Genomic DNA, 72,089 nt, shown 5'->3' with positions numbered 1-72,089 from the left:
CACCACTCTCTGGCTGAAGAAATTTCTCCTCATCTCTGTTCTAAAGTGACTCCCTTTAATTCTAAGGCTGTGCCCCCGCGTCCTAGTCTCCCCTGTTAATGGAAACAACTTCCCTACGTCCATCCTATCTAAGCCGTTCATTATCTTGTAAGTTTCTATCAGATCTCCCCTCAACCTCCTAAACTCCAATGAATATAATCCCACGATCCTCAGACGTTCATCGTATGTCAGGCCTACCATTCCTGGGATCATCCGTGTGAATCTCCGCTGGACCCGCTCCAGTGCCAGTATGTCCTTCCTGAGGTGTGGGGCCCAAAATTGCTCACAGTACTCCAAATGGGGCCTAACCAGTGCTTTATAAAGCCTCAGAAGTACATCCCTGCTTTTGTATTCCAAGCCTCTTGAGATAAATGACAACATTACATTTGCTTTCTTAACTACGGACTCAACCTGCAAGTTTACCTTTAGAGAATCCTGGACTAGGACTCCCAAGTCCCTTTGCACTTTAGCATTATGAATTTTGTCACCGTTTAGAAAATAGTCCATGCCTCTATTCTTTTTTCCAAAGTGTACGACCTCGCACTTGCCCACGTTGAATTTCATCAGCCACTTCTTGGACCACTCTCCTAAACTGTCTAAATCTTTCTGCAGCCTCCCCACCTCCTCAATACTACCTGCCCCTCCACCTATCTTTGTATCATCGGCAAACTTGGCCAGAATGCTCCCAGTCCCGTCATCTAGATCGTTAATATATAAAGAGAACAGCTGTGGCCCCAACACTGAACCCTGCGGGACACCACTTGTCACCGGTTGCCATTCTGAGAAAGAACCTTTTATCCCAACTCTCTGCCTTCTGTCTGACAGCCAATCGTCAATCCATGTTAGTACCTTGCCTCGAATACCATGGGCCCTTATTTTACTCAGCAGTCTCCCGTGAGGCACCTTGTCAAAGGCCTTTTGGAAGTCAAGATAGATAACATCCATTGGCTCTCCTTGGTCTAACCTATTTGTTATCTCTTCAAAGAACTCTAACAGGTTTGTCAGGCACGACCTCCCCTTACTAAATCCATGCTGACTTGTCTTAATCCGACCCTGCACTTCCAAGAATTTAGAAATCTCATCCTTAACGATGGATTCTAGAATTTTGCCTCCAAATATAATGAAAGGAATTTAGTGATGTATTTGTGTAGGTAGTGACAAGAAGATTGGTGTTGAGGTTGGGGGGCTGGGAGAGAGGGGTTGTGTTGAATGAGCGATTGCATACAGCATGCACCTCACTCTATGCTGTGGTTATACATCTCTCTCAGGTCAGATACAGCACCAATTTGACACAGGATTCTGCCCCTGCACTCATCCATCAAGCATTCGCTTGGAAGTACAATCGTGGGGGGGGGGGGGGCGGGGGGGAGTTAGGGGGGGAGGGAGAGAGGCGGGAGGGAGGTGGGGATGGGGGGGAAGGGAGAGAGGGGGGAGAGAGTTGGGGATGGGGGGAGGGGGGAAGGTTGTTTGTTGAGGTGAGAGGGGAAGGGAGTGCTGAGGTAAGAGGGAAAGGGCGTGTTGAGGTGAAAGGGAAAGGGGGTGTTGAGGTGTGAGGGTAGGTTGGGTGTTGAGGTGAGAGGGAAAGGGGGTGTTGTGTTGAGAGGGACAGGGGAGTGTTGAGTTGCGAGGGAAAGGGGAGTGTTTAGGTGAGAGGGAAAGTTGGGTGTTGAAGTGAGAGGAAAAGGGGGATGTCGAGGTGAAAGGGAAAGGGGGGTGTTGAGGTGAGAGGGAAAGGGGATGTTGAGGTGAGGGAAAGGGGGATGTTGAGATGAGAGGGAAAGGGAGATGTTGAGGTGACAGGGAAAGGGGGTGTTGAGGTGAGAGGGAAAGGGGGTGTTGAGGTGAGAGGGAAAGGGGGATGTCGAGGTGAGAGGGAAAGGGGGATGTCGAGGTGAGAGGGAAAGGGGGATGTTGAGGTGAGAGGGAAAGGGGAATGTTGAGGTGAGAGGGAAAGGGGAATAGTGAGCTGAGAGGGAAAGGGAGATGTTGAGATGAGAGGGAAAGGGAGATGTTGAGGTGACAGGGAAAGGGGGTGTTGAGGTGAGAGGGAAAGGGGGTGTTGAGGTGAGAGGGAAAGGGGGATGTCGAGGTGAGAGGGAAAGGGGGATGTCGATGTGAGAGGGAAAGGGGGATGTCGAGATGAGAGGGAAAGGGGAATGTTGAGGTGAGAGGGAAAGGGGAATAGTGAGCTGAGAGGGAAAGGGAGATGTTGAGGTAAGAGGGAAAGGGGGATGTCGATGTGAGAGGGAAAGGGGGATGTCGAGGTGAGAGGGAAAGGGGAATGTTGAGGTGAGAGGGAAAGGGGAATAGTGAGCTGAGAGGGAAAGGGAGATGTTGAGGTAAGAGGGAAAGGGGGGTGTTGAGGTGAGAGGGAAAGGGTATGTTGAGGTGTGCGGGAAAAGGAGATGCTGAAGTGAGAGGGAAAGGAGGGTGGGGAGGTGAGGGAAAGGGGATGTTGAGGTGAGAGGGAAAGGGGAGTGTTGAGTTGCGAGGGAAAGGGGAATGTTGAGGTGAGATGAAAAGGGAGTGTTGAGGTGAGCGGGAAAGGGGATGTTGAGGTGAGAGGGAAAGGGAAATGTTGAGGTGAGATGAAAAGGGAGTGTTGAGGTGAGAAGGAAAGGGGATGTTGAGGTGAGGGAAAGGGGGATGTTCAGGTGAGAGGGAAAGTGAGATGCTGAGCTGAGAGGGAAAGGGGGGTGTTGAGGTGAGAGGGAAAGGGGGATGTTGAGGTGAGAGGGAAAGGGAGATGATGAGGTGAGGGAAAGGGGGATGTTCAGGTGAGAGGGAAAGTGAGATGCTGAGGTGAGAGGGAAAGGGGGGTGTTGAGGTGAGAGGGAAAGGGGGATGTTGAGGTGAGATGGAAAGGGAGATGATGAGGTGAGAGGGAAAGGAGGGTGTGGAGGTGAGAGGGAAAGGGGGATGTTGAGGTGAGAGGGAAAGTGGGATGTTGAGGTGAGAGGGAAAGGGGGATGTTCAGGTGAGAGGGAAAGGGGGTTTTTGAGGTTTGCGGGAAAGGAGAGGGGTTTGTTGAGGTGAGCGGGAAAGGGGGGTGTGTTGAGGTGAGAGGGAAAGGTGGTGTTGAGGTGAGAGGGAAAGGGGGATGTTGAGATGAGCGGGAAAGGGAGATGCTGAGGTGAGAGAAAAAGGGGGATGCGGAGGTGAGAAGAGAGAGTGTTGAGGTAACTCCAATTTCAAGGAGCTATGAACCTGTACCCCTAGATCTCTTTCTTCCATAACTCTCCCCAACAACCTAACATTAATTAAGTCCTGTCCTGGTTCGATATATCATAGTGCATCACCTCGCATTTATCTAAATTAAACTCCATCGGCTAATCGTCAGCCCACTCGGCCAACTGATCAAGATTCCGTTGCATTCCGAGATAACCCTCTTCACTGTCCACTGTGTCACCAATCTTGGTGTCATCAGCAAATTTACTCACCATGCTGCCTAAATTTGCAGCCAAATCATCAAAATAAATGACACATAACAGTGGACCCAATAATGCTGTCTGAGGCCCACCGCTGGTCACAGGCCTCCAGTGTGAAAAACAACCCTTTACAACCATCCCCTGTCTTCTCTCATCAAGTCAGTTTTGTAGCAATTTGGCGACCTCACCCTGTGTCCCGTGCGAGTTACCCTTCTTGAAAAGCTACCATGTGGCACCTTGTCAAAGGCCTTGTTAACGTCAATGTAGACAACGTCATCTGAACTGCCCCCTTCCACCTTCTTGGTTACTCTTCAAAAACATCAATCAGATTTGTGACACATGATTGCTTTCCTTTTCCCGTTTTCTATCAATTTTACTTCCCTGCCCCACCTCTCCCGCCCCCCCCCCCCCCCCCACACATTTTCATCTGTCACAATTTACCCTCTGATTTCAGCTTCTCTGCCGTTTGGCCATTCACACCTTCCAATCCCTCTATGGACTGCCATTAGGAGCCGTTTCACCTGTTTTTGTGGCTATCACTCACCTTTCATTCCCTCACTCCACATTATCAATATAACTCACAATATTTGCCTTTTAGCTTTGACAAAGGGTTGTCTGGATTAGAAACGTCAGCTCTTTTAGAAACATAGAAACATAGAAAAACTACAGCACAAAACAGGCCCTTCGGCCCCACAAGTTGTGCCGCACATATCTCTAACTTTTAGGCCGACCTATGACCCTCCATCCTATTAAGTCCCATAGACTCATCCAGGAGTCTCTTAAAATACCCTATTGAGTTTGACTCCACCACCACTGACGGCAGCCGATTCCACTCGCCCAACAACCTCTGAGTGAAAGACTTCACCCGAACATCTCCCCTGTACCTACCCCCCCCCCACGCCCCGCGCCCCCCAGCACCTTAAACCTGTGTCCTCTCGTAGTAGCCATTTCCACCCTGGGAAAGAGCCTCTGAGAGTCCACCCGATCTATGCCTCTCAACATCTTATATACCTCTATTAGGTCTCCTCTCATCCTACGTCTTTCCAAGGAGAAAAGACCGAGCTCCCTCAGCCTATCCTCATAAGACATGCCACTCAATCCAGGCAACATCCTTGTAAATCTCCTCTGCACCCTTCAATCTTTTCCACATCCGTCCTGTAATGAGGCGACCAGAACTGAGCACAGTACTCCAAGTGGGGTCTGACGAGGGTCTTATATAGCTGCATCATTATCCCCGGACTCATAAACTCAATCCCTCGATTAATAAAGGCCAACACGCCATACGCCTTCTTAATCACCTCCTCCACCTGCGGGGCCGATTTTAGAGTCCTGTGGACCCGGACCCCAAGATCCTTCTGATCCTCTACAGTACGAAGAGTCTTTCCCTTTATATTGTACTCCTTCATCCCAAAATGGACCACTTTGCATTTATCTGGGTTGAGGTCCATCTGCCACTTCTCCGCCCAGTCTTGCATCCTATCTATGTCCCTCTGTAACTTCTGAAATCCCTCCAGACGATCCACAACCCCACCAACCTTCGTGTCATCGGCAAACTTACTAAACCATCCCTCCACTTCCTCATCCAGGCCATTTATGAAAATGACAAACAGCAAGGGTCCCAGAACAGATCCCTGGGGCACACCACTGGCGACTGACCTCCATTTAGAAAAAGACCCATCTAAACACACTCTCTGCCTCCCTTGGGCAAGCCAGTTCTGGATCCACAGGGCAGCAGCCCCTTGGATCCCATGCCCTCTCACTTTTTCTGGAAGCCTTGGATGGGGGACCTTATCGAACTCCTTGCTAAAATCCATATCAACCACATCCACCGCTTTCCCTTCGTCAGTGTGCTTAGTCACATTTTCGATGAACTCCACCAGGCTCGTAAGGCACGATCTGCCTCTGACAAAGCCATGCTGAGTATTCTTGAGCATACTAAACCTCTCTAAATGCTGATAAATTTTGTTCCTCAGGATCTTCTCCATCAGCTTACCAACCACTGCGGTTGGACTCACCAGTCGGTAATTTCCTGGGCTATCCCTATTCCCCTTCTTGAAAGTAGGAACCACACCCGCAATCCTCCGACACCTCTCCCGTCTCCATCGACGACGCAAAGATCATCGCCAGAGGCTCTGCAATCTCTTCCCTCGCCTCACACAATAACCTGGGGTGCATCCCATCCAGACCCGGCGACTTATCTATCTTGATGCCATTCAAAGATTCCAGCACAACCTCTTTCTTAAAGTCCACATACTCAATCTTTTCAGTCCACCGCAAGCCCGCACTACATCCACCTAGGTCCTTCTCCTCTGTGAAAACTGAGGCAAAATACTCATTAAGCACCTCTGCCATTTCTATGGGTTCCGTACAGACTTTCCTGCCTTCACCTTTTATAGGCCCTATTCCTTCACGTCTCATCCTTTTACTCTTCACATATTTGTAGAACGCCTTAGGGATTTCCTTAGTCCTCCCTGCCAAGGCCTTCTCGTGACCCCTTCTGGCTCTCCTAATTTCCTTCTTTAGTCCCTTCCAACAAGCCGTATACTCATCTAGATCCCTATCTTCACCAATCTCACTGAACCTTTTGTTCGCTTTCCTTTTCTTCTCGACTCGGTCCCGCACAGCTTTCGTGCACCACGGTTCCTTTAACCTACCAAGTCATCCCCTGTCTGCTCGAACGTTGTCCTGTAGAACTCTAGACAGACATTCCTTGAAAAACTGCCACCTCTCTTCAGTACATTTCCCCGAGAATACCTCCTTCCAATTCACTCCTCTAATTTGCTGCCTTATGTCTTCATATTTCCCCTTACTCCACAGAAACGCTTTCCTAGCTTGCGTTGTCCTCTCTTTTTCCAATGCAAGCATAAAGGAGATAGAGTTATGATCGCTATCCCCAAGATGCTCTCCCACTGAGAGATCTGACACCTGTCTAGGTTCATTGGTCAGTATCAGATCAAGTACAGCCTCTCCTCTTGTAGGCTTGTCTACATGCTGTGTCAGGAAACCCTCCTGAACACACCTAACGAACTCCTCCCCATCCAATCCCCTTACCCTAGGGATATTCCAATCTATGTTTGGGAAATAAAAGTCTCCCATCACAACAACTCTGCTATTGTTGCAACTCTCCAGGATCTGTTGCCCTATCTGCTCCTCCACCTCCCTGTTACTATTGGGCGGCCTATAGAAAACTCCCAGCAAAGTGATCGACCCCTTCCCACTCCGATCTTCCACCCACAGAAACTCTGTAGGCAATCCCTCCACAGCATACACCTTCTGTGCAGCTGTGACACTATCCCGGATCAGCAGTGCCACTCCACCTCCTCTCTTGCCTCCCTCCCGGTCCTTCCTGAAACATCTGAATCCCAGCACCTGGTGTATCCAGTCGTCCCTGAGACATCCAAGTCTCCGTAATGGCCACCACGTCACACTTCCAGGCATCGATCCATGCTCTGAGCTCGTCCCCTTTATTCACTATACTCCTGGCATTAAAGTAAACAGATCTCAATCCTTTGGTCTGAGCTCTCCCCTTCTCTTTCCCCTGTCTATCCTCCCTCTTGCACTGTCTGTAACCCTTCTCTGTTTGCGAGCTAACTTCCTCGCTCCCAGTCACCTCGTCTCGATCCCTTCCCCCCAACCTATCTAGTTTAAACTCTCCCCAGTAGCCTTAACCAACCTTGCCGCCAGGATATTGGTTCCCCTGGGATTCAGGTGCCACCCGTGTTTTGTGTACAGGTCACACCTGCCCCTGAAGAGGTCCCAATGGTCCAGGAACCTGAATCCCTGCCCCCTACACCAGTCCTTCAGCCACACTTTCATCCTCCACCTCACTCCATTCCTGCCCTCACGTTCCCGTGGCACAGGCAGCAATCCTGAGATTACTACCGTTGCTTTCCTCCTCCTCAGCTCTCTCTCTAATTCCCTACACTCTCTTTTCATGACCCCTTCCCCCTTATTAGAACAGGTTTAGACAGGGGAGATTCAGAAATAATGCTCCCGATGCTCAGAAAGTTGAGGAGTAGGGTTTATGGTTTGAGGATAAGCATCAAACTTTTAGAACAGAGATGAGGAGAAATTTCTCCTCCCAGATAATCTTTGGACTTCACGACCACAGAAAGTGGTTGAGGCCAAAACCTTTAGTGATTTTAGGAAGAAATGAGATATAGCTCTTGGGACTAAAGTGATGACGGGATATGGGAGGAAGGGATGATCAGGATATTGAAGTTGATGATCAGCTATGATCAAACTGAAGGGTGCAGCAGATTCGAAGGGCTGAATGGCCTACTCCTGTTTTTACCATATATCAATGTTTCTATGATTGTGAAGCTGAGGTGAGTCTGTACAAGGTCTGAGTCCGAACCTTGTGTAACTCTGAGCCTCGTCTGATTCCGAACTTTGTGTGAATCTGAACCGCGTCTCTGTCTGAACCTGAGTTGGTTTGAACCTGGTGCTGGCCCGAGCCTGGTGCGGGACTGAACCTGGTGTGGGCCCTCACGGCTTGAATGCCAGTATTCCATTTGCCTTTCTAACTGCCGATTGAACCTTCAGGTTAACCTTTAGAGGATCTTGAACAAGGACTCCCAAATTCCTTTGTACACCTGATTTTCGAAGTCTTTCCCAATTAGAAAATAGTCTATGCCTCCATTCCTCCTTCCAAAGTGCATAATCTCGCCCTTTACTTCATTGTATTCCATCTGCCCCTTCTTTGCCCACTCTCTAACCTGTCCAAGTCCTTCTGCAGCCCTCCCACCCTCCGACTTCCTGAGTACTTCCTGTCCATCTACATGTCTTTGTATCATCTGCAAACTTAGCAACAGTGCCTTCATTTCGTTCTGCCAAATCATTAATGTATTTTTTTTGTGAAAAGTTGTGTTCCCAGCTCCAACCCCTGAGGCACACCACTAGTCACTGGCTGCCATCCTGACAAAAGGTCCCTTCATCCCCACTCTCTGTCTTCTGCCAGTCAGCCAATCCTCTATCCATGCCAGGATCTTGACCTCAACACCATTGGCACTGAACTGATAGAACAGTCTCCTCTGCAGTGCCTTATCAATGGCCTCCTGGTAATCGAAATAAATCAGGTCCATTGATTCTCCCTTTCTAACTTCCTTATATTACCTCCCCAAAGAACTCTAAGAGATTTGTCAGACATGAGCTCCCCTTGATAAAGCCGTGCTGACTCAGTCCTATTTCATCATGCACTTCTGCGATCTCATCTTTAATAATGAACTGTAAAATCTTGCCAATGACCGAAGTCAGGTGAACTGGCCGATCATTTCCCGTCTGCTGCCTCCCTCCCTTCTTAAATAGCGGTGTTACAGCAGCTACTTTCCGGTCCTCTGGTAACGTCCCTGCCTCCAGTGTTTCCTGAAAGATCACCACCAATGCCTCTACAATTTCCTCAGCTATCTCTATTCGAACCCTGGGTTGTAGTCCATTTGGTCCAGGTCATTTATCCACCTTCAGACCTTTCAGTTTCCCCAGAACCTTCTCCTTAGTGATGGCCCCTGCACTCACCTGTTCCCTCTGACTCTCCTGGAGCTCTGGCATCCCACTGGTGAATTCAACCGTGAAGATTGATGCAAAGTAACATTCTGTTCCTCTGCCAATTCTTAGTTTCCTATTATTCCTTCTCCAGCCTCATTTTCCTGTGGTCCAATGGCTATTTTTGCCTCCCTCTTATCTTTTATAATTGAAAAACAATCTTCATATCTTCTTTCATATTACGAGCTAGCTTACACTCATATTTCATCTTCTTCCCCCTTATTGCTTTTTTAGTTGTCCTCTACTCGCTTTTAAAGGCTTCCCAATCCTCTGCCTTCTCACTCATCCTTGCACTTTGTGTGTATTTTTCTTTTGCGTTTATGCTTTCCTTGACTTCCATCATCAGCCATGGAGACCTCATCCTCCCTGTGGCATGTTTCCTCCGCCTTGGGATGAATTTCTGTTTTCCCTCCCGAATAACTCTCAGAAACTCCTGCCATGCTGTTCCACTGTCTTACCTGCGAGGCTCCCTTCCCAATCAACTCTTGCCTGCTCCTCCCTCATGTCCTTGTACTTACCTTTATTTAATTCGAACATCATTACATCTGATTCCAGCTTCTTCCTCTCAAACTGCAGGTTAAATTCTATAATTTGTGGTCACTGCTCCTTCACCTTAAACTCACTCATCAATTCTCCCTCATTTCACATCACCAAATGCAGAATTTCTTGTTCCCTAGTCGGCTCTGTCACAAGCTGCTTCAAAAAAACATCTCTTAGATATTGCACAAATTCCTTTTCTTGGGATCCACCACCTACCTGATTTTCCCAGTCCACCTGCATATTGAAGCCCCCCCATGATCATTGTAACATTGCCGTTTGTATAGGCTTTTTCTATGTCCTGATTTTGTTTCTGCCTCTCATTCTCTCACTATCCTCATCACTACACTCAGTCTGTGCTTTGCCCTTTCGTCCGCCAATTGTGAACGACGTTTACATTTGAAGGCCAGTTTCCGATGTTCAAAGTCTCTCTATTTTTATTGTTCCCTTTCCCTTGCCTCCTTTTTTCTCGTACCTGTATTTCAAAGAGTTTAAATTATTTTTCATATTTCAGTCAGTTTCATTTATAACTGAATTCTCGCCATTTCCAACGATTCTCATTGTGCTTCTGACAATTCCAAATGATGTGCTATCGCCACAATTATCTCCCCTTTCCGTACTCTGTCAGGCAATGTCAACGGCAATGTGTTTCCCAATTCCAAAAGCTTTGCTTTTGTCACTTTCTGAAAGGTAACTTGCGTGACTTCCTCCACCCACAGAAACTTCTGAGCCTCTGAAAGAGCCATTATTCCAAACCACACTCCCCATTTAAACTTGAATACAACACCTGAAAAGAAGACATAAATCTGCGCACCACTCACTGTCTTTGAGTTCACTAATCCCAAATCAATCAAGAAATACAGATTTCAATCCCAGAGCCCCCAATTGTTATAATTCAGTTTGGATACTTCCTGCTGTTCCATGAAGCTTGACTGACCTGCAATCCTTTACCTTGAATTTGGCTAGAAGGAGCACGAGAGGTTTCACTTCAGGTGTGAGTGAACTGACCTACGAGGAAATTTTATTCAAAACAAAGTTTAATTAAGAATATTGTTGACATGTATAGTAAGACAATTAGCAAGAACTTTCAACAATTACATGCACGAAACACAATAATGTACAATTCTGAATGAATTACCTCTAGTGTGTTCCAACCAAAGCCAACATCCAATCCACAAAACCCTCCAAATCACCAAAATACAGCGGCGGTTAATGCCTACTCATTACACGTGTCCAGCCTCCTGCATTGAATGCTCAATCACTTGAGAAGAAATTCAGAAGAGGTTCTAATTGTATCTATTTCGCCAAACACAGCTTTTTAAAAAGAGAAGGACAGGGAGAGAGAGAGCGAATCTGCTTCTTAGCTTCCTGCTGAACTGCTTCCCAAACCTAAACTAAAAGACCAAAAGGGGAAAAAAATGAGCACCTGACTGGCGCAGCGTATCTACACCAACATGTAAGCTGCATGATTCAAAAAAACATTATTAAAGGTGCATTCACATGACATCATTTACACTTACGCTCTCAATCAACACTCCCCATTACCACAACACTCTCCCTCTCACATTCACACGTCATTTCAATACACACTCTGATCTCAAAACTCTCCCGCTAACCTCAATAATCCCCTTCTCCTCTCTACACAACTCCTATCACACAGACATGACACTCTTTCTCCTCAACACTCTGTGTCTCACCTCAACACTATCTGTCTCGCATCTAAATTGCCCCCCTCGCATCCCAATTCACCGCCTGCGATCCACACCTCCCTTATCTCAAAACCCACCCCTCCTGATTTCAGCGAACACTCCTATCTAAACACTCCCCCTCTCAGGTCCAAACATTACCTCTCATGACAAAACATCGCCATCTCATCTCAGCAATCCCCTCTCGGCACAACACACTTTCTCTTATCTCAATACACCCCTGTCACCTCCGCAGTCCCTACGCAACTCAACACTCCTCCTGTCACCCCATACAATCTTTCTCTTTCACCACAAAATTACCCTCCCACCATAAAGTCCAGATATCACCTCGACACTACCCATCTCACGTCAAAACGCTGCTGCTGCATCCACACTTCCCAGTCCTCTGCTCCCGCAGGCCCCCCCCCCCCCCGCAGTCCCCCGCACACGCACCCGTTCACCCCCCCACACGCACACCGCCCCCCCCCCCCCGCAGTCGTACTCCCCCCCCACCTCGCACCCGCACGCCCCCTCACACTCCCCCACTGTCACACATGCACATCCCTCCCGCACCCGCACGCCGCCCCCACCTCGCACGCGCACTCACCCCCGCACTCCCCCACTCTCGCACCCGTACACCCCCCCCAAATGCGCACTGCCCCCCCGCACTCAGAGTCCCCCCGCTCCTGCACTCACTCCCCCACCTCGCACCTGCACTCTCCCCGTGCACTCCTGCACACCTCGCACCCGCATTCACCCCCGCACTCTCCCACTCTTGCATGCGTACAGCCCCCCGCACGTTCACGCCCCCCGCACTCCCCCACTCACGCACCCATACACCTCCCCCAAACCGACACTCACCCCCCCTACCCGCAGTCCCCATCCGCACCTGCACTCCCCTCCACCTCGCATGCAAACTCCCCCATCCCGCATTGCCCCAGCTGGACCTACGCTCCCCCCTCCCGCAGCCACACTCCCCCCTCCCACACGCGCACTCCCCCCGCACCTGTACTCCCCCTAACCCGTACTTCCCCCTCACCTCGCATTCGCACTCCCGCTCACACCTCCTCACTCCCCGTCCGACTTCAGAATTCCCCATCTCAACTTTACATTTCCCCCCTCACTTCTCCTGACTCTCCTGAACTCAACATTTCAGTTTGTAATGCAGTCAGCAGCGTGTATCTGTAATGAAATGTCTGAATTTGAGATGCCCTCCGATTCCATCAAGGAGTTCAAGAGAAATTTGATTGTGAAAATGAAAGCAAATATTTCCAATATTTACAAATATTTGCGGGGTGTGGCCAAATGGGCCACCTAAAACGGCGATTTGTAAAGCACTCTGGGACAATTCGGGAAGAACTAAAACGATAGGCTGCAGTCGAAAATACAGAGACAAACAGGCTGCAACCAAGACGTGTGAATACACAGGATATGGTTCATCTCCAAGAGAAAAGAAATTTCCTGGTCGAACTGGGTTGTTTACCAGACATAAGGGCGCTGTAACCTCGTATTTGGGAGGGAGGTGTGAACCCTACGTGCCCCCAGCACCTGCAGACATGGACGTTGGGGACACACCCAGAGATTGGTGTGGGCAGCACCTGATTGGACTTTATTGATCAGGGTGATCTAGTCCAAATCGATTGATTGGTAATGGCCAAAAGGAACGGGAAACCTAACGGGGTACAAAGGGTGCTGCTCAACCAAGAATCTCTCTCTCTCTGACCCCACGAACGAGCTACAACACCGGTGACCATCGCCAGCGACGACCAGCACGAGGAGAGCCACCACACTGCTGGTCTGATGAGTAAGTTTGCGGATGACACAAAGACTGCTGTAGTTGTGGATAGTGATGAATATTGTCAGAGAATACAGCAGGATATAGATAGGCTGGTCAATTGGGCAGCGAAATGGCAGATGGAATTTAATTCAGATAAATGCGAAGTGATGCATTTTGGTAGATCTAATGCAGGGGGGTGTATACAAGAAATTGCAGAACCATCAGGAGTATAGACACACAGAGGGATCTGGGTGTGCAAGTCCACAGATCCTGAAAGGTGGCAGCACAAGTGTAAAAGGTGGGGAAGAAGGCATATGGCATGATTACCTTTATTGGACGGGGGAGGGGGGGCATAGAGTATAAAAGTTGGCATATGACGTTGCAGTTATATAGAACGTTGGTCAGACCACATTTGGAATACTGAGTCCCGTTCTGGTCGCCACACTACCAGGAGGACGTGGAGGCTTTGGAGAGAGTGCAGAAAAGGTTTACCAGGATGTTGCCTGGTATGGAGGGTATTAGCTCTGAGGTGAGATTGAGTAAACTAGGGTTGTTCTCCCTGGAAAGATGGAGGTTGAGGGGCGACCTAATAGAAGTTTATAAAATTATGGAGGGCATAGACAGTGAACATTTGGAAGCTTTTTCCCAGGTCAGAAATGACAAACACAAGGGGTCACAAGTTCAAGGGGTAAGGGGGCAAGGTTCAATGCAGATAGGCGGGGGACGTTTTTTACACAGAGGGTGGTGGGGACCTGGAACACATGATCGGTGCAGGCTCGGAGGGCCGAAGGGCTGTTCCTGTGCTGTATTGTTCTTTGTTCTTTGTTCACACCCGAAAAGGAAGGAAGACAAGAGCCAGAGTGCCAGACCAGACCAAAGGACCAGATTACGCAGAGGACGACCGAGACCAGCGCACAGATAAAGCCCAATATCTGTTTGTGCACTTGCCAGTCACACAACGTTAATTCAAGGTCTTGTATTGGACTTGAGCTCTCGTATTTTCTGTAAAGAAAACTTATTGTTGGTTGGGTGGGTGATTATTGATTGTGTGTCTTAAATAAATATTGGTTGTACTAACAAGACGTCTACTCGCAGTTATTTGTCCACCGTATAAGGATTAAAACAGACTGTGCAGCAGGCACAACAATTGAAGACTCTGCCGGAACATCGACAAGAAGTAACTTTGTTGCCTTGACATCGAATCCTGCAAGATCTATATTAAATGATATTTTAGAACTCAGAGCCAACAGGTGTAAACTCCTTATTGGACAAATAACTGCTTTCGGGAAATTGTTTATTCTGCATTCATTGTTACTAACAAAGAGAATAGGGTAAACTCTGTAGGTTTACATTAGAATACGGAGGGATTAGGACCGGAACATAGCCCAAAGCCGTACCCACAGTCCAATCAGCTCCCTACCCCTTGTCGTTGAATATAGAATGGCAGGAAACAGCACAGAGAGAGAGAAGTGTCCCATATGGGAAGCAAAAATCAGGGAATTTATTAAGACGAAAGGGTGGCCTCTATGGGCAGAATCTTGTGCCAATACTGAGATGGGACGGGGATCCCGAGGGCAGAAGGATTGGGATGATCTAAGGAATGTTCAGGGAAAACGGGCAGATAAAAGTGAGAAAGAAATTGCTATTGTGAGCTGCTTTGTTCAGCTGCTCGGAACAGAAAAGGAGTTAAACACAGTTCGTAAGGAACTGGAGGAGTCGAAGTGAGCACAGGAGGAAAAGGAGGAGGAGTTTAAGAAACTAAAGGAACAACAACAGGAGAAGATTGAGCAGATGAGATCCTAAAAGGACAGAGAGGTGGATGAATTAAGGAGAACCAACCAGGCAAATTTATTACAACTGGGTAATTTTCAAACCCAGTATGAGAGAGCCTACCAAGACGCACAGCGTGCTGTCTTGGCCAAAGGTGAAGCCGATCAGGCAGTAGCACGATTGGAAGCTAAGTGCACTGATCTGCAGGCGGCACTAAAAGCGCTACATCAAGCCAGTAAAGAACAGAGACAGGCAACCGCTGACCACTCCAAATGCCAGCGAGAAGTTTCAGGGCTGGAATCCCTATTATCCGTTCAGAACGGATTTATGTGAACCTTCGGGACAGTAGAGGAAGAGGAGATAGAGAATGCGGGTTGGGGAGAGTTAAAGGAGAATGCTATCCTTTACGTTATGCAAACCGAGGATTGGGGTCCACCACCATCTTTCCCAGGGCAAGTCATACCCACTGTGCACCCAGATTCACCTCCAGTACCGATGCATCCAGTGACGGCTGAACTTCGGTTCGGAGAGTCTCAGGCCCCAGCCGTTACATACAACCCCATTTACCGTGGCACAATTGGCCGAAGTCGCAAATAAAATCACAACCTTTGAGCCTTCGGCTGATCCACACAGTTTCTTTGAGGACGTGAGGCAGCAGAAGTTAATGCATGAGCGAGATGAAAGGGAAGAGGTGAATCTGATAGTCATGTGCTTAAGCAAGTCTGTACGGTCTGCCCTGCCAGCCCCTCAAAATGTCGGGGAAGATACCTCAGACGAAATTCAGGAAGCGATATTGACCGCGATAGGGTTTAATAAAGGGTTTCCTGTAGAACGGTTAAATAAATGTAGACACAGGAAAGTGGAGCATCCGACTGCCATTGCCGGTCGTTTATAGATCCACTTCACCAGGAGTGTATGGCGAATTAGATCGGGCAAGATTAAATGAAGCTGATTAATCCAAATGGGCTAGGACAGTAGTCTCGCCCACCAAAGAGGAAGGCAAGAAAGCCTGCGTTAATTTTGACCCCGCAGTGACCACACACAATAAAACATGGGTTATCTGACGCTTAGCTCGAGTCTGGGAACAGGAAGTTCAGGGAAACCCAATGTCACGGTCAGAAAGCGAGGTGAGAATGCTTCCGATGAGGGCTAGCCAGGGTCCAGTATGGGGAAACGAGGGTAGAGGGGATCACCAAATCAGAGAGGTACAGCTCCACCTTACACAGCAGCCCCAGGGAGAGATACACAGACATACACAAACATACACAGAGGTACACAGACAGATACACAGATCTCTAAAGGTTGCCACTCAAGTGGATAGAGCTGTGAAGAAGGTCTATAGTGTGTTAGCTTCTATTAACAGGGGGTTGGAATTTAAGAGCCGTGGGGTTATGCTGCAACTGTACAGGACGTTGGTGAGACCACATTTGGAATATTGCGTGCAGTTCTGGTCACCTCACTATAAGAAGGATGTGGAAGCGCTGGAAAGAGTGCAGAGGAGGTTTACCAGGATGCTGCCTGGTTTGGAGGGTCGGTCTTATGAGGAAAGGTTGAAGGAGCGAGGGCTGTTCTCTCTGGAGCGGAGGAGGCTGAGGGGAAACATAATAGAGATTTATAAAATGATGAAGGGGATAGATAGAGTGAACGTTCAAAGACTATTTCCTCGGGTGGATGGAGCTATTACAAGCGGGCATAACTATAGGGTTCGTGGTGGGAGATATAGGAAGGATATCAGAGGTATGTTCTTTACGCAGAGAGTGGTTGGGATGTGGAATGAACTACCTGCAGTGATAGTGGAGTCAGACACTTTAGGATCATTTAAGCGGTTATTGGATAGGCACATGGAGCGCACCAGGATGATAGGGAGTGGGAGAGCTTGATCTTGGTTTCAGATAAAGCTCGGCACAACATCGTGGGCCGAAGGGCCTGTTCTGTGCTGTACTGTTCTATGTTCTATCTATGTTTTAATTGCGGGCAGCCAGGGCAGTTTGCTCGAGATTGTAGGAGACCCCCGCCACCATATACATGGTCCCTGAGACGACCAGGACCACCGGTTCCACCAGTTAGGGCAGCTCCTCGGCATGAGAGAGAACACCGCCCACCACCAATGGAAGGTCCCGGCACCCCGTGCATACCTTAAGCACGAGGCCATCACTGTATGCAACTGTCCCTGCCTATTGAACCCCAGATTCACGGTGCCCGGCCGCCCCAACCTGGATCTGTAGCACCAGGTGGGATAGTGTAGGGAGACCGCTAGTTAACGGCGATGTAAGAGGCCATTCCTTTGGGATACCAGAGGCTCCCGAACTACCCTAAACGTAGTACGCTCGAGGGTTATAGATAAGCCCAGTAATCTCTAAGGTAGGGACATGTTTGGCACACTTTACGGGCTGAAGGGCCTGTATAGTGCTGTCGTGTTTCTATGTTTCAATGCTTCTAAATGTATCAAAATTAAAAATACACATCCCTTGGCCAACTACGGGCACAATTACACTCAGTGGGTTCAAAGGACACATGCAAGAGGGATGCATTATAAGCCCTGTACAGGTCCGTCTAGGTATCATGGTGTGTGACCATCCGGTAGTGTTAGTTGACCTTCCCCTAAGTGCTGAACACGTCCTGGGGTCCGATTATATCAATAAATGTAATGTTTCATTCGATCCAGCTAATCGATGCATTTGGCAGTTGACTACGATTAGCAGAGCGCCATCAATAATCCCAGCCGGGACATATGCTAATAGGGTTAGCACAATAGGGAAATTTTGGTTTGATCCCTTAATGATTAGCAGTGATCCAGCCGTCAGCGAGGTGCTTCAAAGAAACAATGGGGTGTTTGCGCGGCACAAACATGATTGTGGCCAGATTCCTGGGGAGATGTTAGTTGAAGGACCGGATCCGAAACCACAGAGACAATACAGTTTCCACAGACAGGCAGAGGGGGAGGTGGCCAAAGTAATTGATAGTCTATTACAGCAGGGGGATTTGATACGAGTGGCATCCACAAATAATGCGCCGATATGGCCCGTGAGGAAGGTAGATGGATCATGGAGGTTAACGGTCGACGACCAGGAATTAAATAAGGTTACCCCACTCATGGCCCCCACAGTAACCACATGTCCCGTCACCATGATGAGACAGGGAGCCCAGGCAAAGTTTTAAAGGGTGCTAGATATTAGTAACGGCTTCTGGTCCATCCCTTTAAATCGGTCTTGCCAGTACAAATTTGCCTTTACATTCCAACGACAGCAATACACTTGGACTTGCTTCCCACAGGGTTTCCATAATTCCCCGTCCATCTTTCACAGGCGACTAGCTACCGGACGAGAAACGTTTTCCCGACCCGAGTGCTTGATCCAATATGTGGATGATTTATTGTTACAGACAAACACCGAAGCGGAACATATAACATTGCTGGATGAATTACTCGCACTGCTCCACTCATTAGGCTGCAAAGTCAACCCCAAAAAGACCAAAAGTTTGCAACCCGAGGTTATATACCTGGGTACAGTGATTACCCATGGGAAGAGGGAGATTGAACAGAAAACGATAGACTCCATAGTACACCATCCACTGCCCCGAGATTTGAGTGCCCTCCGATCTTTCCTAGGTCTAGTAGGGTAATGTCGGAACCATATAGACGGCTTCGCCACCAAGGCAACCCCACTTTCCGAATTGCTAAAGAAAAACGCGATCTGGAAGTGTACTGTGCAGCACACAGCTGCAGCAACCGATTTAAAGCGCGCCCTCGCCACAGCGCCAGCCTTACTAGTCCCTGACCCAGATCTACCATACGCCTTAGAAGTTGCAGCCACCGACCACACACTTTCAGCAGCATTATTACAAGAAAAACATGATAGACCAGGCCCTGTAGCCGATGACTCACGAGTATTGGACCCAGTCGAACAGGGCTTCTCCGGGTGTGAACGACACCTGCTCATGGTATTTTGGGCCGTACAGCATTTCGCCTATATCATCGGACTGAACCCAATAACCATCCTCACTGAACGCACCCCAACACAGCTTCTGCTGGATGGCCACCTTAAAGATGGCTCAGTACGCCAGGTCCGCGCTGCCCGTTGGACACTACTACTCCAGGGGAGGGACATCACTGTAAAGCGAACTAAGGTGCCCACGTTCCTGGCAGATAATTTAAGTTATGTGGGAGATCCGCATGAGTGTCAGGTTAGAGAAACAAAGGACCCCACAGGTCCGTTCATTCCAAAACAACAGGAGAGACGATCAGGGACAAAACAAACAGCCACCTCCGGACAGACTCAGCCATGAGAATTTATGTAGACGGTTCATCCACCATTAAGAATGGGACCAGAATGACAGGATGTGGCATTAATGTAGAAAATCAACAGGGACATCCACTAATAGGACTCGCCCTCAAGCTACCCAGCCATTTGAGTGCTCAAGCTGCCGAACTAGCAGCAGTCACATACGTAGTGAGTCACTCTGACCTATTTCCAACCCCTGCCAACATACACTCCGATAGCATGTACGTGTGCAACAGCCTGACTGAATTCCTACCGTTATGGGAAGCCAGAGGCTTCGTATCTGCGGACGGAAAGCCCCTACCGTCAGCCCACTTATTAAAATACGTTCTGCAGGCCACCGAAGGGCGGACATGTGGACTCATTAAGGTTAGAAGCCACCTTAGGACCTCCCCACCTGGTAGCTGTAAGGCTGATGCCTTAGCCAAAGCCGGTGCTGGTACGGGACAGTTTTGGCAGCCACCTGTCGGAGAGCGAGTAAGCGCTGTGACCATTTGCCAAACTAATATAGCTGACCTGGTCCAGGCGTAGTGCACTGACAGTTCCCTTCAACAAATTTTAGGAGTCTACCCAGCTCCATATGAGAAGTGGAAAGACAAAATACAGATTCAGGATGGTTTGATACTAAAAGCAGGCACATACGTATCCCATACCCAGGACAGAAATCAACTCATCTACCATACCATGACGGATACGGCCATCAGGGCATCAAGGCAACAACCGAGCGATTAAAAGAATTATGTTGGTGGCCCGAACTGCACGATGATGTTGCCTATTATATCGACAATTGTTTACTTTGTGCCCAGAACAACCCTGATCGGGATGCCAGAAAAGAGGAGCTAAGCCCAGTAGAAGGCCCCTGGACAAATCTCGAAATTGATTATATCGGCCCACTACCGCCATGTAGGAATGGATTTGAATCCGTTCTGGTAATAATAGACACTTTCACCAAATGGGTCGAGGCATTCCCCACGAGGTCCAACACAGCTAAGGCCACCGCAAAGTTATTAGCCCAGCAGGTGTTGACACGCTCGGGTCTTCCCCGCAGCATAGAGTCCGACCAAGGGACACATTTCACCGGGCGAGTGATGCAGAACGTTATGGCTATATTTGGTATTAAGCAGAAATTCCATATCGCCTACCATCCACAATCCAGTGGAATCGTAGAGCGCATGAACCGAACACTAAAAGGGATCATTAGAAAGACACTGCAGCAAAACAACACAACATGGGATACAGTACTTCCCTTTGCCCTCATGATGGTACATAACACCGTTTCCAGTTCTACTGGATTCACCCCCCACATATTAATGACTGGCCGACCTATGAGGGGAGCTGAATATTTATTGGGGTTTGACTTAACTGAGCCTGCTATCACAGCCTACCCACGAGAAAGCCGTCCAGCAGCTAACCGAAAACATTAAAGCAGCACAGTTAGCCGCGGCTGTCCGACGAGGAGTTAAAAAGAAACAGAGCGAGGCATATTTCGATCAAAGGGTACACCCGATAGAATATACAGTTGGCCAGCAGGTAATGATTTCCCTCAACAACCCCAGTTCTTTCTTGTCCCCGAGATATGCAGGTCAGCACACCATCGTCGAAAAAATAAGCCCCTCAGCGTATAAAGTCCTAATCACCAAGGGGAAAACTGGTTGGTTCCACGTCAATCAACTGAAGCTTACGGGACTCAGAATAATCACTTCCACCATCTCTCAATAGAGATAGGGGAGGATGACACGAGGCGACCGGAATGACCCCACCCAGGAAATGTATTTCCTCGGACACCTTCTCATTCACTTTCAGGTTCAGACCAGACCCTTACCCCTACCACACTACAGCCCAGTGCCTTGTCCACACCTGAAGTGCCCCTAGGGGTACTGATTGACCCAGACATAACAGCAGACTTGTGCACCCTAGCGGACTGGCGCGATTCCCCTGGGGCGGGGGAGGTTGGGTACCCCCCCCCCACCCCCCCTCCCCAGGAATGAGACGTCACACCCCCTCCCCTCCCACCACCCCACTGGATGATAAGTCACACCCCCTCCCCTCCCACCCTCCCCAGGGGATGATACTTCACACCCCTTCCCCGCCTCCCCTCCCCCCCCCCCTCCCCCCCCCCGACCAGAGGATGAACGGCAGAGAGGCTCTCTCCATGTCTGCATTTCTTTCGCGCCCGGGGGCGTTCTGTCAGATCGTTCCGGCGGCGTTAAGCCCCGCCCACTGGACCGGCGCCGAAAAAATGCGCATGGGCGCGCTGGAGCGCGGCCTCCGGGCTCGGGTCTATTTGACGCTTGCACCCGGCACTTCGTCTCTAAATGGTAAAATCGGGCCCTATGTCTTTAATGGTTCCAAGCCACTCTACTGCACCTATGCGTCTTGGACACCGCCTGGCTCAAAAGGCCGGGATTTCATATCGATTGGCCGGCGCAGTGTGGAATCGGTCAAAAAAAGAGAACATGCATTTTCTTTGCGTATCAAGAATCTAAAAGTTGAAGACAGTGGCGCGTGTTGCTGCAGACCGTGTACAAATTCATGGCTCATGAACCCGGAGCACTGTGGAGGTAGCACCTTGCTGACTGTGATTACTGGTAATTGAACTATTTTGTTACGGTTTGGCTCATGTGTTATCCGCACAAGATTGTTCATGATTAGTCTTTTCCATAATCTTGCTTTATTTGCTAAATCCGAAGGTTGGTTTGCTGAAGGACATTTAATTTAAAATTCTCAGAAAGTGGAATATTAAAGTCTGAGGAAATTTCAGCAAATTTCACCACAATCGCATTGCAGACAATGCAGCAAATGATTCTCCTTGCGTCATTGCATCAGCCCAAGGAACAATTGCTCAATAATACAAAGCGCTCAGAGGCAGAGAGCCCAGAGATGGAAGGGAGTCCACCAACAGGTGTCATTCACTTACTCATTTGTCCCGCTTTAAACAAGAGTTGGGACAGCGGGAATACAGAGTGTGAACCGTTGCACCATAGAACTGACAGCACTCTAACCTGAGACATTAGACCTTTCCCCACAACAAAACACACGTACACAACTGCTCGATAATTGCCAGCCTCCAGTCGAATAGTTGTTGTTTTGTGACAAGAACTTCTCCTTTCTTTCAAAAGGGGAGTTAAAGAGTAGCGACAAGCTGAAGAAAAGCATTGATGTTGCAAGGATCTGTCGCCAGAGGCTCAGCACTGTGAATTGTAATAGCAGTTGAACTGGCTGAAAGATTGTCCTCCCGATTCGTACTCTGTGTGCAATGTAAACAAAATGTACTTCAACAAATCAATCCTCAGCAAAAGCAAGGAAAAGCAAGGATCTGCCTAAATTTAAACTCGGTTCGCTGGGTTCAGAGTGCTCATCATTCGACCAGAGAACCTGGAACATAGCAACCACCTGCAAATGGTCACACAAATCAATTGACTCACTTGTTGTTGCTGCCACATTGAATGAAAGAGGTCACATGCATTGGCTGCAGTGTTCTTTGTTCTGTGGTGTAATGGTGAGCACTCGGGAATCCGAATCCTGTGCTCGAAGTTCAGATCTCAGTGAAACATTTTATTTTCCTTGTTAAAGCTGATGATTGATTTGCTGAAGGCCATTTATGTAAAATTCTCAGGAAGTGGAATTTTAAACTGAGAGGAAATTTCAGCAAATTCCACTCCAATAACATTGCAGACGATGCAGCGAATGACTCTCCTGGCGTTATTTCTTCCGGGTGCTCCGGTTTCCTCCCACAGTCCAAAGATGTGCGGGTTAGGTTGATTTGCCATTCAAAAATTGCCCCTTAGTGTCCTGAGATGCGTAGGTTAGAGGGGTTAGTGGGTAAATTTATGGGGGTAGGGCCTGGGTGGGATTGTGGTCGGTGCAGGCTCGATGGGCCAAATGGCCTCTTCCTGCACTGTACGGTTTCTGGAGGATGATTGCTCAAGAATAAAAGAGCTCCACGGCAGAGAAACCACAGAGAGCAGGGGTCCCCGACTGGTGTCCCAATCTCAATAAGCGATGGAACGATGAGGATAGTGGTTTCACCCGAAACCAGAATTGAACCGCGGTGCCTGACACTGTGAGGCAGCGGTGCTAACCATTGTGCCACAATGCCAGAAAAGCGAGAGAGGGTGGGAGTTGACCCTACTGGTGTCATTCACTGAGTCACATTTCCCAATTTAAACAAGAGTTGGGACGATAATAATCCTAGTTCCACCGAGATTCAAACTCGGATTGCTGGATACAAAGTGCAGAGTGCTAACCGTTACAGAATGGAATCGACATGGCCCGTGCCTAAACCACGAGGCATTTCTCCCAAAACATGCACACACACACACGCACACATGCTCAATTATAGCCAGGCTCCTGTCGAGTGGTTGTTGTTGTTTGACACCAACTGCTTATTTCTTTCAACAGAGGTGTTAACGTGTAGTGAAAAGTTGGAGAATCATTGATATTGCAGGTATCTGGCACCAGAGGCTCAGCAATGTAAATTGTAAAGGCAATTGAACTGGCTGACAAATTGTCCTCTCTATTTGTACTGTGTGAGAAAATTAGACGAAATCTTCATCAGCAAATCAGACATCAACATTGGCAAAAAAAAACAAGGTTCCGCGGAGACTTAAACACGGATCACTAGATTCAAAGTTCAGAATGCTCACAGTTACATCACAGAACCCAACAGCAAATGACCACTCAAAGCATTTTACCTCTTTCATTCAATGTGGCAGAAACAGTAAGTGTGACAACATTGATGGATCCCAGGAATTTTGCTATGATTGATCCAAAATTGGTTGAGTGACAGGGAACAGAGGGTGATATTCCAGGGCAGTTTTTCAGACTGGAAGCCAATGTCCAGATGGTCACAAAGGGATGACTGCTGGGGCCCTTGCATCTGTGAGTTATATGAATGGTTTAGATTTTTATTGCAGGAGGCTTCATCAGTAAGTTTGCAGATGATACAAATATTGGCGAGCTGGTTGCTTGGCCGGTGCAGACGCGAAGGGCCGATGGGCCGCATCTGTATGACACTAATGCACGGCATTTGACCCTTTGAGACATGGCTATTTCTTCTGATATCTCCCGATACGGCTTGGGAAGAAATGATTTGCTGTGGATTTGGGGGGCAGTTTCTTGAGAGTTTTTTGCGCATGTCAATGGTGGCGCATAACGACATGTTGCCGCACTTGCTGTTGCTGCAACATTGAATGAAAGAGGTCAAATTGTTTGATTCCCCATTTCCAGCTGGCTCCTGCGTTTTGGGTTCTGCGGTGAATTGGTAAGCAGTCTTACCTCGGAATCCAACGATCCGACTTCAAATTCCCATTCAACTTTGGTTTTCTTTGCTAAATTTGTTTGCTCAAGGTTTTTTTCAATCCTCAGAAAGTAGAAATATAAGCACTCAGGAAACTTCAGGAAATTCCTCTATTGTTCGTCATTTATCGAAATGACATAGATGACTATGTGATGTGGTCGGGGGGGGGGGGGGCGGGGGGGGGCGGTACGTGTAGAATCAGTCGGTTTGCCGATTACAGAAAGATTTGGCCAGTGATTAACAGTGTGTTTGAGTGTCTTGAGTTACAGGAAGATATAGACGAGGTGGTCAAATGCTCAGATAAGTGGAAGATGGAATTTAACACTGAAAAGTGTAAGGTGATATACTTTGGGAGGAGTGATTTGACAAGGAAGTATGCTATGAAAGAAATGCCGCCAGGAAGTTCGGAAGAACAAAGGGACCTTGGCGTGTTTGTCCACAGATCTCTGAAGGCAGAAAGGCAGGTTAATAGGTGGCGAAAAAGTAGGAGACACACTCGCCTTTATCAGTCGGGGTTTCGATTACAAAAGCAGAGAGGTCATGATGGAGTTGTATAGAGCTTTGGCGAGGCCACATCTGGAGTACCATCTGCTGTTCTGGTCGCTACATTATACGAAGGACGTGAACGCACTGGAAGGTGTGCAGTAGATTCACCAGGATGTTGTCTGGGATGGAACATTTAAGTTCAAAAGAAGATCGGATCGGTTTGGATTGTTTTCAGTGGAGCAGAGAATATGGGCGACCTGATTGGGATGTTCAAGATTATGAGGGGCATGGGCAGGATGGATAGGGAGCAGCTATTCCCCTTTGTTGAAGGGTCAGTAACGAGGGGATACAATCTAAAAGTGAGGAGCGGGAGGTTTGGGGGGAGGGATGTGAGGAAAAACATTTTTCTTATTCAGAGTGTGGTAACAGTGTGGAATGCACTGCCTGGGAGGGTGATAGAGGTGGGATCCCTCACATCCTTTAAAAAGAGCTGGATTTTTTTTCTCGGCAAGCCAAAACATCCAAGTCTATGGGACAATTGCTGGCAAATGGGATTAGGTGGGCAGGTCAGGGCCTTTCATGCGTCGCTGCAGACTCGATGAGCCGAAAGGCCACTTCGACACTGTAATATCCTGTGATTCCGTGAATCTGTGAATCACATTGCAGGCGATGCAGCTAATGACTCTCCTGGCATCTCTGCATCAGCCCAAGAGGACAATGGCTAATTCGTTAAAAATGCTCAGAGGTAGAGAAGCCACAGATGGCAGTGGGTCCTCTTACAGCTGTCTTTCAATCACTCGTCTATTCCAATTTAAACAAGAGGTGCGAAGACGAGAACAACACTGCCTGCAATCAATGTGCAGTGATCTCACCGTTACATCATGGAACTGATGGAGGTCAGGAACAAGGCAGCAAGATCTTTCTCGCAAAATACATCCATACATACAAACACACATTGGCTCAATAATCGCCAGACCCGAGGCCCGCGTTCGATTCCCAGTCAGGGGCTAACAATTGACTGGTCTCATGCAGCACAGGAATTTAGAAGAGCTGAAATTACATCCGATCGATACCAGGAGAGATCTTTGTGCTAGTTTGAACAGCAGGGAGAAAAGTTAGCCCCATTTCTCAATTACCCACAGCAATTCATATTGCTATTGTCCTTGTTGCTTCCTCCTTTCAAAATAAGTATGTTGCCTTCTGCTGCATTAACTGTAACTGGAGCTGACCATATTCAAGGAGCAATGTTAGCATCAACCTGTTGGAAAGTTTATTGTGATGCATCTGTTGAACAACATTAGATTTTCACTTCTCTGTTTTCGTCACACTGGGCGTAATGTCAAAAGATGAACAAGATCAAATTGTAACAACGTGCACAAGACTGGAAGGAGTGTGTGATTGTGTATAATTGGCACTGTGCACGTTCCTGTAATCAGTGTCTTGGAGAATCAGGAAGATGAGATTCTGCTGGTCGAATGATTAGGGTTCAGTGCTTTCAGGGTCAAAGATTGGCTTCGATATACTAAGATTTAATGTTTTGGATAACCTGTTAATCAAAAGTGAATTGGTTCCTGAGTGAAAACAGCTCTGCCCGATTCAGTGATGTGAGATTTGTAGTTTCGTGTCTGAGTGGCATTTCGCCACTTGGGACACAGGTCATTAACAAGCAGGGAAAGAGAAGGACAGTTATAGACTTCAAAAAGCTGATGGTAAAGATGGTAATGCTTGGTAAAATCTGGGTGGCAATGGTGCAAACTCACAAATAGAGAGGGTGGTGGTTGTCTGGAACTTGCCACCGGGGGAGGTAGCGGAAGCAGATACGCTAGTGACTTTTAAGGGATGCCTTGACAAACACATGAATAGCATGGGAATAGAGGGATATGTTCCCCAGAAGGGCAGGGGGCTTTAGTTCAGACGGGCAGCATTGTTGGTAGGCTTGAAAGGCCGAAGAGACTGTTCCTGTCCTCTAGTTTTCTTTGTTCTTCCTTAAATATCACCTTGTTCTTCCTTAAATATCACCTAGATGTGGATTCAAGTCTCAGCCAAATGATAAGAAAACTTCTCGGTGAATGAAACACTAAACTCTCCGACTCCATAGAGAAACCAGTAATTGTGAGAGAATGCGGGATAGAAACTATCCCCTCGAGCTTCCTCCACGGTGGACCAAGAACATGACGGACCTAAGCGCAGACTGCTAACTGAGGAGCCTTAGACTCTTAACTAAGAGCTCAGTGGTCGAACATCTGACTGACGATCAAGCGATCCCCGTTTGGTAATGGTAATGGTAACATACTTGGTAGTGTGGATGAACAGAGGGAGCTGGGTGTCCACGTGCATAGATCCCTGAAAGTTGGCACCCAGGTTGATAGGGTTGTTAAGAAGGCGTACGGTGTGTTAGCTTTTATTGGTAGAGGAATTGAGTTTCGGAGCCAGGAGCGCATGCTGCAACTGTACAAAACTTTGGTGCGGCCGCTTTTGGAGTATTGCATACAGTTCTGATCGCCGTATTATAGGAAAGATGTGGAAGTGTTGGAAAGGGTGCAGAAGAGATTTACCAGGATGTTGCCTGGTATGGTGGGAAGATCGTATGCGGAAAGGCTGAGGGGCTTGAGGTTGTTTTCGTTAGAGAGAAGAAGGTTAAGAGGTGACTTAATAGAGGCATACAAGATGATCAAAGGATTAGATAGGGTGGATAGTGAGAGCCTTTTTCCTCGGATGGTGTTCGCTAGCACGAGGGGACATAGCTTTAAATTGAGGGGTGAGAGATATAGGACAGATGTTAGAGGTAGGTTCTTTACTCAGACAGTAGTAAGGGCGTGGAATGCCCTGCCTGCAGCAGTGGTGGACTCGTCAACTTTGAGAGCGTTCAAGTGGTTATTGGATAAACATATGGATGATATTGGAATAGTGTAGATTAGAGGGGCTTTAGATTGGTACCACTGGTCGGCGCAACATCGAGGGCCGAAGGGCCTGTACTGCGCTGTAATGTTCGATGTTCTATGTTTCAAATCCGCATGACCCATTCATTCATTTATTGCCACTTTTTTCCCACGTTTTCGTTCCTTTCGTTGCCTGGAAAGCGCGTTGTGACGTACAATGATTGGGAAAAGCGCTATGTAAATGGAAGTCAGTCTTTCTTTAACGATCTTCAATCCCAATCTTCGGTTATTGACTTCAGTCAGTGGAAAGAGTTTGTCCCTATCTGCCCGATCAAATGGTCTTTTTTTCCATATTAGGAGAAGGGGAATAACCACGACACCACAGCAAAATTGTGGTGGTGCAATAGGCAAAGGAGCTTATTTAGATTTTGTGTGGTCATGCGGGAGTTCTGGATTATGTTTTACGAGAAGAGAATAGGCGTTGGATATAAACAGCACCCGCTGATACGCTGATATAGGGTGGGTTCGAGTTATGTTATTCTCTGTGGCCTAATTTGTCAGTGCGTTTGGCTGTTCACCGAAAAAGTGGTCGTTCAAAACCATCCACACAAGGCGTTTCACTTTTTAAAAACAATTACCGTTGATTGTCGCACAGTTTCGCTTGGGTCCTTGGGCAACAATAAAAATGTTTCTCAAGTGTTACCGGCTCGACTGATATCTGGTCTTACCAACATTATTTAGCTAATGAATATTCATTCATACATATTACATGCAATAATATGTTTATTTCAAATATGCTGTTAATGTTAAGAAATCCAATCAAATAAGAACGCTGGCTGAATGTGGTTGTGTGTCAGTCCTCCGAGGGGGTCCTCATCCTGAGATTGGACCCCAGTCTTTTAGATTTCCCGACCAGTGGAAACAATACCTGAGAATACTGCTGGTTTCAGTGAGATCGCCTCTCATTTTTATTAACTCCAGGGAATTTCAGCCCAATTTACACAGCCTCCAATCCCAGGAGAAAACTCTCATCCCAGGGACCAATTGTGACATAGACAACCGAGTATCACAGTAATCACAAGCAATCGACATTCAGTAAGAGTTACGAGGTCGCTCGTGGAAAGAAAGATAACCACAAACTTTGCATGGTCGCAGGACACTTGATTGATGAAGTAGAACAGAAGTGGAGTTGACGCTATAATGTTATTAGCGGGAGAACTCAAAGCTGAAATTCCTGGACAGTGACGGTAAAATTGAAACTGATCTGCCAGCAAATGATACTACTTAATTCATGGTCACATTAAGGACAGCTGTCATTATATTGGGATGTTTGTAACATGGGTACAAGGAAGAGACCCATCAGAAAATTGGGATAGTTGGAACTAAAGTAAAGGACGAATAGTCTTCAACGTGGAAGGCTAGCCTCATTAATACAAGAAGGACACTTGTTAGAGACTTGGGGTCCTTATATCTATGTTATAAAAAAGAAACTTGTGGGCACAGTAAGAATTCTCACAACACCAGGTTAACGTAGAACATGATTATTTGGTAGCACGAGCTTTCGGAGCACTGCTCCTTCATCAGCCTCTCACCTGTTGAAGGATCAGAGCTCCGAAACCTCGTGCAAACAAAAGATCTGTTGGACTTTAAGCTGTTGTTGTGAGAGTTCTTACTGTGCCCACCCCAGTCCAACGACAACATCTCCACATCAAGAAACTTGCGATCACCTGATGAACTTTGAAAGGTTGTGATTACATTAGAGATAATAATTCTCAGACATTGACATGAATTGGAGAGTATCCATTTTTATTTTCAAGCCTGTGCTGTTAAGGGGTGAAACAATTGACTAATTTTAGTAAAGAATTATAACTATTGGACTGCATTATTTTCTCGGAATAGTTAGTTTACTAATTCGGTTCAGTGGACATTGGAGAGCATTTTTCAATTCTTCTCTGAATTTCTTCTGGATGGCTGCGTAAATAAAGGTGTTGGTGCAGGAACTAAGAAGCTGCAGCATGTTCCCAGATTCCTGGAGAATGAATTTGGGATCACTGAAGCTTTTAATGTTATAATCGTTTGTGATTCGCACATTCAAGAACTGTATAACATATGTCATCCACAACAGGATGAAACTGCCAGAGATTGTGAAGAGTAAAATGATGGACTTTCTCCGGCTCTCCATCTCAGGGTCAGTCTGATTCTTTCCGTCATTGTCTGTACGAAGTCTCCTCCTGGCTCTACTGGCTGCTAGAATATGTCTGACTGTCAGAGCGTTGAACAGGAGAATTAGAAGGAACGGAGCACACGGGGTCAATATACAATCAAACCAGTCATATGCTGTCCATAGCAGTGAAGTATACCGGATATCCTTCAGTTTGCAATACCAGGGCACATTGTCAACCATGTAAATAGGCTCGTGAATAAAGTACCAGGGGATATTGGTTAAAAAGCCCAGGGCACAGACTGTTCCTATCACAACAGCCGCAGTTTTCTCGGTGCAGTATTTTATTTTCAATTTCTGGCAGCATATTGCCACAAAGCGATCAAAGGTAAACGTGACTGTTAACCAGACAGCACTCACTCTGGCTGCGTAAGTTACGACTGTGCTCACACTACACAGCGGGGTGATGGACAAGAAGCTGCCTGGAAAATAAATGGCACTGATACGATTTAATATCACAGCGGTGATAATGACCAGTAGATCTGTCACATTCATGGAGATAAGGTATCGAGTGATACATCTCGAAAGACCACACTTTCCTCTTGACAGGATCACAATCGCCACTAAATTAGCTGCATTAAACAGAAGGAGAATTAACTTACATGCAAAAACCACAATAATATCATCACATTGACCAAAATGCATGGACTCTTATTTTCTGCATCTGAAGCGATTTTCTGGGTCTGAAGAAACAACAGCTGATTTAATAATATGAAGATGGACGTTAGATGGAGGCAGACATCACGGATGGAAGAAGTATATTCTTAATCATCAAAATGGATTATCTGTTTATCAAGCATTGACTTCTCAATTACCATTACATTTTACCGTGCACGGTAATGAATTAATAAAGTTTCTATTTCCGAAATCAACCAATTAGTGGAGTCTGATGACATTTCAACGGGTATGGAAAATATTGGTGTTGATGTTTCCATGAATGGAGTAATTCGCTTACGAGGGTTGATTGGAGAAACGTGTCGAAATATTTGTCAAATGTCAAAAATTCATTCGGGTTCTTCGGAGAGACGATCGGGAGAAAACTGCTCACGACACAGGAACGGCAAGCAAGGCAACAAATCCTCCATCCGCACACCGACCAGAGTGAAGAACCTCATTGGACAAAACCATACCCTTAAAACCGCAAAACATTCTCACCGTCTCCCAGGCTCGAAAAAGGCAGACACTCCAGGAAGCGTGGAAAAAGTGTAAGTGAGAGTGAAACAACGCGGCCCCAAGGCCCCCACCCCCAGCTTATTCCTTACAAATCTCCAGTCTCTGGAAAACAAGCTAGACGAACTTAGAACGAGACTCACTTTCCAAAGGGAACTGAGGGATTGCTGTGTACTCTGTTTCACAGAGACTCTTGCTTCACCGGACAGTGCCCTAAAACCAGTGGGCTTCTCAATCCATCGAATAGACCGTACAGCGGCCTTAGCCATGGCTAGGGGTGGTGGGCCTGCTTCTTTATCAACACCTTGTGGTGCCTAGGCGTAGCGACACAGCAACTTTCTGCTCCCCAGACCTGGAATATCTCATGCTAAAATGCCACCCCTACTCCCTTCCGCGGGAGTTCACCGCCGTTATCCTGATGGTAGTTCACCTTCCACCCAATGCACACGTGAAGATTACGCCAGACGAAATATACATCACTACGATTAGCCTTGAGACGAGGCTTTGTTCATCGTTGCTGTGGACTTCAATCAGGCCAAACTCAAGAGCATACTACCAAGATACCACCAACACGTTTCCTATTCCAACACAGGCCCAAACATCCTAAACCACTGCTGCACAAATATCAAACATGCTCTATCGTTGCCCAGACTTTTGCCAATCAAACCACAGGACAGTACTCTTGCTTCGGCTTACTAGCAAGAACTGAAGCGGGAGAATCCATCAAAGAAAGTCGTGCAATGTTAGTCTGAGGTTAGTATTTAAAAACTCTGTAACCAGCCTGAAAGAGTACGCCACGACAGGAACTGACATCATTAATAAGTGTGTAGAAGGCAATGTGCCAACGAAGCAAATCGTGTGTTTCCAACCGGAAACAATGGATTAACAGGGATATCCACTGCTTGCTGAAGTCCAGGTCTGAGGCATTCAAGTCAAGCGACACTGACCTATACAAGAAAGCCAGATACGATCTAAAGAGATCCATCAAAGATGCCAAAAGACAGTACCGGACCAAGCTAGAGTCCTAGGCTAGCCACACGGAGCCCCGCTTGTCTGCAAGACATAACAGGCTACAAGATGAAGGCATGTTCAATCGCCGGCTCCAACGCACCTCTCCCTGATGATCTCAATACATCCTATGCCGGTTTTGAGCAAGAGGTCAGCCAGCACATGGCCTCTACCCTGGAAGCACAGGATGAACCTATATCTGGGGTCACCATTGCAGATGTCAGAGCAGCTTTCTTGAAGGTTAACCCACTGAAAGGGACTGGCCCAGATGGGGTACCCGGACGAGCATTCAGAACCTGCGAGGATCAGCTGGCGGGCGTATTCACAGACATCTTCAACCTCTCTTTACAACAATCTGAGATCCCTATCTACTTCAATAAGACGACCATCATCCCGGTACCGAAGAAAAACCAAGCAGCGTGCTTTAATGACTATCAGCCAGTGGCTCTGACAAATATCATCATGAAGTTCTTCGAAAGGTTAGTCATGGCATGAATCAATTCCAGCCTCCCGCACGACCTGGATCTACCACAATTTGACTACCACCGCAACAGATCCACAGCAGACGCCGTTTCCCTGGCCCTGCACTCAACCTTAGAACACCTAGATAATAAGGACACCTATGCCAGATTCCTATTTATTGACTACAGCTCAGCCTTCAACACTATGATTCCCACGAAACTCATCTCCAAACTCCGTGGCCTGTGCCTCGGCACCTCCCTCTGCGACTGGATCCTGAACTTCCTCACTCATAGTCCACAATCAGTAAGTTAATTCAACAACACCTCCTCCACGATAATCCTCAACCCCCGTGCCCCACAAGACTGTGTTCACAGCCCCCTACTATAATCCTTATACACCTATGACTGTGTGGCCAAATTCCGCTCCATGTCGATTTTCAATTTTGCTGATAACACCACCTAGTGGGTCGGATCTCAAACAATGACGAGTACAGGAATCTGGTGAACTGGTGCGGCAAAAATAATCTCTCTCTCACTGTCAACAAAACGAAGGAGATTGCCATCAACATCAGGAATCGTAAAGGAGAACATGCCCCTGTCTACATCAATGGTGCCGAAGTAGAAAGGGTCGAGAGCTTCAAGTTTTTAGTTCTCCAGATCACAAACAATCTGTCCTGTTAACCGCCCCCCCCCCGCCCCCCAATGGACGGAACTGGAGTTGAGAAAGCCCACCAAATTTCTCAGAAGACGAATGAAATATGGCATGTCAGCTATGACTCTCACCAATTTTTGCAGATGCACCATAGAAAGCATTATTTCTGGTTGTATCACAGCTTGGTATGGCTCCTGCTCTCCCCAAGATTGCAAGGAACTGCAAAAGTTTGTAAATGTAGCCCAATCCATCACGCAAACCAGCCTCCCATCCATTGACTCTGTCTACACTTCCCACTGCCCCGGCAAGGCAACCAGCATAATTAAGGACCCCATGCACCTCGGACATTTTCTCTTCCACCTTCTTCCTTCAGGAGATAGATACAAAAGTGTGAGGTCACGTACCAACCGACTCAAAAACAGCTTCTTCCCTGCTGCTCTCAGATTGTTGAATGGACTTACCTTGCATGAAGTTGATATTTGTCTACACCATAGCCATGACTGCAACACTACATTTTGTACTCTCTCGTTTCCTTCTCTATGAACGATATGTTTTGTCTGTATAGCACGCAAGAAGCAATACTTTTCACTGTATGTTAGTACAGGGGACAATAATAAATCAAATCAAATCAAAACCTCAGAGGAAGGATTAAACCGAAGAGGGGATTGATTTAATGTTATATATAAGGGAAGAAAAAGTGACGTCAGGACAAACTTTTGGCGCATGCAAATTTGCTGCATGAGAATGAGGTTGTGATAGTATTCGTAGCGACATTCAAGAGGGCATTGACTTATCATCTGAATAGGAAACGTGTGTGGTGACAGGGAAACGAAGGGGGAAACTGGAGAAACTGAACTGATCTTGCCGAGCAAACGTCTATGCTGCGACAATTCGAATATTCCATGCACTGAAAGATTAGAAACTTGAACAGAAAGCACAGATGATATAGCAATAATTGGAATTAAAACATAGAGAAACATTTATTATATCGTAAATCGGCACAACATGGATGATATCATACCTGTCTACCATGATGAGCATTTTTCACAGTTTAGCCCACTTAATTTAACTGTTCAATAATCTTTCGAATTTTATTTTTCCATCTACACTGATTAGGATGTAACTTAAGTTTATCGGGACATTTTGATGTGTGACCTTTTACATCGCATCTTCTCAGCCAATTATAGTTCGGATTAATCATTGAAGTGCCAACAGAATCCTAGCAAGAAACGACCAGTCATATCCTGTGAGTTCGAATGGTTTCTCTTATCTTTGCATTCTGTTATGTAGCTTAGCCAATTTCACAGAATGGGACAATTATTACAGATCAGCACGGTGCCATTTGAGCAATTGTGATTGCATCGTTTCTCTGAATGCACGTCTCACCGAAGGTCATCCACCGTCCTATCCTCCTAACATTCCACGTTCATCCATCCAGATAAATATGCAGTTAGTTTCTGAATTGTTCAAAAGGATCTCTCTCAACCACAATCTCATGCAGTGTATCACAAACACTCGCCACTCGCAGCGTACAACCCATGTCCTTAAATGAATTTTGCTGATTTCACGAGTTACTTTCATACTGTTCCCTTTAGTGTACGATATTTTCACTGGTGGAAACAGCCTCTCCACATCCAGTAAGTCCAGAACTCTTTTGACATTGATATTTAGTCCCATATATTTATATGCGTTTATTTCTATTCCAGTATCTTCACCGTGAAGTAACGTGGCCCTGTGGAGTCTCTAATCAAATGTTTTGTGAACTCTGTTACAAATGACACCGATAGATATTAAAAGCACATTACTGCGGATGCTGGAATCTGAAATCAGAAAGAGAAAATGCTGGAAAATTTCAGCAGGTCTGGCAGCATCTGTCGGAGAGAAAAAAGCTGACGTTTCGAGTTCAGAAGGCCCTTTGTCAAACTTCTTTGTCAAAGCAAATTCTACACCGATAGATATTCCCATGTCCAGTACTTTGATCACTGCTTTATTAAGTCAAATCTGGTTCGTCGAGGATTTAGAAAACCATATCCTGAGTTATTTCACCACTTCTGCCCCTTGCCTTGCGCATCCCGACCAGAAAAATATGTTTGTTGCCCACAGATCTTTGAACCCCTTTACTAATTTTAATCAAAGCGGCTAACTAGTTATTTAATCTTATATACGGAATGTACAACATATGAGATTTATGAAACCGTTCCTGAGAATTCACTCTCGAAGACTTGGTATCGTTATAGCAAATCGACATTGCACCATTTTTGAATGAAAAGTCTATCCTTCGTGAGGTGACATGGAAGAAAATGAGTATATTGCTCCTGGTATTCAAACGTCGGATAACTTCAACCCTTTTGTTTCATGGTATCCTTGAGACGCATTCAATTAGACAACGAATAACTTATTTTGAAGCATTACCTGGGACTGCAATGACAGCAAGTGTAGTGTAGTAAATAGCATATGGTAGTCCAGTAGGTGGAGCATGCATCTTCTGTGAGGGGCGGCGATGTCTTTCTGAGAATGATTTGTGCTCTGCTCGACTTTCAAAGAACATTCTATTATACCTCATGTTATCCCCCGTAGACACAATTAGGTTATATTACCAATAATGTTGCTTGCACTCACTGAACAAACACCGTTAATTAAACAATTACAATGGCGGATTGTAGCCTATGAGCAAGCACTTTGATATGGTCTGTTTTTAGCTTCGTTGTTAATATCATAGATTGAACACAATTACAAATGTGCGATTTTAAATTAAAATGTATATCTTTTAACAAAGGTGACCTGATGGCTTACCGCTTAAATGGACCTTCAATTAAACAATAACGATTTTTATTGCTCACCTATATCCTAATTAGGACAGTAACAATTCCATCTATATCAATGTTCTGGAATTGAATAGCGGTATAAAAACAAAAGGAGGCCTATCGACATGAAACTTGTACAAATGACATGAAAATCAAAGGAACCTCAAACTAGTCGATCCTTCTATAACTATGACCGCAGGCTCCATAACGTAGAGTCATAATATCATGCAGTGCAGAAGAGACCCTTCGGCACATCGATTCCGCACCAACAAAAATACACTAAATGTAAACTAATCCCCCTTTACAGCATTTGGCCCATAGTCTTGAATGCTGTGGCATTTCATGTGCTCATCAAAAAAAACTTTGTTGGATTCCCACCTCTACAATCCTCCCAGGCAGTGCAGTCCAGACTTCTAACTCTCTCTGTGAAAAATGTTTCCTTAAAAGCCCTCTAAACCTCCTGCTCCTCACCTGAAAATTATGCCCCTTTGCTACTCATCCTTCAACGATGTCCTCCCCATCCTGTCCGTAAACCTCTTAACCTTATCCAATCCAATCAGGTACCCTTCCTTTCTCCTCTGTTCTAAATATATTAATCCTATCCAGCATCTCTCCATATCTAAAATTATTCATCTCAGGCGCCATCCTTGTGAATATTCTCTTCAGCCTCGCCAATGAAATCACATGCTTCCTATAATTGGGCGACAAGAACTGCATCCAGTACTTCCAGCTTTTGCCTATCCAAAGTTTCATACAGTTCCAACATAAACTCCCTGCTCAAGTAATCTATACCACGAGGGATAGTGAAGTTCTGTATGCCTTCTTAACTATCATATTACTCTGTTCTGCCGCTTTCAAGGATCAGTGGACAAACATCCTAAGATAATTCTGCTCCTCTGAACTTCATTTTGTCCTTCCATCCATTGCATTCTCCCTTGTCATTTTCCTCCTTCCTAAGTGTGTCATTCAACACTTCACAGGGCTATGCCCCTGATCGGCCGCATCTGAGCAACTCACAGAAAGATAGGAACATAGGAATTATGCGCAAATGTCGGTAAATTCAGCCCTGCTATCATGCTCCCCCATGCAATCAGATCATTGTTGATCGATTCTTGGTCTCAAATGCATCATCCCAAATGCTCCCAATATCCCTCTTTCTCTTTTGATACTGGAAATGTATCTGTCTCACTCTCGAAACCATTCAACGATTCAGACTCCACCGTGCTGTGGGACAACGAGTTCCACAAATCCATCACCGTTTGCGAGAGGTAGTTCCTCCTGAGCTCAGATTTTAATCGACAACCTCTCAACCTATATATGTGACCTCTTTTTCTGGATTGCCGCAGAAGAGAAAGCAATTGCTCTACATTTATCTCATCAATCCATTTTACAATTTGATATCTCCCCAACAGAATCTGTCATCTCTATCTTCCTGCAATCTAGAAAATGTTCGCTAATAGCCACACCAGCATTTTTTTCTGTCACTCTTAAACTTACTTATCATCCGCCCACCTTCTCATCTATATCGTTTCGGAAAAATAGTTTATTTTTGGCATGAGGGAGCCATATACATCAGAACATAAGAAATAGGAGCAGGAGTAGGCCATCTAGCGCCTCGAGCCTGCCCCGCCATTCAATAAGATCATGGCTGATCTGAAGTGAATCAGTTCCACTTACCCGCCTGCTCCCCATAACCCTTAATTCCCTTACCGATCAGAAATCCATCTATCCGTAACGTAAAAATATTCAACGAGGTACCCCCACCACTTCAGTGGGCAGAGAATTCCAGAGATTCACCACCCTCTGAGAGAAGAAGTTCCTCCCCAACTCTATCCGAAACTGAACCCCCTTTATTTTGAGGCTGTGCCCTCTAGTTCTGGTTTCCTTTCTAAGTGGAAAGAATCTCACCACTTCAATAGTGAAGTGTACCTGTTCCATTCGGTATCTACCCACTCTGGCTTTTTCTTTCTTTCTGTCGATAGATCTGCCTCAGTCCTTCCCTCTCTCAGTCTAACTATTCATTTCCCTCTTTTGTTTTTGTTCCTCCTATTCTCTCCCTGTCTGGGTGGAATCAAGTTTAATTGAATTGACTCCTGAAATGAGGCGGTTGTTGAGCTGGGGTTGATTTTAATGGCGGAGGAGACTCAATGGGACATGTGATCTAATCCATCTCCAATGATTCTGTTCACTGCCAATACTAGTTCCGACAGCAATGACTTCTGTTGGTGTCGTTGATCGGAAGTTTAAGGCATTAAATTTAGGATAGCGACATTTGTGGAGGAGTGTGATCAAATTCTCCCAATGTCAGATTTTTATTGAAATTACTTTAAACGTTACGAACTTTGATCAAACATGTGATTATTAAAATTGAATGCAGTAGAATGTGTCACCATTCATTTTGATTAGAGAAACCAGCAGAGAGAATATAAAGTGAGCTACTGACGGGCTTGTGGAACGAGTTTAGTTGCTCCACAAGTAAACCGGATCTGCTTCAAATCATGCATCGCAAAGTTTCTGTAGTGCAGTCGTTACCATGTTTGCCTCACATGTGCACAGATCCCCGGGTCAAGACCGAGCAAAAACATTTCGAAATGGGTTAATTTCAAATGATTCAGATTTATTCTTGCTTTTCGCGAAACATTGATTGAGGTCTTGTGGCATTTAAAATGGGAGTCACTCAATAAAGAGATTAAAAGGGAAGGTCTGTGATAGAGAGCATAACAGGATGGGTTAACTGACACAAGGAATGATGGACAAGGGCAACATTGAGTGGTTCCCAATATTTTTATACTTTGCTGCTTTTATGGGTGAACTCCAGCTCTCCATTCCTCCGGCAATTTCACCGCTCAAACTGAGACTTTCTCCATCCCGCTTTGTTAATCCCACAGTTACTTCTTTCTGAATGAAAACTGCTTGCAATCAGTCGAAGTCAAATAGTTTTGTGCTTCATTCAGCGAGAAGTTTTCTTATCATTTAGCCCGATATTTTTATCCAGAAATGAATGAAATTTGTGTCAATGCAAACGGTTAATTCTGACCCATTATCAACCAGATTTTACCGAGTGTCACCATCTCCATCGTCAGCGCTTTTCATCCTATATCTGTCCTTCACTATCTGTGTTTCTTTTTGACCTTTTGTCCATGTGACATTTCCAACTCGGAAGCAAAACTACAAACCTCACTCCACCGTTTCTGGCAGAGCGGCTTTGGACCAGGAAGTATTACAGTTTGTTTATCAAAAACATTAAATCTTAGTGTATCGAAGCCAGCCTGTGACCCCGAAAGCACCGAACACTAGCCACGAGACCAGCAGGATGTAATTTTCCTGAATCTCGCAGTCACGGATTACAGGAATGTGCACAGTGCCAATTAAACACAGTCACCCACTCCTTCCAGTCTGTTAAGATATGAAATTGTTCATATTTTCACACTAGCTTCCAGTATGACCAAAGCAGAGCTGTGACAAGCTGATGTTGTTCAGAATTTTTACCACACTCAGGTTTATAACACTTCGATGCCAACATTCCTCGAACGTGGTGAGCTACAGTGAAATTTAATGCAGTTGAAGATAGCATATTGAAGATAGCTTACTCATTTTTTTCAGGAGGAACCAGCAAGGGTAAAGTAAATATGAATTGCTGTGGGTTTTTGATGGGATTGTGCATTGGGGCTGATATTTCACTCTACTGTTCAAATTGGCACAGGTATTGAACGACCATTTTCAGCCTGTAGCCGTGTGTTGCGGTCCGCGGTGTAATGGTGAGCACTCTGGACCCTGAATCCAGCAATCCGAGTTCAAAACTCGGCTTTAATTTGCAAATGCTGATGGTTGGTTTGCTGAAGGGCATTTTGTTTAAATTTCTCACAAAGTACGAATCGAAAGGACAATTTGTCAGCAAGTTCAACTGCTATTACAATGCACATTGCTGAGCCTCTGGTGCCAGGTGCCTGCAACATCAGTGTTTTTCATCTTTTCGCTGCTCTTTAACTCCTCTGTTGAAAAAAAGAAACAGTTGGTGTCACACAATAACAATTCGACTGGAGTCTGGCAATTATTGAGCAAGTGTTTACGTGCGTGTGTGTGTGTGTGTGTCTGTGCGCCTGTGTGTCTTTGTCTATGTGTGTGTGTGTGAGAGAGAAAGAGGGCGTTGGTGTGTGTGTGTTTTGGGATAAAAGTCTTCCATCAGAGTGCTGTTGATTCAATGGGTGACGGTTCACACTCTGGCCTCTCGCCTCCTAACTTTTGTTTAAATTGGGACAGATAACAGAGTGAATTACACCTCCAGGTGGACACAAAGCCCACTGTCGCTTCCCCGACTCTCAGCGCTTTGTATTCTTGAGCAATCGTTCTCTGGGCCTGATGCAATGACGCCAAGAGAGTCATTCTCTGCAAAAACTGCAACTTGCACATTGCTGAGTCTCTGGCGAAAGATGCCTGCATCAGCAATGTTTTTTTTTTCATCTTTCGCTGCTCTTTAAATCATCTATTGAAAGAAATGAGCAGTTGGTATCACACAACAACAATTCGACTGGAGATTGGCAATTATTGAGCAAGTGTGTGTGTGTGTGTGTTTTGGGAGAAAGGCCGAGTGTCATAGGTCAGAGTGCTATCATTTCCATGTCGTAACGCTTCGCAGTTTGGACTCTCGCCGTCCCACCTCTTGTTTAAATTGGGACAGATGAGTGAGTGAATGGTACAAGTAGGTGGATCCCCAACAAAATATATCCTGAATTCGTAACATCTTTTGAAATGATTAATTCTCTTTATGTTTCATTTCATGTCAAACAGGGTGACAGATCCTTGTATCTTATTATTTAAAACCTCAGCCCTTTGACGATGTAAACAGGTCAAGTTCAGTCAAAGAAAACTAATCCACATTGAACGAGAAAAAAAGACACTGAAGGTACTGCAAACCCCACCTCAAAACAGAAAATATTGGAAACAGCAGGTCAAACAGCGTCTGTGGTGAGGGAAACAGAATGAATGGTTCGGGTCGCTGACGTTTTATTCAAACTGGAAGAAGTTAGAGGTTTAATAGTTTACGAGCAAATACAGAGTGAGGGAGAATAGAGGGCGAGAACCCTATTTATGATCTTGTGATAGGATGTAAGGCTGGAGTGATTGAATGACAATGAGGATGATTATTGTTCCCACTGACATAATCTTCCAGGTCTTGCTTTAAATCTTGCGCAAAATGAGAAGACATTTGCTCTCTGAATTAAGGACTAAACTCTTCGACTGCCCGGGAAGCAGGGATAGCTTTAATTCAGAAAGCAGTGACGGTGAGATTAGTGGGGCGGCACGGTGGGACGGTGGTTTGCACTGCTGCCTCACAGGGACAGGGACCCGAGTTAGATTCCTGTTTGGGTTACTCTCTGTGTGAAGTATGCACGTTCTTCCCGTGGCTGCATGGGTTTTCACCCACAGTCGGAAAGATGTGCTGGTTAGGTGCACTGACCCGAGTGGGCGCTGGAGCGTGGCGGGTCGGTGAATTTCATCGTAAATTGCAAAGTTAACCTTACTTGTGACTAATAAAGCAAAGCAGGATAGAGAAAGACTCCGTTTGAACGGTGACACTGCCAAGACTTCACCAACGAAAGCAGCAAACACAGCGTGGGGCTCGAACCCACGACCCTGAGATTAAGAGTCTCATACTCCACCAACTGACCGCGAGGGACACATATCAGAACTGGCACTTAATATTCTAAAATGCGTGGAGGCAAATATTGCTTTGCCATCTGGTGTCCCAGCTTGTTCTGATTACAATGTTTACAATTAATCAACCGACAGAATCATTGAGGTAAGAAGGCATTCCTCTCTATCATCAATAACTTCATTTACATCTTCCACTTCTTAGCTTCACCTCCTTCCAAACATTGCAAACTCCTCTTACATCTTTCACCTGAACATTTTTGATCTACATACTCAAAACTGGCGGGGAAACAGCGTCCACAGTATGTCCGAAGTCAAACTGTCACCCCATTTTCAGACGTTTCAATCTGGTTAAGTGAATGTTCGCAAGCATTGTCACCTTTTGAAAATGCCTGGATTCTCTGTGAGTGTGTCGTGCTCATAGCAGCATTGCAGTGTGTGCTGAGGTTCTCAAATCAAACCCCTGTGAGCCAATTCCGCCATGTCACCGGAATTAAACTAACAAAATCCACGACTTATCCATTACAGAACAAGTGCTTGTTCAGGATTTGCACCCGGGACCTCCTGCAAGCTTGGGGATTTAACACCCAAAGTGAGAACACCCCTAGACCAACAAGCTATCGGTACAAAAGTGCATCAACTAAATATATATTCTATTGCCATCTAAAAGCGGATCAGACATCTGCACTGAAATGTGGCAACGTTGGAAAAACTCAGGAAGTCAGACAGCGTCTGTGCATAGGGAAACAAAGATAAATATTCACCTCCATGACCTTTCATTAACATTGGGAATGTTTAGAGATGTTGGGAGTTCAAAACAAATGAAATCCAGCAGGGAGGAAACATAACAACATCTGGTAGGGTGGAAGCCTAGAGAAAATGAATGAGGGAAACAGAGAATCACAGAATGATTACACCACAGGATGAGACGATTACAACGTTACTTGCACGACTCACATGCAATGTGGGTGAAGGGGAACCAGAGGATGTACTGTGCATATATTTCAACAGAACCACAGTGATGAGGTTGGTGGGCTTGAAAATTGATCGTTCCGCAAAGAAACATAGGAACGTAGGAATTGGGAGCAGATGTAGGCAAATTCAGCCCTTTGGTCCTGTTCCGCCATTCAATCAGATCATTGTTGATCTCTCTTTGATCTGAAATCTACCTCCCCACCTGTTCTCTATACCCCTTTGATGCGTTTTTCTATATCAGAAACATTTCTATCCCTTCTTGAAATCATTCAATGATTCAGGCTCCACCGCGTTATGGGGCAGCGAGTTCCAACAATTCACCGCCCTTTGCGAGAAGTAGTTCTTCCCCATCTCAGTTTTAAATCCACGGGCTCTCAAACTATACACGTGACCTCTTGTTCTTGATTGCCCCATAAGAAGAAGCTTTTGGTCTACCTTTTCTTTATCAATCCATTTAGAATTTTATATATCTCTATCTGATCCCCTCTTCATCCTTCTAAACTTTAGCATTTTGTGGGACCATTTCACCTCACTGTCAATTCCATGACCCAGAGAACTGAATCCGTGTTGTCATTGGCTGAAGGAGGCAATAATGTTCCATCCAAACAGGACATTTTGAAGAGGAAACGTGTCACAAGTGAAAAAAGATCTGAGAGGAAAATAATGAGCAAAGGGACATGTGTGAAGTCAGTTTGAAAAACACAGTTCACCGGTTTCCGTGGTAGTCCAGTGGCTTGTGTTCAGCACTCTCCCTGTGATGTCTGGTTTCAATTCCCGCTTTGGAAAAGAAGACTATTTGCTCTCAGCAAACCATTAATAATGATCTGATTTACTCTCTGATCGAAAGCAGGTCTACTAGAATCAGCCGAGTGAGGTTTGCAAGTTTATATCAGAGCTGGAAGTTTCACATGTGCAACAGTTGAAGAACAAACACAGAAAGAAGAGGAAAGTGATAGGGTGCAAAACTTTTATGAAGGGCATAGATAGGGTGAACAGTGGGCAGCATTTTTCCCAGGTCGGAGGTGACGAACACAAGGGGTCACGGGTTCAAGGTGAGGGGGGCAAGGTTCAACACAGATGTCAGGGGAAGGGACGTATTTTACACAGATGGTGATGGGGGCGTGGAATGCACTGCCAAGCAAGGTGATTGAGGCGGACATGCTTGGATCGTTTAAGACTTGTCTCGAGAGCCACATGAACAGACCGGCAATAGAGGGATACAAACAAATGGTCTCGTTGGGCACATGAGCGGCGCAGGTTTGGAGGGCCGAAGGGCCTGTTCCTGTGCTGTATTGTTCTTTGTTCTTTGTACTAACGATTGAGATGTTGTTGCAAGGTAAAATCTGTCTGGTCGTGAGCCAGATTTTACCGTTTATATTGACACTGAATTATGAAACTTTTTCCTCACTCTGCATTGGAAAGCATTTGGCAATATTTCTGTCCGGTTTCGAAGCGTCGGAAGCGAAAGTGATAATTGCACTGGAGTGTTTGTTATATGTTGTCATTGGCTGAACACATCACTGGCGTTGAAAGAGAGGGCGCCATTTTGCAGGAGAAAGCTGTTTGTGGCGAAAGTGGCGTGAAAATTAAAGTACCAGAAGCAGCGTGGATAAATTAAATTCTAAAACACGCTGTAAGCTGCTGGCCTGGTTGTTAGAGTTTGTCTCTGTCGCTGCTGTTTAGATTACTGGTCTGGAATTGAAGATTTATTGCTCTCATCCAAACTGTGAAAACTGTGAGTTATTTCCTGGATGAAGATATAGAACGTAATCTCGCCTCGGGCCCTGAAGTGCAGACTCTGAGCAAATTCATCAGGAGGTTCTCTTGTCATTTCTGGCAGGAAATTGGGAAGCAACGAGCTTAAGGACAGTTTAAATGATGCCGGCTCTTCACTGCAGCGCATTGCGTTTCTGACGTGAGATGATTTCTGTTTGTTACGCAGTTCAGGCTGACCTGATTCAGGGAAGGAGCAGGCTCATGTCTCCTGTTGGCCTTTCCCACCTCCATTGCGTTTGATGAATTTGAGTAACATTATCATTAAATAACATGATTGCGATACATTCCAATGTGGTAGTGTGGCCGAGCGGTCTAAGGCGCTGGATTTAAGGCTCCAGTCTCTATGGGGGCGTGGGTTCGTTTTGGTCCTTGCCGCTGCAGTCCAACAGCTCAGAATTAATCCCATGAGTGTGTGTGGTGCCGATTTCGTCATGAACAACGAGCAGAGACATTACCAACTTTAAAAAGTTGTTGGGGTAAAGCAGCGTGTGTGCAAGATGCACCTTTCGAGAGCACACACAGGCTGAATTTCTGACGACTGAGTTCAACAACCTGATGAAGGAGCAGCGCCCCGAAAGCTCGTAATTCCAAATAAGTCTGTTTGACTTTAACCTGCTGTTGTGAGAATTCTTGCTCTACCCACTCAGTCCAAAGCCGGCATCTCCACATCATGATATAAACAACATGATTACAAACAGTGAGACTGGATTCCCGGCCCAGGAATTAAGGTGATGGACTTGGATTTTCTAACTGAAGTTCAAATCCTGTCATGTACACTTCCCATCATTCTGACCAGATATTTACAGAATTAACCTGGCTTCTGTGATAACCACCGCACAATATAAACACGGAGATGGCCTCAGGGCAAGCAGATCCGGTTTACTGGAGAACAACTAGACTGGCTCCAGAAGCTCATCTTTTGCCCACAGCAATTGATATTACATTGTCTCTGCGTGTTCCTCCTGTCAAAATGAATAATGATACTTCCCACTGCATTAAAGTTTCGTAATAACATGTTCGAGAAAAAATATTCATGACGTTTAAAGCAAATCAACTGAACACCTGAAATTTGTGGCATTTGGCCACTTTCCCCCACAAATGCTATTGCCTCGAATTCAATGCCTCAGAACACTCACCAATGCTTTTAGCGAAAATGATCGCTGTCAGATATGGTGATGCAGGGAACAGAATTAATGGATTCGGATAGGCTCACATGTCCCATGGAGTCTGCTCCATAATTTAAGGAGATTATGACGAACCCCAGGACTCAACACCAATTTCCAACCCGATCATGATGGCCCTTCATTGCCTTAGGTTCCAAACATATCTTCATCTGAAACTTCAATATCCTCATTAACTGAGGATCCACAGACCTCTGGCGAACCGTCATCCAGACACGAAACTTTGGCTCTTTTCTCTCTCCATAGATGCTGCGAGACCTGCTGAGATGTTCCAGCATTTTCTGTTTTTGTTTCAGTTTCCAGCATCCTCAGTATTTTGCTTTTCCCGCCCCGAGTTACATTCAGTTTTTTTTTTCTATCACAACTTTGTCAACTCTTACCCACGGCTCCCACCCTCACCCCCCCCCCCCCCCCCGCCCCCGCACCCCCCCCCCCCCCCCCCGCATCTCCCACACTGAAAGTATAAACCTCGTCCTATTTTCCTGTCTTCAGCTTTGATGACTGACCATGCAGATTTGAAATGTTGGGTCTATTCCCTCTCCAGAGAGGCCGTCATGCCAGTTGAGATTTCCCAGCATTTTAAGCTTTTCTTTTAAATTCCAGCATCTGCAGTAATTTGCTGTTGACTGAAGTAGTCATTCCTGTTCGAACAAAACATGAGTTTTTTTCCCACAAACCTTTCTCGAGTATTTAAAAAACGCTGCAATGTATCGGTCAGATTAAACCCCTTGCTTGCATCTTCCCTGGTGGTCTAGTGGTTAGGATTTGGCGCTTTCACCGCCGCGGCCCGGGTTCGATTCCCGGTCAGGGAATGTCGATTTTATAACTGCCGACCAGCACATGATTTAGGAGGGGCTGAAATTGCTTCCTGATCGAAAACAGGAGTGATCATTGTGCCAGTTTGAACTACCTGGAGAAACATAATAAACCCACTTGCACAATCCCGTCAATTGTCCCCGGCAATTTATGTTTACATTCCCCTTGCTGCTTCCTCCTGTCAAAATGAATAATAATGCATTCTGCTCCACTAAATTTCACTGTAGCTCACCACATTCACAGATCATTCGTAACCTCTGCGTCCTCTGTAGCTTCTTGTGGTAAATCTGCTGAACAACATCAGAGATTTGTATCTCATTGATCATCATTACTGTCTCCATTGCTTCATTCCAGGTCACGGTCGCTACAGACATAGTCACACAGTCATTCTACCTTCTGCAGCAAATGATATTCTCTTCCTTTGCTTTCAGATACTTTCACCACCTGAAACTAATTGCACGCGAAGTAAAATGTTCTGATGAGTTGACAGTTTATCATCAATTCTGGGCCTTGGAGGTGAAAGGATTGACTCTGAACGACTTGACCACCCGGCCTCCACGATCGCCAGCTAAATGTTGCCTTATCCATCACTCCTTGTTTCATTTAATCATCCTCCCTTGCTTTCTATCACAGACCATTCCTTTTGTTCTTTTCACTGGCTGATTCATGGCGTTACCATCAGAAAATGTTGAAAATACTCGGCAGTTAATGATTTGTGGCAAATGCGTGATTATTTCTGAAAGCTGAATTAGTCTGAAATTGAAAACATTTGGAAATGTTTCTGTAAAGATGAAAAACTGCTGATGCTGGAACCCGAAACACACAAAAAGAATACTGGAAAATCTCTGCAGGTCTGGCAGCATCTGTGTAGAGAGAATAGAACCAGTGTGTCGAATCAGGAAATCTGATGAAGGGTCATCCAGATTTGAAACGTTGGTTTCTCCACAGATGCCGTCAGTGCTGCTGAGATTCTCCAGCATTTTCTATTCCTGTTTAATATGTTTCTGCCCAGGATTGAACCAGGAAACTTGCGTGTGTACGGCGGGCGTGATAACTATCAGAAACGCTGCGATGCAACGATGTAAGGAAACTGGTTCCACAAACACGTCAGTTGCCCAAAGCATTTTATATTTGCATTGTGTCTGCTGGGACATCCTGTTAAAATGTATAACGATACATTCTACTGCATGGAATTCGTGTGATAACATGCACGACCTACCTTGTTTTAAGTTGATCTTTCTCTACACCCCAGCTAAGACTGTAACAGTACATTCTGCACTCTTTCGTTTCCTTCTCAATGAACGATACGTTTTGTGTGTGCAGCGCGCAAGTAGAATACTTTTCACTGTATGCTAATGCATGTGACAATAATAAATCAAATCAAAGGTACTCCATGAATTTAATTAATTGAACATTTAACAGTGATGGGCTTCGATGATACGGCTCAACCAATGCTACTGCCCTGAATTCAGTGCCTGAGACTTCAATGCTGCCAGCAGACGCCATTGGTACCGGATCTGGTATTGACAGTGAACAGAATCAATGAAGTTGAACTTGGACACATGTCCCATTGAGCCTCCTCCATGACTCAAACAAGGCAGATCCGCAACCTCAACTCCAATTTCCCAGCTTATCCCAATAGGCCTTCATTCCCTGAGATTCCAACAATTGCTCCAACTCAACCTTCAATCTCCTCAGCGACTGAGGATCCACGCACCTCTGGGCGGCTGCAGAATTCTAAAGATACACAAGCCTTTGGGAGAAGAAATGTCTCCTTACCTCAGTCATAAATGGCTGACACATGATCCAGAGAATGTAAGCCCAGAGTGCCTGACCGAGACACTTGTCGCCATCCTAACCCACTTACCCTCACACATTTACCATGGTTAATCCATCTGACCGACATCAACTGCACCGTGAGTGAGACAGTGAAAACAGAAATGCATCAATATGACAGTGGCAATTTTACTGAGCACATTTTTTTCCAATAATTTGTGAAGAACAAATTAATGTTTTGGATCCATCTTCAGTTCACATTCAACAACGAACTACAATCTGGGAACTTTTAAGCAGTAAATTTCAATCATGTTCGACGCTGTATCGAGTCGGAGAGCCTATCCTGTATGATATGAAAATGATAAACCTTACAGTATAGAAACTCTGCTCATGAACAATGTGACTGGACTTGAATATCAAACCCTGGAGTCTGATTGAAATTTAGAACCTTGTTTTAGCGAATTCTAATTCGACTGAAATCTTGAGCCATGTGGCATATTCATTGATCGAACAAAAGATTCAGAAAATAAGATTTGTCCCAATTTTTACCCCTTTCTTTATGACTGCAGTTGTACAATATCATTCAAGACATGGCGAAGTGTAAATGTCCTATGGCTGTGAGATAATACAATGCTTTAATATTTAACAAAAACAATTTGAAATTACTCAGTTGTTTTGAAAATACTTTGCCACTTTGCAAACGCAATAATCGCTATAATTCAGAACAGCTAACGCATGGGAGTGTTTAGAATTTTATGTGTCCATAGATGCTGCCAAACCAGCAGAAAATGTCTACCATCTGCTATTTATATTACAAAAACAGCTTTTATCACAACATAAAATACACAGCAAGTCGGTAATGATCAGTGGAATGAACTTTTGCAGATCGGTGCTTTTAAACGTACAAAATGCTGAGGTGGAAAGCAGATAGTTTGAAGTGATGAATATTTGCTGTGTGTTACCTCTAAGTTTCACAGGATCGGCAATGACGAGATTGGTCGGTTTTGGAAATTGAAAGATACACATGAAAAGCCTGTGGAACTATTTCACTTCAGTGTCGATTTATTGTTCCAGGTGACAACGATTAGTGTTTCACTGGCTGAAGGAGTCACTGGTGTTCTTTCTGGATATGATTTTTGTCAAAAACATTTCTTGGGTATTTAAAAAAATGCTGAAGTGGGAAGGTGGGCTGAACATGACACCGTTATCTTCCCTGATGGTGCAATGGTTCGGAATCAGCGCTCACACCACCGCGGCCCGGGTTTGATTCCCGGCCAGGGAATTAAAGTGTATTCATCGAGTGCAGCACATGAATGAAGAGGACCTGGAATTACTTCCTGATTGAAAACATGAGTGATAGTTGATCCTGTTTGAACTGGAGCGAGAAAAAAATCGTTCATTTCCACAATCCCGTCAATTGCCCCCAGCAACTTATTGCATCTGCTGGCTGCTCCTGTCAAATGAATACGATACATTCGGCTGCATTAAATCTGAGCTAGTTACAAATTTCTGGTCGGAAGTGGAACAAAACTGCATTCCTTGTACAAACACACCCAAATCAGCATCAACACTCAGCAATTTCTCACATTTGAAACCTCATTGGAGTCCCACTACACAAACAATGCATCCAGAGACTCATGCGGTATAGAATTCCACAGGTTCATCGCCCTCAGAGGAAAGATATTTCTCCAATTCGCAGATTTAAGTGGCTCCCTCGTATCCTGCAACCCTGAACATTTGTTCCAGAACTGTCCCCGCAGCCCCCCGGCAGCCAGAGCAAACCACACAGGGAGAACATGCAAACTCTACACAGACAGTGACCAGGCCAGGAATCGGACCCGGGTCCCTGGGTGCTCTGAGGTAGCAACGCTAACCACTAACCATATTTCCATTCTCCAGAGTTTCTCGCAGGCGATTTGGAATGAGACTCGCTCCCTCACTGAACACACTTCAGGCTGGTATGGACAGATTTCTGAATTAACCGGGAATGAAGAGGGTGAGCGGGAAAATGAAATTGAAACCCAGGATTAACCATGAGTTAAAGCAGTGGTTCCCAAACCTTTTTCACTGGGCTGCACTTTCGGAATAAAAATTTGCTCAGGCCACACCGAATTTTTTATTGATAAGAAATCCATTCAAAAACGAAGAAAAAACAACTCCGAGCAGTGCTTGATTCAAAACACAGAACAAAACTACTTTATAATATGATCATGGGACATCCAGAAAGTATAAAACAATGCAGCTACGTAAAAACATGATTCATTCCCAAAATATATTTATAGACGAGCCTCTTACATATGTAACCTTATGTAAGTATACAAACTCAATGAGAGGTGTGAGCTTGTTTTTGTCGGGTAATCTCATTTACTAATTTGAGACAAACAAACTCTCATCTCTTAATCAGCGCAAAGGAGCCTTTCTCTTTTCTGGTCTTTGATATTTGTCAGAGCTGAAAATCCCTGTTCACAACAATATGTCATGGAGAACTGTAGAAGAATAGCTAATGCTCTTGAAGAGATGCGTGGATACTGTTTCTGGTTGTATATCCAAAAAGAGTCCAGTGGCATACTCCCGTGTTTCATTTTCAAGGTGCGATCACTCGAAATGCAGGCATCCTTCTCCTCATCCAATGTCAGACCTGAACAGCTGGAATTCGCAAAGGGGTCTCTCACCCAGTCGAATTTTTCTGTAGACAACGGTGGGAAGTAATGATCAATCTTTTATACCAGTGTTGCAAGATGTTCCTGTATGAGGCCGTACAATTCATTGCTCGTTTTGAAACTTTTTATCAGTGGGAACATTTCGAGGTTATGTTGCATCGCTCTTCCGAGCCAGACCTGAAGCTTTTGTTTGAATGCAGTTAGTTTGTCTGTACTTGTGAGGATATTGTCATCGCTGCCTTGCAGACTGACATTGAGCACATTCAACCGGGAAAAGATATCGGCCAAATATGCCAGCTTTGCACACCAGTCATTGTCAATGTGGTCCAATGGGTTCCCTTCTTGTTCCAAAAATTCACTTAATTCGTTCTTCAGTTCCAACACCCGATTTAAAACTTTTCCGCGGGGCATCCAGCGAACCTCCGAGTGCAGAATTAAGCACTGATATTTTGATTCCATGTTTTTGCAGAGTTGAGTAAATAACTGCGCCTTTAGTGGTTTTGCCTTGATGAAGTTCACAATGCGCACAGTCTGATCTAGAACCAACTTCAAATCAGCTACAAAAGTATTGGTGATTAATGCCTCTCTGTGTAAAAAACAGTGAGTTGATATTACTTCTGGATTTTTCTGTTTGATGAGTGCCACCAAGGCTCTCACATTCCCTATCATACATGGCGCTCCATCCGTACAAATTCCAATGCAAGAATCCCATGAAATCTCAACTTTTTCCAAATACTCAGACAAGGTTTGGAAAATATCTTGTCCTCTGGTATGTTTTTCAAGTTCCTTGCAAAATAGAAACTGTGTGATTATTTCGTCGTTGTGAATGAATCTGATATAGGCAAGCAACTGTGCTTTTCCACTAATGTCAGTCGATTCATCAACTTGAATGGCAAATTTAGAATTCTTCATACTTTCAGAAAGACGCTTCTCAATATTAGCTGACATATCAACTATTCTTCTGCGAATTGTATTATCAGACAAAGGAATTTCCATAACTTCTCGCTCAGCATCATCACCAAACAAAGTTTTCACAATCAAGCTGCAGGCAGGCTGAATCAATTTTTCAGCTATTGTATGTGGTTTTGTCTGTTGAGCAATCAATTCAGTCACTTGGTAAGATACAATCTGCATCTTATCTGAGACTGTCATTCGTTTTTCGAAATATGATGGTTGGCATTTCTCCTGTTCCAAAAGCCTTTCAAAATATTGAACATCCTTGTTTGCCAGATTTCCATGTTTTGACAACAGATGTCTTTTCATCGTGCTTGGGACCATATTGGAATTGGAAAGCTTCTCACCACAGATCAAACACATAGGCCGAGGTACGTTTTCATCTCCAGTCCATGTGAAACCGAGACTCAGATAGCTATCCATACATTGTTGACAAACTTTCTTTTTTGGAGGTTTGCTTGGGCCTGCTACTGGTGTAGAATTAAACGACTGTTCTTCAGCACCCTGTTCGAACGGCGATTCTGGATCACAATGTGGACCCGGACCGTCCTCAGCATCACTTGATGGTCTGGCTTTCTTTGATTGTCCTTGAATCTTCCCGCCACACTTGCCATCCTCTCTCGCCGCACCAGTGTGGCGCGCCGCACACCCTTTGGGGACCACTGAATGAATCCAATTCTCCTGATTTATGTCTCCCTATATCAGTGTGTAATGGAACCAACTCCTAAAACAGTGAACACACAAACACGGTGAGGGAGCTCCCCCTGGTGGTGATGCAAGGTAAATGGCCTCTGTTTGCGAGGTCAATGAATTTCAGATTACTGAAGAATCTTGTTGCAGGATTATGCTGCTGTATTTTTACTTGTTCCTATTATTCTTATTACAATGTAATTAAATTCAGAAGGGCCCATGCACGGAACTAATATGAATTTCAGTTTGAATCCTCATCAATTGCTTTATCTGTTTTGAATGTTCCAGGCCTTTCTGATAAACTATATTCGTGTTACACAATTTGAAGCCACAGCAATAGTGATAAGATTCAAACCCTCAGTAAAGTTCGGTCCACACATTGACAGGATGTAAATTTGACTCCTAGCTCACATTTACCTGACACACTGTCGGATTTCATTGTTTCTCCTTCAATTTTAAACTTTTCTCAGAGTTGCAGTTACTATATTTTGTCTAACATATCAGCTATCCCGGAATGGGGCTTGGGAAACTTATTACGTCTTTCCTGCAACGTGGTGACGAGAACTGTACAGCAAATTCCAACCGTGACCGACCTAGCGTTTTATACAGCTCTATCATTGATATAATGTTGAATATTGTGATTGGGCCCTCTGATTGTTGAGAGTCGGCGGGATATTGAAATGTTCAGAATAATATAATAATTTAACCAGGCAATATTAGGTCAGAGAGGACAGTCAACCCTCATTGACTGTCTCTCTCCTGATGCATGCATTAGCAAATAAATTCATTTTCGTTCTTGAACTATATACTGTCTTTTGCAGTCTGTGTATTGAGTGAGGTTCAACAAGTACAGAGCACCTCAGGGGATACCTGAGAAAAATCCTCTTACAATTTGGCGCTGCGACAGCAGGGTACTCACCGGTGACCGCTGGCAAGACGTGTTCCCAAAAGGTGGGTGAGTACTTTGTTTAAATACCACCAGTTAGGGTGCTATGCATCTGGCAGCCGTAAGCTGTAAGTTGAGTATCTCGGACTGGGGGAGACGTGCAAAAGTGGTGTATATGTAAAGAGCCCACACTTAATGTAGAGAGGCCAGGGACGGACTCTCGGATCTCCTACGTAGTGGAGCGAAAAGCCGCGTGGTAGAAGGGGAGTTTGCAGAGATGCTATGCTTAAACATAGGGTCCGGGGGTGGACTCTCGGACACTCCTATGCAGCGGAGCTGAAATTGCCACGTAGCTACAGAAGCATCAAGTGGCTGGACCGTGCGTACAGACGGCGGCTGGCGCGGGCGCAAGGAACTCACAGGGAGGAGTTCCAGAGGAAGGGACAAGGCCGTGTGAGAGAACCAGCAGGGAGAGGTCCCAGGAGCACAGGTCTCCTGTGAGACACTTGTGTGAGAGAGAGAGACGGGTTAAATTGGTTGGTCTCAAGCATCCTGGACCAAAGCGGGGAGTAAAGATTTAAAAGCAGCACGGACTTTCTGTGTTTGGCACAGAGAGAGAGAGGATGTAATTGTGCGATTCATGGTCATTTTCAAGAATAGGAATCCGACAGAGATTTGACCTCTGCCATGTTGGGAAAGGAAAATCAATTTCAAGATGGGTGTTTTGTTACGTCTGAAAAGTTGTAAGGAGAGTTAACTATTTTGGCACACAGTTGATTTGATTTTGCATTTGCCTGTGTTGGTTACGGAGGCAAATGCCTTCTGGAAATCCAGATACACCACATCCACGGGGTTCCCCATTGTCCACTTTGCACGTAATGTTCTCAAAGAATTCTACCAAATTAGTCAAACATGACCTGCCCTTCATGAACCCATGCTGCAACTTACCAATGGGACAATTTCTATCCAGATGTCTCGCTATTTCTTCCTTGATGATAGATTCAAGCATTTTCCCTACTACAGAAGTTAAGCTAACCGGCCTATTGTTACCTGCCTTTTGTTTACCTCCTCTTTTAAACACTGGCATCACATTTGCTCTTTTCCAACCTGCGGAAACCACCCCAGAATCCACCGAATTTTGGTAAATTACCACGAGTGCATTTGTTATTCCTCCCACCATCTCCTTTAGTCCCCTGGGTTGCATTCCATCAGGGCCAGGAGACTTGTCTACCTTTAGCCCCCATTAGCTTGACCAACACTATCTCTTTCGTGATAATGTTAGTTTCTATGTCCTCACCTGCCATAGCCTTCTTGTCATCAATTTTTGACATGCCTTTTGTGTCTTCCACTGTGAAGACCGACACTAAACACCTGTTCAAATCCTCAGGCATTTCCTCATTTCCCGGTCTGACCAATTGACATGTAGATTAAAATCCCTCATGATAATTGCTGTACCAGTTTTATATGCTGTTTATATGTTGTTTATTTCTCGTCCCACCGTGATGTTATAATTTGATGGCCTATAGAGTACGCCTATCCGTGACCTTTTTCTCCTTACTATTTCTAATTTCCACCCAAATGGATTCAACCTTTTTTCCATGGAACCTATATCATCTCTCATTACCACCCTGACGTCATCCTTAAATACTCTTGAAGAGATGCGTGGATACTGTTTCTGTTAACTTCCTGTCCCTCCAAACAGCCGGATACCCCTGGATATTTAATTCTCAGTCATGTCCATCCAGCAATCATGTCTCCTCTCTATTAACTTTTTTCCCCTGATTTCCGATGTAGTTGGAACCTTCTCTCCACATGCTAACCTGCTGCTTTCTTTCTGTTAGCCGTTATATTTCCCGTAGTTTTACTCTTCCCTTCCCCCCACGTTGTTAGTTTGAAGTCCTTGTGACCACCGAATTTATCCAGTTCGCTAGAAAACTTGTCCCAGATCAGTTCAGGTGAAGACAGTCCCAACGGTACAGATCCCTCCTGTTCCAATACTGATGCCAATACCTCATGAATTGGAACCTCTCTTTCCCGCACCATTCCTTTAGTAACGTGTTAACTTCCGGAATTCTCTCAATCCTATGCCAATTTGCATGTGGCTCGGGTCGGAATCCTGAGATTATTAACCTTGAGGACCTGTTCTTTAATTTAGTTCCAAGTGCTTGATAGTCCCCAAACAGGTCCTATGGTTCTATGACACATTTGTGAAGTATATATTTTACATAACTTGTCTCTTAGCCAGCAAAATACTCTGACTAAATAGACCCATTGATCAAAGTGACCTCGAAGTGGAGAGTGAAGATGGAGAATAATTCACACATGCAACGAACTATCAGCAAAGACTAAAGGTGGGTTGTTAACTAAGCATCAATGCATTTTTAATATAGTTGCAAGTTAAAAACCAACTGCGGCTCAGCTGTTCTTGAGTGTCATATTTTGTTTTGATTTTTTTATGATTCGGTGACACTCGTTGTTGAGACTGAATTGTTGTTTCTGTTTATCATGTTGAGCGCGCCCTCTGCTGATCATTAACTGGAACTCCCAGTCTGGGGTCTCTGTGCGCGGTTCGCTAAATCCGTGTGGGCTCCATGACACAGAAATACACCACGGTGTCAGAAAGAAGAGCTCTAGTGACATTTAAAGGAAAAGTGTTGTTCCCTTTGTGTAAATTAGCCGACAATCTATCTGGGAAATGTGGAGTCATATCGGTATTGCCAAGCTACATGTCTTCATCAAAAATCTCAGAGCTTGCCGGGGATATTGGATGTACCTGTACAGAGTTTGAAGAGCAGCAGTCGGGTATTTAAAGTCCAATGTTATGTTCTGTCCTTCCAGAAACTTCAAACACTGAATCTTTAGCAATTGTCCCTGTCCTATTCCTGCTTCTAGTTTCTATGTTTCCATGTACGAAACATCCAAAAGCAAGAAGAAAATTCAGAGGTTTTGAGGGAGAGCATTTCAGAGATGAAATACTCAAAAACTAGACATAATCGCTAGACATTAATATCAAAGATGCTCAGTAGAGCAGGATTGTGGATACGCTGAGATCTCAGGTAGTTATAGGAAGTAACAGCGAGGGAAGGGGTGAGACAGTGAAGGTGATTGACAATTCAAAGGATCAGGATATTAAAACGCAGACGTTGCCAGACTGGGAGCCAATGCACATCAGCGAGTAGGGGCTTGATATGGGCTTGCATAAAGGCAGTGGGACCAAATGTTTCGGATAATCTTCCGCTGCACAGTGAGCCCCTTGGATTGATTCAGGAACCAGAGAGCATTGTGTGTGACGGGGACTGATTGGAATGGTGACTATATTGACACGTTTCACCCACCAGTGGGTATAGAACAAACACCAATAGCTTTGGAAGATTTGTAACCTGGAGCTGGCAAAGGGAATTGTCAGCAAGTATTCAGATTAGATGGGGCAGTAGCTGGTGTTTGGAGTTTGCGCGGTGATATCTCTCCATGTTTTTATCGCTCACAGCCAACATGTTGGTGATTATAATCGTATCCCGAGGACGTTACGGAATCTCCCGGTGCATCACCGACTACCTGGTGCCGATAGCGATGAGCAATTTCCCGATCATCATCATTGCCGTCACCCTCAACCATGTCGGCCGCATCTACTTTTCTAACAATGTTCTGTCCACCACCCTGACGAGTGCAGGGGGCATCATACTGGTCTTTGCAACACAGGATGGGTCAGTTTGGCTGACGGTAGCTTTCACTATCGACTGTTCTGTGATCATCTGCTTCCAGAGCCTGAAGACCAGATGCTTCATTATACTCCATTGTGTCAGGCTGTGAGGCAGCACAGTCCTGCTCTGTAATGGAAACCCATATGTGAACGTAACGGATTAATAATTGAATAAAGTCAGCAACGTGTTCCCGCTGACTGTTTCGTCAATTGCTTCTGCCACTTAATATGAAAAGGCAGATGTAGAGGTGTCTTTACACAAATGGGATTTATACAGTAACTGGCAGAACCCTTAAGAATATTGATAGGCAGAGGGATCTGGGTGCATAGGTACACAGGTCACTGAAAGTGGCAACGCAGGTGGAGAATGTAGTCAAGAAGGCATAAAGCATGATTGTCTTCATTGTCCGGGCCATTGAGTTTAAAAATTGGCAAGTCATATTGCAGCTTTATAGGACCTTAGTTAGGCCGTACTTGGAATATAGTATTCAATTCTGGTCGCCACGATGCCAGAAGGTATGGGGGCTTTGAAGAGGGTGCAGAAAAGATTTACCAGGATGTTGCCTGATATGAAGGGCATTAGCTATGAGGACAAGTTGGAAAAACTTGGTTTAATCTCACTAGAACGACGGATGTTGAGGAGCGAACTGGTAGAAGTCGACAAGATTATGAGGAGCATGGACAGAGTGGATAGTCAGAAGCTTTCTCCCAGGGTGGAAGAGTCAATTAGTAGGGGGCATCGGTTTAAAGCGCGAGGGGCAAAGTGTAAAGGAGATGTACGAGGCAAGTTTTTTACACAGAGGGTTGTGGGTGCCTGGAACTTGCTACCGGGAGGTAGTGGAAGCAGATACGATCGTGACTTTTTAGGGGCTTGTCAAATACATGAATAGGATGAGAATAGAGGGATATAGTCCCCGGAAGGGTAGGGGGTTTTAGTTCATTCGGGCAGCATGGTCGGTGCAGGCTTGGATGGCCGAAGGGTCTGTTCCTGTGCTGTAATTTTCTTTGTTCTTTGTTTTTTGGGACACTGGATGGCGCAGCGGCTCCTTCACTGAAGTGTTGTCGGGTTGATCAAAATCCAAACAGGATTAATTACAAAGCCCTATCGGTTGAAAGGGGCGTCGTGAGTGAGGGAGCGTTCGGATTGGAAAATCGAGTGATAAGGTTATGCCGTGGAGCTCAGCATGTAGCAACTTCTAAGTCATTTAATTTGTCATTCAAGATTTATTTAAAATTTCACAGAGAACATTTTACAATAAGATACAGTTTAAAGTTGACCCCAGGTGAATACACAAACTGAGCGTCACAGTGAGAACATAACATTGTCGCCTAAACTGACAATTGTCTATAACTGTAATTAACTAAAGAAAGAAACAACACTTTGCACTGTATGCTAATACTTGTGACAACTATAAATCAAATCAAATCAAGAAATCAGGGCCTCCACATAAAAGGCGGTGAATAATTCTCAATAAGAAATAACCACTAACTTACACATTAATTTGAACAATGGTGAAACTCCAAGTTACAATTATATTGTCGACACGATTATCTCATTCATTTTAAACTGAAACAAAAACGAAATCCAGCTGATATTGCTATCTCAGTTATGGATTCGAATCTGTCCGCTGAAGGCACATTAACTTTGAGGATCACAATGATAACGTATTTTTTATTCCACAGCACCACACTGTGAACGGCGAAAACCACAAGATTTCCTAAATTCAATCACCCGACCTGCAAAAGAGAAATAAAATAATTCAACAGCCATTTTATGTGTTTGAGACATTTATCTAAAGGCTCTTCTAAATTGAGACTTCTGGATATTTTTCAAACCTCTCCTATCTGATTCAGATGTGGGTGGATTGAATCATCTCACCTTCACCAGAGTGACGGCAGCGCTGTAGGACATGCTCAGGAAGAACAGGACTATGAAAGTCGAAGCAGTTGTCCAGATATTGCTGTTATCATCCTGGTCTTCAATCCAGGTGGATTCTGTGGAATCTGCGGGGAGAGGGAATACTTTCAGATTTTTTTTCTCGTCATGGATATTATTTTGGTTATTCATTTTCCCTTCTTAAGGTATTATTTTGTTCTCTGATATACTTTTCAAAGCCTATGTGTTATTAACTTAAACGCTTAATAAAATTGTCAATGCATATATTATTAAATTAATCTCTCTCAGTAATATAATCTACAATTATATAGGACGTTGGTGGGTCCGCACCTGGAGTATTGTGTGCAGCTTTGGTGTTCTTATCTGACGAACAATGTCCTTGCTATAGAGAGAGTAAAGCGAAATTTTACAAGGCTGATTGCTGGGATGCAGTTCTGTCATATGAGGAGAAATTAAGTCGGTTAAGATTATATTCACCGGAGTTTAGAAGAATGAGAGGGGATCTCATAGCAACTTATCAAATTCTAACAGAGTGAGACAGGGTAGATTCAGGAAGGATGGTGGATAAGTCCAGAACTAGCGGTCATGGCTTGAGGATAAGAGGTAAACCTTTTTGAACTGAGGTGAGGAGAAATTTCTTCACCCAGAAGATGGTGAATGTATGGAATTCACTACCACAGAAAATAGTTGAGGCCAAAACAATGTATGAATTCAAGCCCTTAGGGCTAAATGGATCAAGGTATATGGGGTGGGGCGAGAATCAGGATATTGAATTCGTTGATCAGCCATTTTCAAAATGAATGGCGGAGCAGCTCGAAGGCGTACTCCCGTTTCTAGTTTCTGTGTTACAAATTCCGCACCCGTCCTTCCAATATGTTCCTCATACTGGATTTGAACAGATGTATTTGAACATATATTTTATTATTTAATCTTAGGCGATCGTTTAGTCTTGTTTAATTTTGTACCAACTATCAGTAACTAATATTATGAAGACCAAACGACTGAAGATAACTGACGCGGACTGAGCAACTTGGGTCTACATTCTCTTCAGTTTAGAAGAATGGGAGGCGATAACATTGAGACAAAATAATCCGAATGGGTTTCACAAGTTGGACACTGAGATGCTGTTACCTCTGGATGGGGAATTTAAAATAACGGGCGTTTGAATAGGTGTGCTCTCGTTTAGGGCTGAGATGAGGAGACATTCCTTCACTTAGGGATATGACTCTTCTGAGTTGCCTGCCCTAGAGGACTGTGGATGCCCCATCATTGAATATTTTTAAGGCTGGGGCAGATATAGTTTTGGTTTATCGGGTAATAAAGGATATGAGAAGTAAGTGGGAACTGGAGTAAGAGGCAATATCAGACATCAGCTATTTGAATATTGAAGTAACGCACATTGGACCTCTGGTCAAGTCGTAGAATTATGGAATTACTACAGTGCTGAAGAGGCCATTCGGTCCATCGAGTCTTCACCGAAATTGGACCTAGCCACCCTATCTCCATAACTGCACAATAGTCCCATGGCTAATCCACATACCCTTCACATCTTGGGACGCCAAGGGGCAATTTGGCATGGCCAATCTAATTAACCTGTACATTTTTGGACTGTGGGATTAAACGGGAGCTCCTGGAGGAAACCCATGCAGGCACGCAAACTCCGCACAGGCAGCCACCCAAGAATCGAATTCAACTTGGGTCCCTGGAGCTGTGAGGCAGCAATGCTAACGATTGAGCCACAAAGCTGCCCTGATACTATTTATTTTGCTCTTCGAATCGTCCTGGATGATTTTAGAGATAACTTCAGACAGTTATTCATTGAGGTACTGTAAATGATGATCGATAACAGATGGAAAGAATTATACTCTTTGTTTGTTTGGATTTGGCAGTTAATTTATTCACGTCAGTTTCGAAAGGAGAACATGGTTTTAGGATTTGAAACAGCAGCACGGACCCCTTAGTAAAAACAACTGAATTTTAATTTTCCTGAAAGCCTTCCATTTTTGTTTGTGCTTTAGCCTCTGTATATGTGCACATGGGGATGTACTGATCTGTTTTAATCTTTGTTTGTGTGCCCCTGTGTGTGAGAATGTGTTACGTTACCGTGGTGTCGATATAAATATATTTGAAAGAGATATGTTGACGTTTTTTGTCTTGTAGTCAGAGGGCAATGGCACAAACATCAAACGCAAATGGAGCAAGAATTAATACTTCACGAGAAAACAGTACATGTTGGTTGACAAGTGGACTGTGATTAGTGGAGACATTCCATGATGAATGTACCAGTTAAACGTTGACTGAGAGTGAACTGCCAAGCTTTGTTTAAGTTCAGAGCAGACACATTCACAGTAATTGGTCAAGTTATTGCCCTGAGAAAGTAATCAGATCTTGGCTGTCTCCTATTTTGTTCAGATGATACAAACACAATGTCTGTATGTGTTATTTATCTCTGCAAAGAATAGGGTGCTGTGCTTTAATGCATGCAGCTTCTCGCACAGTTAGATGCATTGCATTCGCCACTCTCTCCCTAAGAATTATAAATTGCTGTTCCCGTGATAGTTATTATTCCTGTGAAGAGCCTGGGGAATGCAAGATGAAAAGCTTAAACATCTTTCTTTTTTCAGCGATATTCAATTTCTGTTCTGCCATATATATATATAAATTAAAGTATGTTTTATTTGGAAATTAAGTCTATCATGTGGATATATTGACCATGTGTGTATTTTAGTGTTTATCCATCTCTATGAATTAATGTGTGTGTTAATGTGCCTGCTTCTGTGTGTACCCCTTTTCACTGTGAGGGAGTGAATATTTATTGGTGAGTTTATGTGATGGGTCAGAGAATCCGTTGACCTGTGTTTATGGAAGAATGTTAGAGTTTGTTAATGCATGTGTATGAGTGGTCACCCGTGTCAATGTTTAGATAGTCTTAATTGGAATGCTTTAGTTTTAATTTGCGAGGGGGCATGGGTTACTAATGTTTATGTTTGTATTTTCTTCTGGTCTGTGCTGTGTTTGTGGAGATGTATATGTGCATGTTTATCTCTGTTTCTGTGTGTGTGAGACAGTACGTGAACATCATTGTTATTGCTCCAAGTTTTACTGATTAAACCGAACCGGAACTGTCCCTGTCAGAGGATATTAATGGAATATTCGCCTCTTTCTGGGAATTCATGTGGTGTAATGTGAGCTGCAATGTGACAACAAGCTGAATGAAAGAAGCAATTCAATTAGCAGTCCTCAGAACATCAGGGATAGAACGGGTAAAAGCCAGAAGAATTCAAACACCAGTGAAGTTTTGGGCTGTTAGTATTTAATACATCCTACCATTAGCGACTTTGAACCAATATAAACTGAGTCCACAGAAATAGGGAGCGGTGCCTTTCCACTCTGTCTCCTTGGCGAGGCGGAGTATAATGGGTTAACCATCGCCCTTTCCCCTCTCTCTGTTGGCACAGTGAGTTTAATGGGTAAACAATTGCTCTTTTCCCCCTCTGTCGGGTAGGTGAGTGGGGACAGTGAGTTAAAAAATCAATTTTCTCGCCTCTCTATCAGGCGAGTTGATGGAGGATTGATTGAACAGCCTAGTGCCCTATCTGCGACTGGGGATGAGAGTTTCCGTTGTTATTCTTGTGTCGCTCTGACTCCAGTCCCCACTGGGTGCGATTCTGCAACGAAGAAATGATCAAAACTTTGATGGGATTGACGAGTCGTCTATATTTAAAAGTGAATCATTTGTTGCTCGGAATTAGAACGTTTTCGCATCAACCAGTAACTGGACGAAATTTGCTGAACTTACTCAGGGTAATCACTGAATTAATTAGCGCCAATCCACCTTAATTCTGTACTCTATCTCAATTTGGAGCGCTGGATCTCTAAGATTGAGGTTTATTTTTTATGGCTTTTTTAATTAGTGTCACAGTAGGCTTACGTTAACACTGTGATAAATTTACTGTGTAAATTCCCTAGTCGCTACATACCGTTGCCTGTTCGGGTACACTGGGGAATAACCTAGCGTGGCCAATGCATCTAAAAAGCACGTCTTTCAAACTATGGGAGGAAACCGAAACAGTCAGAGGAAACCCACGAAGACACGGGGAGAATGTGTAAACTCCACACAGATAGTCACCCAAGCCAGGAATCCAACTCAGGTCCTTGGTGTTGTGAAGTAGTAATGCTAACCACTGTGCCATAGGGAGGCAAGACACTGGTAAGTATCTGCTGTCGGAGGAGCATTTATGCCCATAGCAAACAGAGGAATCAAAATGAATTAGCAGGTTGGATGTTTAACTCATAAGCAGATGAAAAAAGCTTTATTATTTTTCTTGCAGCTCGAAATATAACCAATAGATTCTCATTGACATGAACTAACGGGGTCCACCAGTACAGGAGAAATGTTCACAAAACTGGGTTTACCGCTGGATTTGTCAACTGTTTTGTTGATGATCTTCAAGGGGATGGCTTCATGTCCCACCACGCAGGAGTAAGAAGTGCCGCTGGCCCACTCCTCCGCTGCAATGGATAACAGGCTGTACATGAAGAAGGAGCCATTCCCGTTCTCCGCCACCACCTCGGTGTTCCTGTAGTTCCCGGGATTCACGGGCTGGTCATTGACGGTCCACTTGACGAAGACCTCTCGGGGGGAGAAACCTCTCACTAAGCAGCTGAGGGAGACGAATTTCTGAGCGGATATTTGTTCTGCCGAGGGCAGGAGGACAGAGACGGACGGTCTCCGCGGATTTGGATCTGCAGAAAATTGCAATAAATGTCAATAAACTGGAGAACTCTGCAAACAATGAAAACACTGGTTAGATATCAGAAAATTGTGCTTTGCTTTCGAATTTAAATGTTTCCATTTTTGACTTCCTGCTTCGAGGAGAGGGGAACACAATCGCTTTGTCAAATAACTGGGGCTAGACTGGAAAGTTTCAGAAAGATTACAACACAGAAACAGGCTATTCGGCCCAACTGTTCTGCGTTGGGTTTTGTGCACCACACCAGACTACTCCCTACTTATTCGATCATAAACCAATACCATTCTCTTCAGATCACTTTTCATTCATCAACATCCCACGCAAAAATATCTACAGGCCCAGAGCGTTTAGTTAGCAGAGTTACCACTCAGAGGAGTGGTAATGCACTGAATACTAAGTATTGACCATTACACTTACACTGGAAATAGACACAGTGACGCATTTGTTGCTTCAATCTCTCAGCTCACCTCTTTCCTTGTGGATGGATTTTCTTAAAGGAGTCGGCAGATCCTGATGGCTCACCACGCAGTCAAACACAGCCCCACTCAGCCAGGCTTGTGTCGAGATGTTTCAGTTGCTGACCACGCTGTCAGGATCCTCTCCAGGCTTTTCTGCAATCTCTGATTTCAAATAATTCCTGTCTCGGATCCAGGACACGTTGACTCCAGAAGGAGAATTGAAAATGATACAGGTTAAGGTCACAGTCGCCTCGAGTAAGACTTGTTCTATTGGTGGTGGTTGTATTGTGACTGTGGAATCCGGGCACTGGGAAGGACCTGTGAATGAAAAATGAAAACCAACTCGAGTTCTCCTTCAGAAGCAGGACAGCAGTATTCAGCCTAAAGGAGACGAAGTCGCCTTCGAGTTATCAAACTCTAACTATCGCCTTTCAACTTCTATGGTGAATGGAAAACCAGGTTGCTCTGTGAAATTATTCTCTTTATTAAAGTATTGTAGCAGCGGTATCATTCTCATGAATCAGCATTGCAGCATTCCCACACAAATAGACCATCCTGAACTCAGGAAAAATTAATGGCCGTTGGTTTATAAGTAGGGTGGATGCACTTTCCAACATTTTACCCCTACGCTGTGACCTGTGAAACAGTCCGACACCTACTGTTTCTCCAAATTTTACCAGCTGTGTCAGGAGAAGCTGACATCAAGTCCGCCTCGGTCACTATATTACTTCAAAATAGAAGGGCGCATTGTTTCAAGGAGAGGCAGTGGCATGGTGGTGTTATCAATGGGTTTGTAACCTAGGGCAAAAGTCTGGGGTTATAGATTCGAATCTCACCACCACAAATGGTCAAATTTGATTTTATTAAAAAACGATATTTAAAAGTCTAACGATCATTATGAAGCCATTGCTGTAAATGGTTCACGAATGCCCTTTTAAAATGTAAATCTGCTGTCTTTATCTTGCTCTGGCATGCATGTGACTCCAGATCCACAGCAACGTCGTCGACTCTTAAGTGCTGTCAGGGATGGGCCATGAAGAACATCTCATGACAGAATAAAAATAATTGCTGATGTGATGAAATTCTGAATGAGGCGCTATCCGCCTGCAGCAAACTACATGACAGCTCTATGCTTCGCACGAACTTCAATAAATCTCTAATTCCGATTAACAGCGGAATGATTTGTTTTCCCTCGGTTTGCATCCCTTACCCAGAGATCCGGTGATGTTCTGACTCTGAGTGAGTCCTTGATGAGTGACCTGGCAGGTATAGACCGTTTTGCTGAACCATTCCCCAGCGGAGACTGTCAGCCGACTGCTCGCAGAGAAGTTTCCGTTCACTTCACAGGCAGGAGAGGTGGCAATTCCTGAATCCATGGGCTGCCCATTCTTCAGCCACTCCACCGTCATTGACTTTGGCTGGAAATCGATGATTGAACAGACGATGGTTGCAAATTTCCTGCTTGTGATTTCTTCACTGGAACTCACGGTGAGGATAACGGTTGGGGGGATGTCGCCTTCAACAAACACAAGTTTAGACGTTACTTGAAGGTTCAACTGACAACAATTAAAATTAATGCTTTTATTTTAGCACCGGAGCTGCCAATTTGGGAATTATATCCATGGTTTTGTTGAATTGGTAGGGAAATAGCGAATGGAATTCAACCGTCAAAAGTGCCACGCAATGAATTTGGGAGGGCAAACAAAGCAAGGGAATAGTCGATAAAATGGAAGATTTCGAGGGATTGAGGAAATGCAAGACCATGGAGTGCATGTCCACAGGTCCTTGTAGATGGTCGGGCAGCTGGAAAAGTTGATCAAGAAAGCATATCGGATTAGTTCCTCTATTATGTGAGATATTGAATGCAAAAACAGTGATGCAATGATGGAGCTGTATAAAACGCTAGGTAGGCTACGTTTGGAGTTTGCTGTTCAGTTCTGGTCACCACGTTGCAGGAATGACGTAATGGCTCTAGAGAGAGATGACGCTGACAAGAATGGTGCCAGGGACTGAAAATTCCCGCCATGAGGCGAGATTGGATAGGCAGGGGTTTTTCTCCTGAGAAAAAGAGGAGGCTGAGGCGTGACATAATTGTGGTTCACAAAATTAGAAGGGACGTAGGCAGAAATAATTCATTCCCCAAGTCGAGGGCTCAATTACCAGGGAGCATGGTCATTTAAAAGGTCATTACGTCTGCATCTCAGGTGCTTTAACCTGCACGGCTACGGCGCAAGGGCTGGAAAATGGGCTCCAAATGTCTGGCTAGTTTATTTGTTCTCCCTTTCGGCCAGCACAGACATGATGGGCTCAATGGCCTCATTCTGCACAGTAACAGTCCTGTTGTTCTTTGGTTCTGAACAACTTTTCAGTCAGTAGACACTTACTTGGATTTTGAATAATTCAATTTTTTTCAGAATGCTACATATCAGTTATAACTAAAGCCTTATACAGTTCAATCAGAGCGTTCCTGTCTTGCCCAAGTTCCACAACACTTACATTGCATTCCAATGCTCTTGACGGAGTCGCTGTGTCGAACCTCACAGTCGATTTTGCTGCACTCTCCCTCTGACTGGGTGATGGTTAACTGGCTGCTCAGGGTATAGGTTCCCTTCGCGTTTCTCACTGATGGATAAGTCTTAAATCCAGTGGCGATCAGCTGCCCATTTTTCTTCCAGGTCAGTTTGGAGACATCTGGAGAGTAGTCCATCGCCAAACAGCCGTAGGTGATGGAGCCAGCGGAGTTGTGTTGCTGACAGGAAGAGACGAGGCTGTAGAGAGTGGGCGAAGACGGTGTCGCTGGGAAAGAATAGTCGATTCAACAAGTTAGACTCTTACTTGCGTTTATTAATTAATCAAACATATTTATACAAGTAAGTTTCTATATTAGGTATAGCTCTTGGGGCTAAAGGGATCAATGGATATGGGTAGTAGACGGGGTCAGCATATTGATGAGCTGTGATCAAAGTGAATGGTAGAGCAGGGTCAAAGGGCCGAATGGTCTACTCCTGCTTCTATTTTCTATGTTTCTACATCACGATTTGTCTAGAATTATGAACTTAACTTAATATTTCCCGATTAAGACCTACATACACCTTTCAGCTTCTGTTACTCCTATCATTTGAGAATCGCCATCTTTGTAGAAACTCACATCAATGTCTCGACCTCTATCAGATTGGAAAGACAAAAACATTTTGATGTCATTGTAATGACATACCATTCATTAGATTAACAGAAAAGTGTAAAGAGTTTCTCCATTACTTCAGGCACTAGCTATTTCTCAAACAACAGCACTTTGTGATGAAGAAGTTGTCTCTTCATTCATACCAGCCACTCACCTGATGAAAGAGCTCCAAAAGCTCACGATTCCAAATAAGCCTGTTGGAGTTCAACCTGGTGTTGTCAGACTGCTTACTGTGCCCAGCCCAACCTAACGTCGGCATATCCACATTGTAGTTTTGGCTATTGCCTGTGTTCAAACTAACTGATGCCCCTTCCTCTCTCCAACTCACTGCCTCTCACTCCACAAAACGAAGATTAGTGACTTTGCTTCAAAACTACCTTCGGAATGAATACTTACTGAATGACCAGGAAACTCTAAATGTGATTACAAATTCAAATAATTGCAACATTGACTAATTGAAGGGTCAGACATTAATAGCAAGAGTTGGCCATTCGGGCCCTGAAGTCTCCTCCATTATTCACTGAGATTACAGATGATCTGGTTGTGGTGCTCGCTCTATTTTGCACATCCTCACTCCGCCCGTCGATCACCCTCTCTCTGCCCATTTTCCCCGACTCTCTGCACTTTCCCCTGGCTCTCTGCTATTCCCTGTGGCTCTTTTCCCCTTTCACCCGGCTCTCCGCACTTCCACCTGGCTCTCTACACTTCCCTCCAGCTCTGTCCCCTCTCCCCCGGCTCCCTGCCCTTTCCCTCAGCTCCCTACCCTTTCCCCCGGCTCTTTGCCCGGTGTCCCTGCTCCCTATCCACTTTCCCCTTTCCCCTGGCTCTCTGCCCTTTCCCCCTGACTCTCTGCCTTTCCCCTTGACTCTCTGCCCTTTCCTCTGGGCTCTCTTGTCCTTTTCCTCGGCTCTCTGTCCTTTCCCCGGCCTCCCTGCCCTTTATCCTGGCTCTCTCCTCTTTCCCTGGTCTCTCTGCCCTTTCTCCTGGTTCTCTGCCCTTTCACCTGGCTCCCTGCCCTTTCTATTAGCTCTCTGCCCTTTCTTCTGGCTCTCTGCGCTTTCTCCTGACTCTCTGCCCTTTCCCGGCTCTCAGCCCTGTTGCCCGGCTGTGGGCCCATTCCCCAGGCTCTCTGCCCTTCCCCCCCGGCTCTCTGCCCTTTAGCACGCCTCCTGTTCTCCTCGGCTCTTTGCCATTGTCCTTGGCCCTGAGCCCCCAGGGATTCCCCCCAGCTCTCCACATTCGCAGGGCAGCTCCCACATTTGAACACCAAACTGCCGCTTGGAATCTTTCTTCTCTCTCGTTGGGATGAGTGAGTTGGGATTTGTGAGTGGGGATGAATGAGTGAGAGTGTGTCAGCGAGGGAAGGTAGGTAAGTGAGGGTGAGTGATTCAAGTTCTTTGAGTGCGGATGAAACATTGAGGGTGAGTGAGTAAGTGTGGGTGAGGGTGAGAGAGTCAGTGGGCCACCTCCACCTCTTCCTCTCCATCGATCTTTTCCCGATTCTCCACATTGATCAGCTTTCAGTAACAGGGATGTGTAAATCACCGGGCAGCTGCTTTAATGTCGATGTCTTTCTTTAAGAAACACGTACCATTGAACAAATAGTCAGGCTGAGGGAGCTGTAGGGAAGCTGACAGCAAAACTAGGATGGGTCGCACAGGAATCAAACACCAAGTTTACACCAGTATTGGGGAGCCAGGCGGCCTTGGTCTCAGCCAATTCCCTTCTTATTTTTTGGGTGTTTGTGTCCGGTTTAACACATGGAAATTCCTACTTCTGACCTCATGTTGGATGGAATGTCACTGTTGAAGCAGTAGAAGATTGTTAGTCCCAGAACACTCCCTTGCCGAAATCCTGCAGTGAAATCTGAACTTAGATGTTTGACCTCCAACCACCAATACCATGTTGCTTTGTGCTAAGTATGACTCCAAACAGAGAAGAATTTCCCGCCGATTCTTATTCACTTGAGTTTTGCTCGGGCCCCTTGATCCCACCCTCATTCAAATGCTACCGGGGTGGGGGGGGGTGGTGGGGGGTGGGGGGTGGGGTCGGGTGGGGGGGGGGGTGGCATGGTGGCACAGTAATTAGCCCTGCTGCCTCAGAGTTGGATTCCCGACTTGGGTCACTGTCTGTGTGGAGTTTGCAAGTTCCCCCCGTGTCTGTTTGGGTTTCCTTCGGGTGCTCCTGTTTCCTTCCACAGTCCAAAGATGTGTGGGTTCGTTGGATTGGCCGTGCTAAATTGCCCCTTAGTGTCAGGGGGACTAGTTAGGGTAAATACATGTGGTTATGGGGATAGGGCTTTGGTGGGATTGCTATTGGTGCAGACTCGATGGGCTGAATGGCTTCCTTCTGCACTGTAGCATCCTATGATTTTACTCTATGGTGTCAAGGATAGATGTATGTGAGATTGAAAGTGTGAGAGAGAGAGAGAGAGAAAGAGAGTGTGTGTGTGTGTGAGAGAGAGAGAGAGAGAGAAAGGGAGAGAGAGAGATAGAGATAGAGAGAGAGAGAGTGATAGAGAGAGAGAGAGATAGAGGGAGAGAGAGATAGAGAGAAAGAGAGAGAGAGAGAGAGAGAGAGAACGTGTGTGTGAGGATGCCTGTGTATGATAGAATGCATTTGCACGTGTGTGAGACAGTGGGCTGTGCGTGCAAGAGGGGAGAGTGTGTGAGAGAAAGGTTGTGTGAGATAATGTGTGTGTGAGAGACAGAATGTGTGCTTGAAGAATTATTTTTTGTGTGTGAGAGTGTGTCCCTTCTTGAAAATGTATATGTGTGGAGGGGCGGGGAGAGTGTGTGTGTGGGGAGTCTGTGTGAAAGAGTACTTCTGTGTGTGATTGTGTGTATGTTGATGCGAAAGGGAGTGTGTCTATTTGAGATACACGATGTCTGTGAAAGAGAGTGTGTGTGCCTGAGAGGGAGGTTATGTGTGTGGGAGAGTGTTGTGTTCATGTGAAAGACAGTGTGTGTGAGAGGGAGTGCCTATTGGAAAGCAAAATAATATGTTCTTCAGTGTGTGAAACTGTGCATGGGATGGCGTGTGAGTGAGAAAGATGTGTACAATGTGTGTGGGAGATAGAAGCAATGTGGGGTGTATGTGTGTGTGTGTGTGTGTGTGTGTGGAGGGGCGGTGAGAGTGTGTGTGAGCGAGAAAAAGTGTGAAACTTAGACAGAGTGGATGCGTGAGTGTGTGTGAGTGAAATGACTGTTGAGAGAACATGTGTCTGTGGTAGGTGGAGTGTTTAAAGAGAGATACATTGTATATACATGTGTGTTCGTGTGTAAGAGAAGGAGAGACTGTGTGCGAGATTGTGTGCGTGTGAAAGAGAGGGTGTTTGTGAGAGACAGTGTTTGAGAGCAAGATTGTGCGTGTGTGAGACAATGTGTAACGGAGTGAGCGTGTGAAAGAGAGAGAAATATGTGCCTGTGTGAGAGAATACATGTGCAAGTGTTCGTATGAGTGAGAGAGAGCATCGGAATGTGTGTGAGACGAAGTGAGAGTGTACGGAAGAGGGAATGTGAGAGGGATAGTGCATGTGTGTGTGTGAGAGAGCGAATGTGTGCGCGAGACTGTGCTTATGTGAGAGACCGTGTCTGTGTGTAAGAGTGTGTGTTAGAGTGTGTGCATGTTCTATGTTTGTGAGAGAGTGATTGTGAGAAAGCCAGTGTGTGAGAGCAAGAATGTAGAGGTGTGAGATAGTGTGCGCAAGAGAAAAAGAAATATGTGCGTGTGTGTGTGAGAGAGAGAGAGATGCGTGTGCAAGAGGAATTGTGAGAGAGCGTGTGAAGAAATGTGAGACAGCTTGAGCGTGTGTGACAGAGTGGAAGAGAGAGAGTCCATGAGAGAGAGCGTGTGCGAGAGTGTGAGACTGTGCTTATGTGAGAGTGTGTGTCTGTGTGTAAGAGAGAATGGGTGGGTGTGTGGGGATGTGAGCGCTTTTGTGTATGGGGATGTGAGAGATTGATGGATAGAGCGAGACGATGTATGTATTTGTATTGAGAGAGTGTATGTGTAACGTGAGAGAGAGAATGTGTATGGGTGTGTAAGAGAGACCGTATGAGAGAGAAAGTAAGTGTGAGTATGTGTGAGAGAATATGAGAGTATTTATGTGTGTGAGAGTGTGTGATGTGTATAAGTCTCTATTTGGCTGATTCAGTCTGGAAAAGCGCACTCACTCCACACATACTCACCCATTCACACAGTAAGTGGGAGTGACAAGTGAGCACAATACGGAGCGCGGGCCAAGGGTTGGAAAAACATTTAAATCTTTCGCAATCTGTCGCAATTGAATAATTTCCTCTTTCCTCAATGAGGGAAACCTGTAAAAACTCAAGAGATTTGACACAATCCAGGGCAAAGCCACCCACAAGATTATCCGCCCCCTCATTCACCCTATTCGCTCTCTCCATCACTAACAAGCAGTGACAGCAGTGTGTATTATATACAAGATGCACTGCAGCAACTCACCAAGGCTCCATAGTAAACACTGTCCAAACCCGTTGCCTTTATATCCTAACAGGATAAGGGCAGCAGCCACATATGAACACTACCACCTACAAGCTCCCCTCCAAGACACACACCATCCTGACTTGAAACAATACCTCAGTTCCTTCTGGGTCAAAATCCTGGAACTTCCGCCTAACAGCACGGCGGATGCCTGCAGCATATGGATTGCAGTTATTCAAGGATGCTTCATATC

At 45.2% G+C, this 72,089-nt stretch overlaps 1 protein-coding gene, 1 non-coding gene and 1 gene segment (V, D, J or C); 1 reads left to right on the top strand and 2 right to left on the bottom strand.

Moving 5' to 3' along the window:
• Positions 1-29,600: 29,600 nt before the first annotated feature.
• On the bottom strand, positions 29,601-46,808 carry LOC144486914 (putative G-protein coupled receptor 139). The gene is made up of 3 exons (XM_078204938.1): positions 46,667-46,808; positions 35,036-35,050; positions 29,601-30,511 (listed from the first exon to the last, which is right to left on the bottom strand). Exons 1-3 carry the CDS (start codon positions 46,806-46,808, stop codon positions 29,601-29,603), a joined length of 1,068 nt encoding a protein of 355 aa, XP_078061064.1.
• Positions 46,359-46,430, top strand: trnae-uuc (transfer RNA glutamic acid (anticodon UUC)). Its single transcript has one exon. It is a non-coding gene; the product is annotated as a tRNA-Glu (tRNA).
• Positions 46,809-62,295: 15,487 nt separating the features above from the next.
• LOC144486913 (Ig heavy chain C region-like) overlaps positions 62,296-72,089 on the bottom strand; it is a 15,460-nt gene continuing 5,666 nt past the window's right edge. Inside the window, 5 exon segments of the C gene segment in view lie at positions 62,296-62,443; positions 63,414-63,743; positions 64,219-64,320; positions 65,420-65,725; positions 66,700-67,005. Of these exon segments, the coding sequence occupies positions 62,304-62,443; positions 63,414-63,743; positions 64,219-64,320; positions 65,420-65,725; positions 66,700-67,005 (1,184 nt within the window).

Source organism: Mustelus asterias, unplaced genomic scaffold, assembly GCF_964213995.1.
Source record: "Mustelus asterias unplaced genomic scaffold, sMusAst1.hap1.1 HAP1_SCAFFOLD_517, whole genome shotgun sequence".
Taxonomy (NCBI): Eukaryota; Metazoa; Chordata; class Chondrichthyes; order Carcharhiniformes; family Triakidae; genus Mustelus; species Mustelus asterias.
Note: the sequence above shows the minus strand (reverse complement) of the source record. Positions and strands in the feature narration are given on the sequence as shown.

What these genes read in the sequence shown, in the direction of transcription:
- LOC144486914 (XM_078204938.1), bottom strand. Translation starts at nt 46,808, where the DNA reads ATGTCTGTAGCGACCGTGACCTGGAATGAAGCAATGGAGACAGTAATG.